The 72,089-nt window shown below is 42.7% G+C and overlaps 1 long non-coding RNA gene across 1 annotated transcript; it reads left to right on the forward strand.

The window, feature by feature from the left end:
* The first annotated feature begins 4,288 nt into the window (after positions 1 to 4,288).
* Positions 4,289 to 26,362, forward strand: LOC120743442. The gene is made up of 3 exons (XR_005698194.1): positions 4,289 to 5,305; positions 8,349 to 8,354; positions 26,352 to 26,362. It is a non-coding gene; the product is annotated as an uncharacterized LOC120743442 (long non-coding RNA).
* The last annotated feature ends 45,727 nt before the right edge of the window (positions 26,363 to 72,089 follow it).

A 72,089-nucleotide genomic window follows, 5' to 3' on the forward strand; every position in this document is an offset into this window, starting at 1 on the left:
TTATCTAGAGCTCCACCCTGTCTCTAAATTTTGGAGAAATTTTATGTTTGTTGTCAAATTTTAAGAATTTTACCATAAGTGAAATTTATGGTGTTATCACCCCCATCGGGGCTTACCTTTCCCACTTTTGGTGATATTCTTCCCTCGAATATTCGCAATTACCCTCCTTTAGGCGTGAAAACTGTTGGTGGGGTCAAGTGGGTGCTATAGGAAACAAAAAGCTCAGGACAGAACAGTTATCAGTCATGTGCTTCATACAAAATTTGCATATGTTTGATTTCATATTGATCCTCTGAGTGTAATGGTACATTTTAATTTGAATTTATCAAAACTAAACACAATAGCTTTTTCTTTCTTTACTTTGCTCTTGTTCTTTTGCAGTACCACATCCTATCACATGTCCCTGTCGGTTATATTCTACTTTTTTAAATTACTGACTATTTCAAGGGAGAACCTAAATCACGTGGACCAGTGTTTGTTATTACATATCTCTATTTTGAATGTGAAAGTGTTGTGAAGTCTACCATTCCCCTGTTATTCATAGATATTGTTAAAGTTTTGGCTATTTTCCTCTATAAAATTTAATTTACTTTTTACAGTGGCCTGCTATGGTTAATAGTAACATATTCCAGTCATGAGTGATATCAAAAGTTTTTCCACTGTAACATTTAACATTCCCAACAATATAATGTGATACCTTAATCAAAACACAGCTAATAAAACACAATTTTCTTAATGCAAACATCAGTAACTCAAGATTAGCAACCCAAGGGTTAAGTCTGCAGTTCCACACTCTCATGTGAAGCTACAGTCTCCCCCTCCGGTCTCTCTTATCCTCCTGCTCCTGCAAAAATAAAGCAAGACTGTCACGGTGAGTGAGGTGAGCCATGTGGAGGAAATGAAGGAGGATCCAAGTGCAGGCAGTCGTGAAGGTGTAAAGGTGGTTTATTGAACATGAAAGTAAATACAAACGGCAAATGGAGCTGGAACTAAACTATACTGGGATCAACTAAACTACAGAGCACAAACCTTAACGAGAACGACCAGAAGAGACTAACGGCGGACAGCAGGGAGAACACGCAGATGAGGCAGGGTGGAATACACAGACGGACCAGCAACTACAATGACGGAGGACACAACTTAAATACACACAGAGAAATACGGGAATTACACACAGGTGGTGGACACAGCTGGGAACAATCAGTAAGACGAGACAGAGGTAAAACTGAACACACTCACATGAGACGCAGACCTTCACAATAAAACATCACACGCAGGCTCGACATCGAGAGACAGACAGGAAATAACATATGAAACTAAACCCGCATCTTAAACCCAGATAAACAGAAACATGGAACTCTAATAATAAACATCATAATCATCATCATAAACATTACCATAACACGACAAGAGAACAAGAACACAATCCCTGATGCAAACTTAAATCAAAACACAAACTCAAAATACTGGGTCCAACGGACCAACAACAGAGACCAGACAAAAAACAAGGAGCACAAGAGACCAGAACAAACCAAAAACAGGCCAACACAAGACAAGACTATTCACGAGTCCACAGTAAAGTCCGGGGGTCGACAACACAAGAGCCGAAACAGTTCAGGGGGCCGACCATGCACACAGCAACGGCGGCGACGGGCAAACAGTTCCGGAGGCCGACCGTGCACACGGCAACGGCGGCGACGGGCAAACAGTTCCGGAGGCCGACCGTGCACACGGCAACGGCGGCGCGAATGCAGTTCTGGAGGCCGACCGTGCACACGGCAACGGCGGGCAAACAGTTCTGGAGGCCGACCACTTGGAAGGCAGTGGCAGCCACTGAGCAGGCCCGGAGGGCGGCCGCGATGCCAGCGGCGGCGACAAACCCTTTCCGGAGGCCGTCCCCGAAGGCCATGATGCCACCTAATAGGCCCGGAAAACGGCCAGCAGAGGCGAGGCGGAACGGGTCGAGCTGGCTCTGACGGCGGTGTGGCAACCGCAGGACCAGGCGAGGCAGGACCAGACAAAGCTGAAGCTGAAGCGGAGGCTGGACCGGGCGAAGCTGAAGCGGAGGTTGGACCAGACGAGGCTGAAGCTGAAGCGGAGGCTGGACCAGACGAGGCTGAAGCTGAAGCGGAGGCTGGACCAGACGAAGACGATGCTGGACCAGGCGGCGGCGTGGGCGGAGCCGAAGCTGAAGCGGAGGCCGGACCAGACGAGGCTGAAGACACGGAGGCCGGACCAGACGTGGATGAAGACACGGAGGCCAGAAATTCACAGGAAAGTTTTTGCTTCCTCCCGGGACAATATTGTGTGGGAATGAGAACCTCAGGTACTGTAGCACCTTTTGTTCCTCCTTCAATTAAGTCTCAATCACAGAAAATGGGGCGCACCGACATAAAACTTACACCATTAGTTCACCATTTTCACTCTGTACCACTGCTCCTCATCAGGGCTGTGTGAAGCACAGCAAACAATTCAGTCGAGGCCTTGAGCAGCTGACATCACACACAGACACAGACATCACACACAGACATTGTTTTCATAACCAGACAACTTTAGACCTTGTTCCCTAAATCTACATAAATACCCTGTGGGTGACATAAAACGTATTGAACCAATAAGTAATCAATGGCTTCTTGTAACAAATTCTGTATTTGGATGTTTGTGTGCAGCATTTTGCATATCAGCATAAGCATTTGTTAGCAAAGCATTCTTCATTGCATCAGCATGTGTGTGTGTGTGTGTGTGTCCATCACTCTTCATTGCACAAGCGTGTGCTTGTGTATTTGTGTGTGGGTCACTTCTCAGTGAATCAGCATTTCGATTTAGGTGTGTGTGTCATTTCTCACTCAGTCAACGAGTGGACATGTGTTCAGGTGTGTGTTTCTCTTCATTCTGAGTCAGTGTGTGTAGACGTGTGTGTGTTCATCACTTTCCTGTTCTGGTGTTTTGGGTAAACCACGGCCTCAAGCGTGCCCTGGGGTCCTGCCCTCCTCCTTTTCAGTCTGTTTGCGTCCATTGCTGCTGCTGCTCAAAGTTCTGTCTACCCTGGTTCTGACCCCAATTGAGGCAGTCCTTACTCCAGCGTCCATGCTCACCGCAGGTGAAACCTGCATCTTCTTCTGTGTTTTGTCCATTCTGAGGTGCCTTTTGACCTCAGTTGCTCCTCCTGTCTCTGTCACGCCCTTTTTTGCTGCCCGATCACCCGTGTTGGTCCATCACTGCCCTGCACAGTATTAATGCAGAGTTATCAAGGTCAGCATTATGTTGCTCAGCCTCACTTTTCATCCGGGCTTATTGGGCGTCTCATCACAGCTCTGTCAGCTGAAGCTGTCTGGGAATTTTCCCCCGTGTAGTGAAACGGGCTTTAGGTTTAGCGCTCTCCGTCTCCGCTGCATGAGATCCTTTTCCTGCAGCACTGTTGATATTTTCAGGTTGTTGTTGTGGGTCCAGCTGCTGGAGCGTTTGGTCAGGGTCACGTCAAAGATGGTAGAGGGGAGAGCAGGAGTCCAGGTCAGCCTCGGCTTCCAGGGCCGGCAAAGCAGCCTGTAAACAAGCATAAAGAGAAACAACAAAACAAAACAAAAACAGACAAACAGGAAAATGATGTTGTGTTGGCTGTGTTACAAAGAGAGGGGAGAAACACCGGGCCAGGCCTTGTGTCAGCCTTCTCTCCCCCTTTTGTCTTTTGTTTCTTTTTCTCATGATATAATCAACTCATAGCCCACCAAGTTGACAGGACAACACAGGTACATGTTTAAATTCTGAAGATCATGTTTAAACTCACAAAAGAGAATTTCCCTTCCTTCAGCAAGTCACTTGTGTCGTTCAATCAGCAGAAAGCATCTCACAATCTGACAAATCTTAACCACTAAATTTCTTGTTTCATCACTGGTTGGTGTGGGATTATAATATTATTTTATGCCATGTTAGACCCTTAATTAAAGATTGTGAATTATTATGTAGTTTTGGTTTGCATTATTCTCCTGAATTAGAAGAAGGTGATAACTCTTGCATTTGTTAAACTGATTTGCATTACATTAGACTGCTGATTTATTGTGAATGAATGATATTGTTTTATGATGCATTATACTGCTGACTTATAAGAAATACTGTTCGCAGAAAGTCATCGCCTTATTTGTCTGATTGGAAGAGAACAGAATATACTGGAGTTTTCTGCCCCATCTCAGCAGGAGCAGATAAACAGGGAGCCAAGGTCGTAGCTTAGGCGCCGTGTGAGAGAAAGAATGTGAATGTTTAGGCTTTTATGATTAGGTGGGGGCCACTAGAGGCTACAAGAGTTTGATCAATGCTCCACCATTTTGAGATCTGATGCTGTCTGTGTACGGTGTCCATCTCCCACGCGTGTGATCATTAAAATCATCGCTTGACTCAACTCGGCCGGACGAGTGTTGTTATTGTGGTTTTCCCTCTTGTATCCATCCCCAATATTTGAATCCGTAACAGTTTGGGGGCTCGTCCTGTGGTATTGGGGTGGAAGTTGGAGGTTTGGACGGTCCGAGGTTGTCGAACGGACAGGCACAAGCCAGTGGTCTGACGTGAGTGGGCATAAGCCGGCTTATACGAAGGTAAGGCACTACCTGTTGAATCTATTTCCAAAGTGTGCCAAATTGGTCATGATAAAATTAAAGTCTACTCACTGAAATTACTGGTAGATGTCTGTTTTGATTTTGATGAAACAAATCTCATGAGAACTGAAGCTGAAGTAATGATAATGAAACGTTAAAAGTGACAGTACTGTGTATTTAAAGCAGTTGGACTGCTGATTGAAGTTAAAGCAGTTGGACTGCTGAGTGAATTTAGTTTGATAGGGAATTGGTCATTTTGTGGGTTAGAGTCCCCATTGGTCAGACAGGTTGGACCTGGGTCAGTCATACTCTTGTTTTGGGGTGTTGACTGTTGTTTCAAAGTATTATAAATTTTTCAAGAACGGCAGTTGGACTGCTAAGAAGCGCATAGCCCGGAGGTTACGCTCCCTCCTGGCCGCGGACGCGCGCCCTTGACCTGTCGGCGAACAGGGTTAGTTCAGTTTGGCTTGACTGTGGGGTACAGGGCATCCTGGAATAAGCTAGGAGTTAGAGTCTCCTTACCGTTTGGAACGGTATCTGCGCTTTTTTTGGGCAGCAAAGGTTGGACCTTGGGTGTTGGACACTTTTAAATTGAGTTAGGCCAGAAACTGTTGGACAGATACTGGTTAATTGATCACAAAAAAGTTGGACTTTTTCGGTTGGACCGTTAACTTAAATTTGTCGAAATTGTGTAGGCGCTAAAGCTGTCAGGCCTGACAGTGATTGTAAATATAAGACGTCTGTGTAATATAAAACAATAGAGCTGTGTGTGAACATGCAAATGAGGTGGCCGCTGTGAAGCGCACAGAGGACTTTTGCTTCTTGTTTAGCGTGTTTTTGAGTTTTATAATTATGATTTGCAAACAATGATACATGCCTGTAATTAAAACGCTGATTTTGCTGATTATAATATTACAAATAAGGTTTTGAATGACTACGGTGAATGTTTATGCACCCAGAGAGAGAGAGAGAGTAAAATCTAGGCAGATGAAGCGAATGGATGTTCTCAGAAAAGAAATATTAAGTGAATGTTTTAGTGTGTTAATACAGGTGGATTTCTCTCAACCTGGAAACCTGAGTACAGCAGCAAAAGGATTAATTAACAGAATTGGGACGACAGACAGGCCAAGCTTTGGCTCAAAAGTTTACAGCTTGACCTCACTTTGTCCCCACCCGGAAAAGAAGCTTAAAGGACATCTTCTCCTCCAGTTATCGGTTACCATCACTGGAAATTTTCAGGCAAGTTTTTGGCTGAATTGTTATTGGCACCATGTGTCCCTGAAATCTCACAAGCAGGCTCTGACTCCTGGCTGAAGACATGGAATGCTGTTATTTAAGGTGGGAAATCAAAATTTGGGAAACAAAATAAAAACACACACACAACCAGAGAAATGTATGAGAAAGGCACGTGTTAGAGGAATGCCTCGTTTGAGAAAAAAGTTAAATTAACCCACCTACAAACGCACATACACGCAATGAAGAAACAGCTTACATTCATGAACACGTGAAGATTTTCCAGCAAGGTTAAAGCAGCGAAACTTAACATACACCTGTTGTTAAATGATAAAGTTTATCCACTACTAACAAATAAACTCTCTGGGTTGCAGGACAACAACTTAACTTCAAAAAAAGACACTGGTCTGACCAACCAGTGATGACACGACAAATTTAGTGGTTAAAAGATTCAAATTGTGACATGTTTTCTGCTGATGGATTAATACAAATGATTACTGAATGAAGGAAAATTCCTTTTTTGGGCTTTTAAACATGATCTTAAGAATTTTAACATGTACCTTTGTTGTCCTGTCAACTTGGTGGGTTATGAGTTGATTATATGGTGAGAAAAAACAAAAAAAGGAGGGGAGAGAAGGCTGACACAGGGCCTGGCCCCGTTGTTTCTCCCCTCTCTGAATAACACAGCCAACACAACATCATTTTCCTGTTCGTCTGTTTTTGTTTTGTTTTGTTTTTGTTTTGTTTTTGCAAGAACAGAAGGATGACAGAGACTAAAGGGGGAGGCTGTAGCTTCACATGAGTGTGAACTGCAGACTTAACCCTTTGGTTGCTAATTTTGAGTTACTGATGTTTGCATTGAGAAAATTGTGTTTTAGTAGCTGTGTTTCGACTAATGTATCACATTATATTGTTGGGAATGTTAAATGCTAAAGGGAAGAAAAGGTTTGATTTCACTCATGACTGAACATGTTATTATTAACCATAGCAGGCCACTGTAAAGAGTCAATTAACTTTTATAGAGGAAAAAAAAGCCAAAAAACTCTATTAATATCTATGAATAACAGGGAAATGGTAGACTTGTCACACTCAAAATGGAGATATGTAATAATAAACACTGGTCCCCGTCATTTAGGTCCTTTCATTGAAATAGTCAATTTAAAAGTAGGATAGAACCGACAGGGGCATGTTCTGAGAGGTGGTGCTGCACAAGAACAAGAGCAAAATAAAGAAAAATTATTGTGTTTAGCTTTGAGAAATTCAAATTAAAATGTACCATTACACTCAGAGGATCAATATGAAATTCAATATATGCTCATTTTGTATGTAAGTACATGACTGATGACTGTTCTGTCCTGAGCTTTTGTTTTTACAGCACCCACTTGACCACGCCAACAGTTCTCGCCACCAAAAGGGGGTACTTGCAAAGAATAGGGAGGAATATCATCAAGACTGGGAAAGGTAAGCCCCGAAGGGGGTGATAACACAATAAATTTCACGTATGGTCAAATTCTTAAAATTTGACCCCAAATATGAAAAATTCTTCAAACATTTAGAGACAGAGTGGATAAACATAATGTCGCAAACCACATAAGGATGGAGCATTTGAATCGATAAGATGGTGAAATAACACGCAGTAAAATGTTGATCATGTTGATTATGTTTATTCCAGTGTGCAGAACAAGGTTATTATTATTAAAGAAAACAAATAACGAAAATTAGAAGTGAAAAAACATTTTCGTTAACGGAAATAAAAATAAAAACAAAAAAAGGAAAACTAACTAAAACTGTAATGAGTGTTCACAAAACTAACTAAAATTAACTGAATTTATAGCAAAAATGTGTTTAGTTTTCATTGATGTGTGCGTGTCATACAATAGTCAAGGGTGAAAATGAAGTTTAGTTTCCAGATTTTTTCTTGCTGTGTCTCATTATGCCAGCAGGTAATAATAATAATAATAATGGATTGGATTTATATAGCGCTTTTCAAGGCACCCAAAGCACTTTACAATGCCACTATTCATTCACTCTCACATTCACACACTGGTGGAGGCAGCTACAGTTGTAGCTACAGCTGCCCTGGGGCAGACTGACAGAAGTGAGGCTGCCATATCGCGCCATCGGCCCCTCTGGCCTACACCAGTAGGCGGCAGGGTAAAGTGTCTTGCCCAAGGACACAATGACCAGGACAGAGAGCCCGGGGATCGAACCGGCGACCTTCCGGTTACAGATACACTTCCCAACCCCCTCAAGGTGGCAGTACGTTAGTCGAGTCGTCTGTGTTGCTGCTCCGTCCACGCGCAGAATCATGTCAGGAAAAGTCGGGAGAAAGCGCCAGAGTCCTCAGAGTCCATCATCAGCGAGAGACCGGTGACCAGCATCGCGGAGCATGACGTCCGAGCGGCACTGAGGAGAGTGAACACAAGGAAAGCGGCGGGGCCAGACGGCATCACCGGCCGTCTGCTGCGCTGCTGTGCTGACCAGCTAGCAGGTGTGTTCACTTACATCTTCAACGAGTCCCTGGCGAAGTCTGTGGTCCCCACATGCTTCAAAAGATCCACCATCATCCCTGTGCCCAAGAACAGCAAACCCTCATCCCTGAACGATTACCGGCCAGTTGCACTGACCTCGGTAGTAATGAAGGTGTTTGAGAGGCTGCTGAAGAACATCATCTCCTCCGCCATCCCAGACACCACAGATCCGCTGCAGTTCGCCTACAGATCCACAGAGGATGCCATCGCCCACGTCCTACACACCACTCTCAGCCACGTGGACAAGAAACAGGGTAACTATGTGCGTATGCTGTTTGTTGATTACAGTTCAGCGTTTAACACAATAGTGCCCTGCAGACTGTTCACAAAGCTGAGGGATCTGGGACTTAACAGCCGTCTGTGTGCATGGGTGTTGGACTTCCTCACTGGTAGAACTCAGGTGGTGAGGGTGGGCAGGTGCTTCTCCAACAGCATCACCATCAACACAGGAGCACCTCAGGGATGTGTCCTCTCGCCACTGCTCTACTCCCTCTACACTTCAGACTGTGTGGCCACCCATGGCTCCAACACCATTGTGAAGTTTGCTGACGACACAGTGGTGTTGGGTGCCATCTCCAACAACGATGAGGCGGCCTACATGGATGAAGTGAAGAATCTGGCATCGTGGTGCCAGGACAACCACCTCCAGCTGAACGTCAGCAAGACCAAGGAGCTGGTGGTGGACTTCAGAAGGGGTCAGCACAGAGACTACAAGCTCATTATCATCAATGGAGCTCCAGTGGAGAGGGTGCAGTCCTTCAAGTATCTTGGTGTCCACATCTCCTCAGACCTGACATGGGCTGCCCACATTCAGGTCCAGACCAAAAAGGCTAGGCAGCGCCTGTATCACCTACGACAACTGAGGAAGTTCAGGGTCTCTCCAAAGATCCTCAGGATTTTCTATACAGGCGCTGTGGAGAGCATCCTCACACAGAACATGACATCGTGGTTCGGGAACAGCTGTGTGAAGGACCAAAAAGCTCTCCAGAGAGTGATCCGTACAGCAGAACGCTGCTGCAGGATTGCTCTCCCCCCGCTTCAGGACACCTACACCAGGAGATGCCGGACTAGAGCAGCGCAGATACTGAAGGACCCGTCCCATCCTGGCAACAAACTGTTCCAACTTCTGCAATCTGGTAGAAGGTTCCGCATCTTCCGGGCAAGGACAGAGAGACTCAAGAGGAGCTTCTATCCCCAAGCCATCCGTGCCCTAAACACACACACCCGCCCTCTCACATCATCTATAATTGACTGAGACAGGACTCTTCCAGACACTAAACCAAGGCACAATGTACATTTCAATTCCTTTAATTTTAAATATGTTTATATTGTCTATCCTGTAAAATAGTCAGATATCTATTCATATTAATGTACAGAATTCACCTACTTGCTGCTACTACTGCACATTCACCCAGTGTATATACTATATGTGTATATATATATATATATATATATATATATAACATTGCAGACATAGAGGACAGTTACAAGTACCTGGGGATCCCGCAGGCAAATGGGAACCATGAAGAGGCCGCTAGAAAGGCTGCAACCACCAAGTACCTGCAGAGGGTCAGGCAAGTCCTGAGGAGTCAGCTGAATGGTAAGAACAAGATCCGGGCCATCAACACGTACGCCCTGCCCGTGATCAGGTACCCTGCTGGGGTAATAGGCTGGCCAAAGGAGGAGATAGAAGCCACTGACATAAAGACAAGAAAGCTCCTTACCATGCATGGAGGGTTTCACCCCAAGTCCAGCACCCTGAGGCTGTACGCTAAGCGGAAGGAAGGGGGCCGGGGACTGGTGAGTGTCAGCACCACAGTCCAGGATGAGACAACGAACATCCAAGAATACATTGGGAAGATGGCCCCAACTGACCAAGTGCTCAGTGAATACCTCAGGCAGCAGAAACCCAAGAAAGAGGAGGGAGACGAGGAACCATCATGGAAGGACAGGCCCCTGCACGGTATGTACCACCGGCAGATAGAGGAGGTGGCTGATATCCAGAAATCCTACCAGTGGCTGGACAAAGCTGGACTGAAAGACAGCACAGAGGCACTAATCATGGCAGCACAAGAACAAGCTCTGAGTACAAGATCCATAGAGGCTGGGGTCTATCACACCAGGCAAGACCCCAGGTGCAGGCTGTGTAAAGATGCCCCAGAGACAATCCAGCACATAACAGCAGGGTGCAAGATGCTAGCAGGCAAGGCATACATGGAACGCCATAACCAAGTGGCCGGCATAGTGTACAGGAACATCTGTGCCGAGTATAACCTGGAAGTCCCGAGGTCAAAATGGGAGATGCCAGAGGTGTGGACTCGAGTCACATGACTTGGACTCGAGTCAGACTCGAGTCATTAATTTTATGACTTTAGACTTGACTTGAAAAAATGTTCTAAGACTTGTGACTTGACTTGGACTTTTACACCAATGACTTGGGACTTGAATTGGACTTGAACCGGTTTACTTGAAAAGACTTGATATTTCACCCCAAATATAAAATTTAACATGCATATTATATAGAGATTGAAAATGTGACGTCATGCACGGGTAGAACTGCAAAGGATTCTGGGAACTCGTGGCAAGAGGTACTAGCGCACGCAGGCTTTCAATTAAAATCTGTTATACAGCGATAAAAAGAAACACAAAAATGTCAAGAAGCTGTTGTATTATTAACTGCAATAGCCGGTCGCATGACAGCCACGGGAAGCCGACGGGTAAAGAGATCGGTTGTTATCGGATTACGTCGTTGAAGAGAAATTGTTCGAGCCATGTTTCCGAAGTAACAAAGAGGCGACTGGATTGCAGCCATTCAAAGACCAAATATAACGTCTCAGAACACTCCAGCTCACAGGTTAGTCTGCTCCAAGCATTTCCACAAAGGTCAGTCTGCTGTTGTAGTTAATGCGTCATTTTCTTAACATAATTGGTGATATAGGTTACAAGTAAGTCTGGCGCTGAACAGAAATTGTCGCGCTATGCTCCTTTGTTTATTGTGCATAAATAGTGAATTGTCCTGACACAATATTGCGTTTCGCTTCTGTTATTACCATGGTACATTGACAAAAACATATACTTTTATTCACAGGGTAAAACAGTTGTTTTGTATCACTAATTGCCCAGTGCGATTACAGCATATTAATAATATATTGTATTATTAATACAATATATTATTATATATACAATACAATATATTAATAATATTATTAACATAATATTATTGTCACTGCTACATTTCTGTGATGCTACCAGAAATTATTTCCACTACTAATTAATTATGGTTGAGCTCAAAGGTCCTATTAATAAACGGTTAACGAATGTGTATTTATGAAGACGATTTGTGAGACTGGTAAACTTATGATATGTACGATGGTCTTTCGTTCTACACGGTGCATTTCAAGGTCCTGCACCCATCCGTCGGTAAACTGTACCTGGGCTTGTTGCAGTGACCTGAAGTTACTAAACTTCATGAGTGTATGCACTCACTCCAAGAACCGTATGATTATAAATATGCATATAAATATGCTACGATGAGATAGCTGACTTCATCTAACTAGCAAATGTTTTCCAGGCTACGTTGGTGATGCAGTTTTTTTTTAATGTGTATGATATTTTTGTCATGCGATTTTAAAGCTGGTCCTACAACCGCATCCAAGAATAACATGCAGCTTATCTCAGAAATGTTGGTGAAAATTATTCTTGGAGCTAGGTTTAATTGAGCTGCATTCTAAAGAGGTGCAATTTCACAATTTGTGTATATTTTCTAAGTTCACTATTTTGTCATGTGTTGAGAAAAACACAGATTTAAAAATTACATGGTCTAATATTTACATTTAGCATATAACTGCAACATGCTTTTTTTCGTTTTTTTTTAATGACTCGAAAGGACTTGAAATTCAAAATTTCAGACTTGTGACTTGACTCGGACTTTTACACCAGTGACTTGAGACTCGACTCTGACTTGCCTGACATTACTTGAGACTTGACTTGAGACTTGAGGATAAAGACTTGAGACTTACTTGAGACTTGCAAAACAATGACTTGGTCCCACCTCTGGGAGATGCCCCCAAGGGTGATGGAGAATGACTGAGCTAAGATCCTGTGGGACTTCCAGATACAGACGGACAAAATGGTGGTGGCTAACCAACCGGACATAGTGGTGGTAGACAAACAGAAGAAGACGGCCGTAGTGATCGATGTAGCGGTTCCGAATGACAGCAATATCAGGAAGAAGGAACACGAGAAGCTGGAGAAATACCAAGGGCTCAGAGAAGAGCTCGAGAGGATGTGGAGGGTGAAGGTAACGGTGGTCCCCGTGGTAATCGGAGCACTAGGTGCGGTGACTCCCAAGCTAGGCGAGTGGCTCCAGCAGATCCCGGGAACAACATCAGAGATCTCTGTCCAGAAGAGCGCAGTCCTGGGAATAGCTAAGATACTGCGCAGGACCCTCAAGCTCCCAGGCCTCTGGTAGAGGGCCCGAGCTTGAAGGATAAAAAACCGCCCGCAGGGGCGTGCTGGGTGTTAATGTTCTTCCTCTACACCCCCCCCCAATTTTTGCACATGTCGAGGAGCGTGTCAGGCTACATTTCACTGTGTGTTATACTTGTATAACTATGCATGTGACAAATAATAAAGAACCTTGACCTTGAACCTTGAACCAATTTGGGATTACTTTGAGTATGACTGTGCTTTGGTTAAAGCAAGTGTCTTGTAGTGGAAAGAGACAAATTGAGGGGCAAATGAGGGACATTTCTAAAGGGAAAAATCCCACAAACCTTAAAGTGCACTTGAAAAGCTCACACAAGAAGGCTAACCTAGCTTACCTTGAGAAGGGAGCACACTCAACTATTAAGACCCTGGTGCAGAGATTGGCTAATCTGACCAGGAAATGTTATAAAATGGATTGTCGGAACATTCAGCGTTAAAGTCACCTTTGACAGTCCAGACTAAGATGGCGTTGAACATCTTCAGGGCGGAAAAGGGTTGGTGTGACCAAGGTGTGGTTTGGCTTGTTGTATGTATAGTTCAAGATGATACAGCTCTGGATGAACCAGTTACCAGGGCATGGAAGGAGGACAGACTCAATAAATGAGGAGAAGGAAATTTCTGGGATTGGAGATCCTCTGGGTGAGTGGTTGACTAAAAGCATGCATAAAATAAAAGCTATTTTTCGTTATTGATTGGCAGTGTTGGGTAAGTTACTTTAAAATAGTAACTTAGTTACATTACTAGTTACTTCTCTCAAAAGTAACTCAGTTACTTCAAGTTACTCGTTACTTTCAAAGTAACTAGTTACTAGGGAAAGTAACTTTGGTTTTACTCAGAATTCTCTTGTTAATGTGTTTCTTCCATAACTTTGCCAGTCTTCTAGCTTGCTTACTTGCCACAAGTGCACTGTGCCACCTACCAATAGAAAGGAAAAGATAATGTGCATATTTCCACGAGAGAAATCCCACGCCTGGACCGTCATTGACTGCTGCCATGATTCTAGCCTACGTCACAGCGCCATGTGCGCCTTTTACATCCAACACAAAAACTGCAGTCGTGGTGCTTTTGATTGTACTCAGAACTCGGAAATTCTGCCTTCTGAATAGGAAGATGTAGGCAACAGCAGACTGCAGATGAGCTGCATACAGGGCTGGAATGGGACAGAAAATTGGCCCGGGCGTTTTGACTATAGACCGGCCCACCATTATAGGAAAAATCATAAAGCCTTTGAATGAAAATAAACACTGTTGTGACAGTGATGTACACTCTTTTGATGGTATATATGTATCAATCTATCAATCGTTTGTTGTAAGATTCAGATAATTATTTTTTAAAAGCGAGACATTTTAAATGAGAATAAGAAAGAAAAGTATTTCTTTGTGCCCCCCTCTCCCTGTTAATGCCCTACCTGGCCCCCCTGGCAAAACTTTGCTAGACCCGCCCCTGCACAGTTACCAACTGTCAGCTACTTAGAAAAGGATCCTGGTGTTATTTGTCTCTCAGAAACAGTTCATAACTTCCCTTCAACTCATTCATGTCACCTAAACAGTAAACCTGTTTCTCCATCACCTGTTCAGCTCTGATGATTCAGTAAGGACATCTCCTGGTTTCATCTTCATGTTTCCCTCTCACCAGATAACCAAACCATATCATGACCAGCAGGTTTACAGCTGTGGCTCCAGCAAACATCAGCTGATACTAGAAATGAATATAAAATAAATTCTAACAACAGCTGATCAAGCTTAAACATGCTGCTGTTGTTTACCGCGACATCCGCTGGTTTCCTCTTTCTGGCGCAAAGTGGGCGATAAATAAACAAGAGGGAAAAGCCGATCAGCTGATCATTGATCAGTTTCATGATTGAAGTAGAAACGGGAGAGGGAGGGGAGAGAATGAGAGAAGAAGAGGCATAAAGACACAGAATAACTCCAGCTTTGTGCCTTTTCCATTGTAGCTGAATTACGGGACAAACTGTTCCTTTTCACCTCAATAAGAAACGTGTAATATTTTCTCTGAATACCAGACGGGACGGTTGGCAACTCTAATAACTTATGAACAAAATAAAGTTCAACATCATTAACTTCATAGCACCCACCCAGCTGTATAGAAACTCCGTCATGCTAGCTAGCACGCAGTACGGAAAAAGTCAGAATAATGAAAATAAACTCCACCTAAACTTGGTTTATATCTGACCCAGAGAGACTGCAGGTCATAACTGCTTACCTGAAGTTCAGTTCACACTTGGACCGGCGGCCGCCTCGGGTCTCTTTTCCTTCTGCATCCCTTTTCCTTCATCCACCTGCTGGCCTCCACCACTTGCTAATGTTACTGAATCTGTGGAAGCTCCGCGATAGCCACCACACGAAGTAACGAGTAACGAGCCTATCTAAATCCCAGTAACAAGTAACGCGTTCCTGATTTTGGCATAATAACTAGTTACCGTGCTCGTTACCACAATAATAATGTAGTTACTGTAACGCGTTACTTAATAACGCGTTAGTCCCAACACTGTTGATTGGTAATACATTGATAATTGGCCACGTTTACAGCTGTATTGACTTGTTGTGGACGTAGTCTACTTCATGTTTAAGCACTCTAATTAACAGATTGAAAATAGTGACATTAAAGGAAGAGTATGCAGCGCCACCCTGTCAGACGCCAGTGACGGTGGGGCTCAGTGATGAATCAGGTGAGCTGCATTCATGGCTGAATCAAAACATAGATTCCCCTGCTGTGGTCAGTGAGGGGAAAACAGGGGGAAATAAAATTAAAAGAGGCATTTATAAACGTTTATGTGTCAAGTTTATAAACGGGATAAAAGGGGGTGTTTTACTGTTATTTTAGCATCAGCATTATTGTTACATCAGAATCATATAACAAGCATTGCATTGATCATTTATTGAAGCTTTTGACATTACATTAACATTTGTATTACAGTGATTGTTATAACCTCAGGTTAATCTTCTATTTACAGGTGTCAGGATAATCATATGATCTTTCATTGCAGGTGTAACCATGATCATTGTTATACATATTGCAGTTTGTTGCTCATTATAGAGTTGTGCTCAAGTTAATAAGGGTTAAAAGCTACAGTCAACGCGATGTTTGGCTGATCTATGGACTGGAGTGACTTTGGGCATGGAAGGCTGCACGCACTTACATAACACTGATATCATGCTTTTCTTTGTGATCTTTTATTCAGTTATGTCTTTTGCTAAGTTTTAAGTAGTGGCAGTTGATTAAACAACATTCATTTAATATTACATACCTGGTTCAGAGCATTACACAGATCAACTTAACAATCTGCAAAACCTTGTAGCTGCAATGTTGTGTCTCCATAAGGGACAGTTGGCTCCAGGAGATAAGTGGGAGTCAGTGCCTGTCCTCGAGAAGGAGAGCATGCTCCTTTGCTGTGTCAACAAGTTCATATTCAAGTGAAGTTCATATTAATACAGGTTTTGTTTCATGGCGATTCTGCGGACGCAGGCTCTGGGCGGAGCCAGGAGTTGAACAGATCTAACATGCCAATTAAATTGGTTTCATTCCCTAACACAGGATGACAGGACTGGAGCAACGACACTGGATAGGAGAAGGTCTCATACTTTCTAAGATATGAGGTCACTAACCTTTTCTTTTGATTTTCTAGCTCCGTTGATTTGACACATGGGAATGTGTCAAAAAAGGGGGGGAAGTTGAGTTTTAACATCAAACAAGGGTTAAATGAACATTTTTATGACTTCATTTGTGTTTTTAATAACTTAGGTGTGGTAAAACTTAAGATAATAGTGACCCAAGAGGTTTCCGGACTTTTTTAGAGAATCAGTGAGAAGCATAAATCATTATTTTCATGTTTAAGCATTAATTATTGAAATGAACTGAATAGCGTTTAGATGATAAAATGCCTGTGTTCATGAGAAGCTGAGTACCACACTGGAGAGGAAACCGTGGGACAGTAGGCGGAAGCAAACACATGATTTTTGTGTAAACGGGGGGCAAATGTTAGAGTTAAAAATGGCTAATTTGTTTTTGATGTCTTTTGTTAAAATGAGTGGTTTTAATAATTTTCGTACACACCTTGCAAATGTGCTTATAATGAGTTGGCACTCGGTCTTTTGAAGGTCATAAGCTTCGTTCGGCGTGATGGTCCGGACTGATAAAGTGCAGGAAATGCCTTGAGTGCAGAAGGCTAAATGCAAACACGCTTACACACACATGGGATATGATTAGAATAAGTCCCTGGGACATTCTGAATATTCTAAACCAATTCTGAATTACCAGAAGATCAGTAGATAACAACATTAGATTATTAGAGCTAGGAAGAGAGGTGTTTTGGTTTTCTGTCTCTTACAGAGAAAGGAACGGACACCAGACGAGGTCACAGATATACGAGGATCCTTCGCAGCAGAGACAGACACAGTGACTGCTGAGACACCAACTGGGTCCAAGTGTCATGGCGTTTGGGCTCCGATTAGTCACCTCAAAGGATGGATCCCATAAACACAGCAATAACCATGAAGGGGTTGGCGGAAATCCAGGAACACCAGACCAACGAGGTTCGAGAGGCTCTTGGGCAAAAGGGGGACACGTTCCTGTTCCTTTTTCTGGGGGATACACAGGACACACAGGACCCGAGGATACACAGATCGTTGTTTGAAATCGGGGCAGAATAATCCCCTGATCTGTGCCACGACTGAAGGGTTGTCTAACCCCTGAGGTTGAAGAAAGAAGAGCAGAGGATCATCCAACTGGAAGGCACTGGTGGCTGCAGCAATAAAATAAAGGCTAAAAGCTCCTTGGACAGAGGTTCTAGTCTGAGTACGTCTGAAGGGTATAAGGTAGCACCAAAATACAGCTGTGGAAGAACTGGGGAGTGATGGAGGTGTCATCTGTACCTGCTACTGTTGTAATAACAGTTTTTCTTGCATCTGAACTGCGGAAACACAGAGGTCATCTCACATATGGTTCGCCCAACAGGGGGACAAAGGGCCTCAGGAGTGAGAAGAAATGAACCCGGCCACACTGGATTATAGGGTGTTGGTGAGCTCTCTATTCTAAAGAGCTCATCAGGGGGAGTGTGGGATTATAATATTATTTTATGCCATGTTATACCCTTAATTAAAGATTGTGAATTATTATGTAGTTTTAGTTTGCATTATTCTCCTGAATTAGAAGAAGGTGATAACTATTGCATTAGTTAAACTGATTTGCATTACATTAGACTGCTGATTTATTGTGGATGAATGATATTGTTTTATGATGTTATAAGAAATACTGTTTGCAGAAAGTCATCGCCTTATTTGTCTGATTGGAAGAGAACAGAACATACTGGAGTTTTCTGCCCCATCTCAGCAGGAGCAGATAAACAGGGAGCCAATGTCGTAGCTTAGGCGCTGTGTGAGAGAAAGCATGTGAATGTTTAGGCTTTTATGATTAGGTGGGGGCCACTAGAGGCTACAAGAGTTTGATCAACGCTCCACCATTTTGAGATCTGATGCTGTCTGCGTACGGTGTCCATCTCCCACGCGTGTGATCATTAAAATCATTGTTTGACTCAACTCGGCCGGACCAGTGTTGTTATTGTGGTTTTTCCTCTTGTATCCATCCCCAATATTTGAATCCGTAACATTGGTCATACCAGTCTCTTTCTTTTCTTTTTCTTTGAAACTAAGTTGTTGTCCTGCAACCCAGAGAGTTTATTTGTTAGTAGTGGATAAACTTCACCATTTAACAACAGGTGTATGTTAAATTTCACTGCTTTAACCTTGCTGAAAAATCTTCACGTGTTCATGAGTGTAAGCTGCTTTTCATTGCGTGTGTGTGCGTTTGTAGGCTGGTTAATTTTATGTGTGTTCAGTGAAGCTGCAGATCCGGCAAAGTCTCTCTCTGCCTCCAAAGAAGGCGTTTCCTTCAAAGGTGCCTTTCTCTCACATTTCTCTGCTTGTGTGTGTTTTTGTTTCACCTTTTGTTGCGATGCTCCGGACGCCTTCCCAACCTCCACAAGTCCGTTGGCCCCAAATTTCAACCCAATTTTACGTGTTACAGCTTCTATTAATTTCTCCTCTACTTCTCTCCTCGCTGCTGTCTCGTCCACAGCTGCTGATTCTTGCTGGGTGTGGTTCCCATTACTATAATTTTGCTCTGGCCGCTGTGCTTGTGGTGGGCGGTTGGTCCAGGTCCATAGCCACCTGTATTAACACACTAACGGTGTGTTCACACCGAACACGATAGAGGCGGGCAGAGCGTCAGGCTTACATGTAAAGTCAATGGAAAGGCGCGATGACCCGCGATTGCGGCTCCCGCGAAAATTCGGAAGCAGATTTGCGTCGCGAAAACGCCAAAACGCCTGAAACGCGCGTGAGTGTAGCGCGTTTCAGGCGTTTGACTCGCGAAAAAAACCACGCGCGTGAGTTTATGTGTTGCATTTTGTGCATACACGCGTTTCGCGTCCCCCGCTCGAGTTGGAAAAATCTGAACTCCAGCGTCAAATCGCGCCGCGACAACCAATCAGGAGCTTGGTGACGTGGCTGTTACCTAGTTCAAAGGGGCAGATCCAGCCAAAGCCCTTTATTCTTCAATAGAAGGAAGACTAATCAATGCCGTAGCAAACAACCCGGAGCCGTGACACCAGCTGCTTTCTGGACCGAGACAGGAATATAAAGGACGAGCTTGGAGGAAGATATGTAAAGAGATCGGGCAACCTGGTAAGTTCATTCATTTTTCTTAAGTTTTCTCTAAAGTTTTCACTGACCCGGGGAAGCCGCACAAAAGCTAGCAAGCCACCGCTATTTTCCCACTGACGTACAAATACCGTTCTGCTTTTAGGCATGTTGTCATTTAGGAATATATTTTATTGTTTATTAATAAACAGCACACAGTGGTCCCGCTGTTCATCCGTCACTGCCTCTTTTTTTTTGATTTCCTTTTTCTTTTTTCTGCACCGTACAGCATTGCATTCTGCAGCCTGATTGACAAATCTCCTCCGTGTCGTGTCTCCTGCGCTTGCCAAATTTATCATGTTTGGTTTTGATAACCATCACGTCCAATAGAAAAAACAGCACAAAAACACCCATAACTATGAGCCTCATTCGGAAATAGAGACCTGCACCGCGAGGGGAAAAGGCGCACGAAAGTGGCAGGCAGATGAAGACAAACCGCGGCATAATAATACTTTTACGTTTTGCAATCTACAAAGGTTTGCACTTTGAGAATCAATTGTGAGAACTGTGACCAATGTTCATGTGTGTGTGTGTGGAAAAAAGTGTATAAAGTGCGTGGCCAGGGGCTAGTTATTCTGAGAACCCCTGATTATATCCTGTTTTTTTTTTTTTTTTTCAATGTTGAAATTAAAATCTAGTAGCAGCCTTCTCATTTCTTTGTGTTTTGTGCTGTTTTACAGGCCCACAGGGGAGGACGGCTCCGAGGCAGATGAGGGGCGGGTCCCAGGACGGTCCATCGGCGCTGGAGCTGGCCATCCTGGTGTCCCTGAAGAGTCCACACCAGTCTCCAATTGTGCATTTCCTCCTCAGCCTTGTTCCTGCTCTGGAGAGCAGCTGGTCCTTTTTATTCCTGTCTCTCTGTAAATACTTATATTTTATATATTTATGTTTAATGTTTTTCTGTTTGAGAATTCTAATATTATTTCAAATAAATTTTTATAATGACTAATGTCTCAGTTCTACTACACAGCAAAGAATTTATTTCATATTATACTAATGACAAAATATACTGATACAGTGGGATGCAAAAGTTTGGGCAACCTTGTTAATAGACATCATTTTCCTGTATAAATCGTTGGTTGTTACAATAAAAAATGTCAGTTAAATATATCATACAGGAGACACACACAGTGATATTTGAGAAGTGAAAAGAAGTTTACTGGATTTACAAAAAGTGTTCAATAATTGTTTAAACAAAATCAAGCAGGTGCATAAATTTGGACACCACAAAAAAGAAATGAAATAAATATTTAGTGTATATCAATGTGTGTGTCTCCTATATGATATATGTGCTGCACAGCACAGAGGGAAGTTCCAGCGCTCCTGGAATCCCTCTGTGATGGACCGCCAGTCTCCAGGTGAAGGCACAGCCATGAAGTTGTCCACTAGACAGTAGGGCTGCCACAAACGATTATTTTGATAGTCGACTAGTCACCGATTATTTTTGCGATTAGTCGACTAATCAGATCATCATCCATTGGACGTAAAACTACAGCTTATTGCACCAGCAGCATCTGCTCTTATATAACTATCATTAGCTTACAGCTTTAAGTGTTTCAGGTCTCTGCTAACTAAAAATAAAGACAAGATGATAGTTTATTAAATTTTAATGAAATTTGCAGATTGTTTGGGTGAAGTTTAATAAACTCCTTGCTATCTAAAATATAACAGGACACCGGAGTAAATTCTGGAGCATCTCACACTTCTCATAATCAGCTGTCTGCTTGACGTTTATTCAGCTGTGTAAAAACTATAACTTTAATCTCAGACAAACTGATTTACTCAGGAAATAAAATACTAAAAAAAAGCCAAACAATAACATTTTAAGTTATCTAAGTGACTCATATATATTTAACCTGAGTAGCGAAAGACGGCGGTGGGTTTGAAAACGATTTGCGGGGAGTCCAGTGTTCTCACTGCGCTAGTGACCTAGCCCCTAGCTAGCTATCGAGCTAGTGGGTAACAGACATCTCCGAAAACGTCGGAGCGCTTTTGAAAATATGTGGTGTCCTGATAAACTGAGCAGATATTTGAGGTTTACACAGCTACATTCTCGCCTGAAAATATGTTAAACGTTTATTTTGTGACCCAGAAAGAATAATAAGAGTAACATTAAACCTAACTAGCTGCCGCCATTGTTGGAAACTGCGCTGGGCCGCGCTATGAATTCTGGGACACAGCTGCTGCTTCTTTTTCTTCTTCTTCGGGGTTTAACGGCAGCTGACACATTTCCAGTTCACGCGCGTTAAAATATGATATTTGGGGGCGCGAGGGATTTTTCTTGGACACGCGTAGAGGTTGCGAATGTGCAGGCGTCAAGTTAGGGGCGTTTGGGGATTTTTTCACGCGCCCATCGCGTTCGGTGTGAACACACGGTAAGAGATTTATTTAATATCATTTTCATCACTGTTAAATAGACAAGCAGGCAACACGCCCAGCTTTACAGCGCAAACTGCATGCCAGTCTCACAACACATTCCTCTCTCTGCTTCTCCATAATTCTCCACTCTCCCTTTATTTCTCCTTTCTCTACATCAAATTTAAAACCCAACATATTTCACACCACTACTCACCTGTTACTGCTTTGACTCCTCTTTTTTCTTTACACCACAGAGAATGTCACCCAATTAAGCCTGTCTATCTCTATGTGGCTCCAAATTACCCTCTTTCTCTCTTTCTCATTTAATTTTACATACTCGTCAGGGGACAGGCACAAAGCAATCAACAACTTCTACCACTGAAGCGAGTAATTCAACCTTTTTAACTAATATAGAACTCAAAATATTATCTTGTTCTATTCCGGAATAAATGTAAACTCGTGATTACACAGCAGTTTCAGTGTTATTCTGTAGCTAATGCGGGGTCCTTAATTCCCAAGTCGCCACCTCAGTTAACCAGACACCGCTGGACCTGCCTGTGCGTCCACAGACGGGGGTTGCCACACCATGAACAAAATCAATTTCCACAGGTCCACTAGGCATCAACCTTAGGTCTTAAAATATCGTCTTCGCACTAGTGTCCTCCAATTCACACATTAACCGTCACTGTCACCGTGTTCATGTTTCACACGCAGAAACACACACAGAAACCTCTGAGCTCAACTTACAGTTTCTTGCCACAAAAGCCAGTCATAGACAAAGTTAAATGTGGAAGGTAACGTGGGCTGCAACTCTAGTCTCAACGTAGAATGTTTTTAGTTTCTTGCTAGAGCCAGTTCCTATGACACTGGAATTCAGCCTCAACTTATGATGTTAGTATCGCGTGCCGAAAACCAGACACCGACAATTTAATGTGAAAATACATGTAACTTAGCGAACAGATTAATTTAGAATTTCCAGTATGCACATTTGGTATTTATAATACAACAGGCTGTGCTTACCTTTCTATATGTGGACCGGTCCTCTGCTCGCCTTGCCTCACGATCTCACCACAGGCCAAATCTGCCTTCCTCAGCACACCAAAGATCCGGGTCACGCAGCACCAAATTGTTAAATCCTCCCAATTCTTTTGATCTTTGGGCTGAAGGAAGGACAATACTCGGTTTATAATTGCTCAATCAACAATCTTTTATTTCATACAATTCAACACTTTATGAGCATAAACCATCTGGAGGGGAGATGAGCGCGGGAGTGTCTGAGCGTTCCTCACATTCTTATAGCTTCAGCCGCCCTCCACCTAGTCATAAAAACCTAAACATCCACATTCTTTCTCTCTCTCAGTGAACCTGAGTTATGACCTTGGCTTCCTGTACAGTATGTTCTGTTCTTTTCTAATCAGACAAAAAAGGCGATGACTCTCTGAAAACAGTATTTCTTATACCTCAGCAGTATAATGCATCATAAAACAATATCATTCATTCACAATAAATCAGCAGTCTAATGTAATACAAATCAGTTTAATAAGTGTAATAGTTATCACCTTCTTCTAAGTCAGGAGAATAATGCAAACTAAAACTACATAATGATTTCACAATCTTTAATTAGGGGTATAACGTGGCATAAGATAATATAATAATCTCACATTAGACATTGGTGTATATTTAATTCAAGAAACATATTGTATTTCTGAGATTCACACCTTTACACACTCTTTGGACAGAGGTAGCACCGTTCCAGCCTGTCACACGGGCAGATGTCTGTACTTGTGCTAACACACAACTGGTATTGGTTGCGAGGGTCTTGGGATGCATTGCTGTTTCTGAAACAACGTGTTGTTGAGAGAAGGATGATGGTCGGTGAGCGTTAGATGTTTGCATTTTGACTTGGTTGAAATTGTGGACAATTGCAATTAAACCCTTTTATGAGATATTTATACCCGATTGAACAAGAAACAGTCTCTAACAGACAACCCAGTAGTCTGAGATGCATAAGTCAAAGGCATATCCAAAAAGCATATAGCACCACCTCCCCACACTGCATGGCCTTGCCCCACAACAGGTTTCATAGCCCATCTATTGTTTGTTAAGCAGAAAGAAAATCCCTAAGTGAGATATTTCACTCGGGATAAATAAAGTACTATCAATCAATCAATCAATCAATCATGCACGGTTACAAGGTGTGTAATATGTCAATTTATTATTATATGCCAGTTAGTAGAATTACCTTCTTTAATAATGCAGCTGCACATTTATCATATTTTTTCCTCAAGCATATGATGACATAAGATCAAATTTTATGTTACTAGTAATGAATGTTCATAAGATTTTCTTTTTATCTCATTGAAATTATAAATTGATCATCCTGGAATTGCAACTTGTATCTGTCTATAACCTTTAAACTGTTTGGTTTGGCTTTGATCGACTATATTTGTGAAATTATTATAGCATCAGTTCCATGTAATAGCATTAAATGTATCTTATACACAACAATGAATGATCAGAAGAGTTTTTATTTTTTTTTGTAAATAGGCGTTTTCAGTGTACGAGCTTCAGGTTTACCATAAAGGGCCAAATCATCTGTTTTTAGAAAATTATTTGACCCTCATAAAACCTTTTTTAAAGTTATAATGTTGCTTAATTCTGTTCACTAATGTTTCAAACATGATGTGATTTTTTTTTAAACGTACCTTGCAACTTTTTCCACCAGAGTTCACATTTGTAGCATCCCTTTGCCTTTGCTAACTGAAACAGTCTACCACTTTAAGACAGATTGACATTCATTTCATTTTTTTTTTTATTGTGAGTAACAGGTTAAGCTTATTTCAGTGCATATTTCACAAAGATATTGGGACTCAAACTATGCTGTGCATGTGCTGAGCAGAATATTATATACAGAAGGATCACAGGATGGCAGGAAAACTCATACACAGAGAATGAATATAATAATTATGGATTACAAAAGAAGACCTAACCATAAAGCAAAACCAGAGAATAGAATAATGAAAAATAAAACAAGGTATAAACTAGAACACAATAGAATGCATGCCTTAAAATATTTAAGCTGGGGTTAGTGTCTGTCCCTTTACATTTCCATGATGCTAATAGATGATTCCAATTAATTTCAATCAGGATTTAATGGAATTTATGATAAGAGAAGGTTTGATCCTGTGCAGAAATAATAGTCGCATATGTTTTAATCTTACACAGAGTTTTCTATCTACAAACAGCTAAGCTGTGCTTGTGGCTGTAGAGCCAAAACTCACAATGCCAGCAGCAGAAAGAGGGAATGATATTCCTGAAGACTTCGTCCGACTAACCTTGGTTGAGGTCTCCCCATATAGTGACACCTCGTCAAATAGAGGGGCTGAACCCAAAAATTCATAGCACAGACTACATAAGAAGTATGGATACAATACTTATTTACAACTTGTTTCAGAAATAGATAAATACATTGCTCCACAATGCAAACTACACTGGGTGATTGTTTAACAAAGTATTCTTTGCCATTGCTTTGTAGTAATGTAATCATTTTTATTTGATTTTGTTTATTTTATTTAATCAATAATTCTTACATATTCCTGTTATGCCACATTACTGCAACACTGTGAGACTTAGGGGGGCTTATTAGTGAACAGATGGGCTGGGTAATTTTTAACAAAGGATGGGGTGAATAAATGAAGTAATGGAATTGAGGTCATAGACATAGAGTATTTGTATTTTGGCTGCTTCCATGTTTTTTAGTGAGGACAAAAATGCTGATATTTAGATAACAAGGTGAAGTTATCAAAAAATGCCAGCAAGTTCGGTTACAAGCTACATTCATAAACAAAACAGACACAGATACTTGCTACATAACAGACTGCAAAATGCAACAATTTTACTCATTAAAAGCAGTCATTTCTTTGATGGACTGTAAGTGCTGAATGGTTCCTATATAGTGCCTAGGCGCTTCATTCACACCAGCACTGTCTTTCCCTTCCTATGTGCTTCTATCTAACATTCACACACATTCATACTTGGTGTCTCTATCTTAGTATCTTGCCCAATGATAGTTGGCATGCATGTCAGTTTTAAAGAAAATGTCAGACCACAAAATTGTTCATTCTGTTATATTTTATTTATATAGCTGCAAATCACAGCAGCATTCACAGAAAAACAAACATGCTGTTGGACATGGGAGTTTATGGGGAGTGACTTCTGTTTGGAGGGAGCAGGCTGCTGCTTACTTTAGGCCCCTCTCACACTGCCTAGAGTGCAGTTGGTGATTGTCTGAAATGACTCACCACAATGATATGACAACCATTTGTTTGACAGCTAATGAGAAGAAAAAAATAACACTGGTTACGTAATGCAGTCTTCATAATCTCATGTCATGAATTGTAATTGTACGCTGAACTAAAATTGTCCATACAGTAAAAAAGCAGCTGTAAATGAAACCTTACTGTAATTTTTAATTACAAATGAAGCCAAACTGATTTTCTGACTTAGTAACGTAAGTTTTTTTTTTGTTTGCTTGTTTTGGAGTGTCTATTCCTACTACAAGTATAACACAGATTTTCCACTAAAACTTTCTGTGCTGCCTCATTTTATTGACAATTCCACCTGCTCACCATTGAAACTGGGGCCGATAACCTTTAGTTTACTGGGAAACATCAAATCAGCAGGTACACGTTTGCCAGCTCATACTGGTCAACTAAAATGATTGCAGCGTCAACATTATCAAGAGCAGTTTTAACCTATTTGATGCACAAATCAAAACAAAGGCCTTAGTGATTAAAAAGAAAATAAAACTGAAATGAATTTTAAAAGGAATTCATCTTTAGCAGAATTTACTTTTTATTCTTCAAACAGCAGACACAGCTTGGGTGTCTGGCAGTGACTTCCAGATTTTATTTGAAAGTGTTTTCATTGCCACTTGAAAAATGAAATTAATTGCATGCTCACCGTGTGGTCTCTTGAAAGCAAGCTTTAAATATGATGAAAAGGAAAGCACAGCAAATGATTCAGCCAGTTTGAAGTCGCAGTTTTCCTTTTGTGATGTGGAAGAAAGAGTGTGTGGTTGAGGGAGGGTTTGCTTCCTAAATTCAATATAGCCCTTCTGGTGGGGTAATTATTTCAAAGACAGACTGCCATGTGCAAGATTCAGTCATTTGTTTTTCTGCACTCTCACACTATTTGTGATGTCACTCCCTGATACTTGAATATAGGAGCTTCAGTGATAAAAATGATGATGAGACAGCACATAAACAAACTCCAGCTGCCTTTCCTTTGATGCACACAATGAACGGATAGACTGTCTATACTGAGAACAATAGCGTAATCCACTCAAATAGAGATGTTGTTTACAATAACTATACAATAATACAATAACTGAGAGAACATGCTATTTTCTCTTCATCATATGCCTCTTATTCATTCTGTCCAATATTCTTTAAGTGTGATGAGAAGTACTGAAAACAAGCCAGTGTTTTTGACTTTAGGGACCCTTTGCAATCTGCAAAGTTTGATACACATCCAGCACATTGTACCTGCTCACTATACTGTTCAGTTGTTGGAGATTTCAGCGCTTAATAGCACCTGTTAGCTCAGTGCAACAATACTAATAGAAGACAGCTGCTTTTAAAGCTGCAGATTGAGATGCTAAAGCACAACAGGAACAATAGTGAACAGTGTGGACAAACCTTGGTAGAAGAAAGCAGTGTAACTGAACCAGGTGATACCCAGCCCCCTGTAATGATGGATGCATCTAGTGAGCTGTCAATGACAAGCTACCAACCCAACGGGGCATGCTTACAGATGTGATCACTGCTCTAGGCACCATCTCCACTGCCAGAATAACTTAAAGTAGTGAGTTCATATATACTGTCGTCACAGCAATCCTAGAAAGGATCAGCATAAAGGTGGCCTTTAACATCATCTAACCTCACCTCATATCTATCTATCGACATACATCTTTGTATATATATATATATATATATATATATATATATATATATATATATATATATATATATATACAAAGATGCCCCTGAGACAATCCAGCACATAACTGCATAACCAAGTGGCCATCATAGTATATATACAGAAACATCTGTGCCGAATACGGCCTGGAAGCCCCCGAGCCCTGCCAAAATGGGAGACGCCCCCGAGGATGGTGGGGAATGACCGAGCTAAGATCCTGTGGGGCTTCCAGATGCAGACCGACAAAATGGTGGTGAAGACGACCATAGTGATAGATGTAGTGATTCTGAATGACAGCAACATCAGGACGAAGGAACACGAGAAGCTCGAGAAATACCAAGGGCTCAGAGGAGAGCTCGAGAAGATGTGGTGCGTGAAGGTAACAGCGGTCCCAGTGGTAATTGGAGCACTAGGTGCAGTGACTCCCAAGTTAGGCGAGTGGCTCCAGAACATCCCAGGAACAACATCGTAGATCTCTGTCCGAGGGCAGTCCTAGGAACAGCTAAGATACTGCGCAGGACCCTTAAGCTCCCAGGCCTCTGTAGAGGACCCGAGCTTGAAGGACAGACCGCCCTAGGGGAATTATATAGATATTAGGGGTGGAGCCAAACCCGAATAATGTATTCGGAAAGGCATGGATATCATGTTTTTTACGAATACTTATTTCAAACAAATACTTTTAAAAATATTTGTATTCGGGAACAAGAAAAACTTTCTATGAAAAAGCTGAGTTTCCTTATGAGACCGCAGAGCATGAGCGGATGAGTGACGTGTGAAGAGGTGACTGACACGGGCTGCTGCACACAGCAACAGAGAGGCTTGGCTGAGCGAAAAAACTGCATCACTATTTTTGTTAAATAGATTTTTTTGTACCTTAACTGGGTTCCAGAGGCAGTTTATGACTTTTGCGAAGATCGGGAGATTATTCCATTGCACTGCATTATTAGTGTCGTCTGCGGTCGAGTGCTCTCATGTTCGCTCTGTTTACGTAGCTCTCTTAGCTCGGTAATTTAGACCAGCAGTCCCAACCCCCGGGCCATTGACTGGTACCGGTCCATGAGTCGTTTGGTATCGGGCCGCGAGTGATGAGGTTCGGGTGTGAAATTTATGGTTTTCAGGGTTTTTATTCATTTTTATCGTTAATATTTATTGCTTTTATCGTTACCTCAGTTTCCCTGTGTCTTTTCCCGTGTGTTATGAATATATATATATATATATATATATATATAGTTTTTTTGGTACCGGTACTGGTTTTATTTTGTTGTATTTATCCGTGACACCTTAAAGACCGATCCGCAAAAATATTGCCTGACATAAACCGGTCCGTGGCGCAAAAAAGGTTGGGGACCGCGGATTTAGACAATAGGCTGTTGACAGAGTAACGTTAAAGTTTGGTGTAAAGGATAAAACAATGCTTGCGTAGTTGTGTCGAATTAACTTAGACTCAGACTATGAATCATTAACTTAGTTGAAACTCCCCACATGGATTTGGGCAACCAAATGGAAAAAGAGTGTTGCTGCTGCTGAGCCATCTCTTGGTCCTCCACCAGCCGAAACAACTTGATCCAGTTCTGTGTGGAAGCATTTTACAGTCAGTGCAGATGAATCCAAAGTGATATGTAATATGTTCTGCCACTGCAAGTCAGTTTCGCTGTCTGTTCAGTGTCCTCCATTAAGGACAGGTGGTGGTGAGGTTCATAATGTTCACAATGGCATTTTATAAGTTGTTGGTTTAACCATGTATGAGTCAATGGCTGTTGTTATTTTCTTTTCTATTATGTTCCTTGTTGCATGTTCATTGCTGGATTTATGCAAAAACATCAACTAATATTGCATATCCATACTTACTATAATGGATATAATTAAATAATACTTACACTATAACGTTAATTAGGAGTGTAGCACAAAAAAATTTGATTTTTACACCTATTTTGAATTTTACTTGAATACAAATACAAATACTTTTCCCCCCTCAACAAATACAAATACAGATACAAATACCTGCTGCTTTGCACATCTCTTATTGATATACATATGTATATATATCAAGGGCGTAGATTTGGCATGGACGAAAGGCACGTGTCCCCACCAATATCCAGCGATTATTGAATTGTCCCAACCAATAATTTGATCTCTTCGAGTAAAGAAAAACAACCGATAGAAAGAAAAAAACGATCTGTCAACGTCTCATTCACCCAGCGGTGCAGAAAGAGTTAAATTACTTTTTCTACTGGAGTCCTCATGTGACAAATATGGCCAATGTGATTGGCTGTGCCTTTCAGGGAGCTCTGTTTAATTTTAGCAGCGGCGAGCCTGCGCTGCAAGGACCTGCAGGGAGGAGAGGAGGATGGCAGCAAAAAAGGAAGAACCTGGATATAAGAAAGTATTTTTCAAAGAAAGCTGTAAGTCACTTAAAGTCAAGTTCACTCATGAAATGTGGCCGTCATACATGGCCATACATGCCAACCCTCCCGATTTTTCCGGGAGAATCCCAAATTTCAGTGCCCCTCCCGAAAATCTCCCGGAGCCACCATTCTCCCCAATTTCTCCCGTTTTTCCACCCGGACAACAAAATTGAAAAACCATATCCCAGATTGGCCCAGCCAATTCCAGTTTCCAACAATGGCTACTACTAGTGCAGCTACTTAGTTTTAGTATTACTCTTATTACACTTTCTGGGTCGCAAAATAAACGTTTAACATATTTTCAGGCGAGAATGTAGCTGTGTAAACTTCCAATATCTGAGCCGACGAGAACAGCAAACACATCATTTTAGGCTTTGGCCCACATCAGTCTAAAATTGTATGTAACTATGAATAACGTGTTGCCATGTCCACCAGGACAGACTGGACAGTATAGATGTAAAACAAATATGTCAGCAGTTTATCTCAGTTAATGAGAGGAACAGGCATGTGTTTGGCTCCTTCATGGTTGTAGTGTGGGACACCAGTAGTCCATGTCTGTTGCTGTAACAGTAGTTCATGTTTAGAATAGTTAATACTTAGTGTTAATGTATCAGAGATGTTGGTGCAGTATAACTGAAGTAATGTTGTTAAGTCCTTAAAGATTCCATTGGTTTCGAGCCAAGTTTCCCCGATTAATCGGTTCTGGTCGCCTTGGCAGGGCGACCACCCTCCTCCTTTCACAGCCGGGCTTGGGACCTTCCAAGCGTCCATGGATGAAACAAATCCAGGATGATTTGAAGGCCCTTCGACTTGACCTCGAGCAGGCAAGAACCATCGCCTTAGATCGAAAAGCGTGGAAGATAATCGTTGGTCAAGCAAGAGAACCTGCGGCGCCTACAGCAGCGTACTGGTTGTGCGGCAGACCACCGCCGCTGGTCGCCCGCTAAGGACAAGAAGATGAAGAAGAAGTCCTTAAAGTCTTATTGTTTTATTGTCATGACTTATTTAAAGCTATTTTTATTTTTGTATGATACCTGATATATATGGAATATGGCTGAAGTAAACTAAAGTCTAAAATACTTAGTCATTTGTTTAATAGTAATATAACATTATATAATTCACATATAAAACTATGAATTGTAATTTTAAATGGTTTAAAAGCATGTAGAATAGCATATGTAAGCAAGTATGTTTCTCCTTTTTTTTTTTTTTTATCAAGATGCAAAGACAAAAAGAAAAAAAAAAAGAAACAGGGCAGGGTTCGGTGGCTGAATCATCCGTCCCCACCAATGCCAAAACCAAATCTACGCCCTTGATATATAAAGAGAGAGAAAGTTGATTTTAATTTTTAAGAAAGTAAGAAGGGAAGAGAGGCTTTTCTTCTTTGCTAGCTTGTTGTTGTTCTCCTGACATTCTACAGATTTAGTCATAAAAAAGAAGAAGGTCTCAGAGGAAATAAAGACAGGGGACCTGAACAAATTCAGTGCCACATTTAAAAAAAGCCTCTGTAAGGCCTCTAACCATATGCGCAGAGATCCCAGGTGGCCATGGCAGCCACACCACAGGGGAAGTGTCCTGTACTCGGCTCAGGTTATGAAGTGAAAAGGAATAAAAGCACTCAGCCCTGTGAAGGATGTTTTTTTCTGTTAGAGTATGTAGGTATTCCAAAAGCAACAAACACAAAATATCCTTCAGGCAGTAAAGACATGGTTGGCTAAAAGCTTCTGGAGCACTTTGCTGTTCATTTCCAGTTGTTCTGTTTGCTCCCATTTCTAATGTATTCATTGGATGGATATAGCCACAATGGCATTAACCATTTGTTAGTCCTGACGTGAAACCTCCAGCAAGAGTTTCCATTTTAGCTTTAAAAAAAAAAAAAAACATGATCTGAGTACCAACAGACTTTTTGACTAACAAATTTATATAGTGTACTTAAGTAACTTGAACTTGAAATTCAATTCAATTCTATTTTATTTAAATCACAGCAACAGTCACCTCAATATGCATAAAACTCATGAAAAAAGTGTTGTAAGGAATCGGAAAGGCTTCCAGTACCAAGAATGCTGCCCATTAGCTACAAATTCTGCAACAAGCAGAGGTGGAAAGTGAAAAAGTACAAATACTTTGTACTTAACTCATGTTTTCAGGTATCTTAACTTTTTTTGAGTATTTATGTTTCTGACAACTTTTTACTTTTAGTCTTAACATTTTTAAACTAATATTTGTACTTTCTACTTCTTACATTTTCAAAAGGGATTTTTTACTTTTGGTTCAAGGGTATCATTTTTAGCGTTTGTGTTGTTTGTGTAGGAGTGATGTTTTTTTTTTTAAGTGGCAGGTAATTTCAAATTCAACATTTCTATCAACTCAACAACATCAGCAAACACGCAAACTATTTGTGTGTACAATTTGTCGCACAGTGTGTTGCTAGCTAAATGTCCAGATGTTGTATTTCACAGAGAGAGAAAAGAGTGTGAGAAAGATGTAGGAAGACAGACAAGACAGGAGAGGAAGAAGAGACATTTAAAAGGAAGAACTGCTCAGAGGGGCTTGATAAACTGCAAATTTAAAGCTTACAGGCGATGTCATTTGTATATGATGTGTTTTGCTATTGTTCATTTTGTGAAGGGTCCTGCAAAATAAATCAAGTATATTAACTTTGTGTTATTCAAATGTTGTATGAAAATACTGGGTACGTATGTGCAGGATAAACAGGTTAGTTTGCATTAATGTGGTGAATTCACAGTAAAGCACTGTGTTGGACTGATGCACAGTGCTCATGGTCAGGTTTAGGTTACATCAAGTGTAGTAGAGTTGAACTGAAAACTGATGATGCTTAGCTAACTTCACTGAATTCCTGTCTAGTGTAAAGACAGTATAAACACTATAGTGTCAGTGTCGGGGAACGTAAGCCATGACAGCCGTGACGCTGCTGAGAACTTGTTGAACTCAGTTGTGTAATTCCACAACGAGCAGCAGGTCCACTGATCATGCAAAACTCATATTAGAAATGATTGTGAGTTGTGATTCTTTTTTCCTGCGCTGAGCCATTACACAGATCTTTGGTTTTCCCCGCCTGCTGAATCCCACTGTAACCCTTGACTTAACTTCTTTTAATGTTTAGGTGTGAAGATAAAGTCACCATCGACAATGTAGGCAAGAGAAAATAGTTATTTTCAATTATTTTTCACTGTGTCAAGTGTGAGTCAATCTATGGCTGCATTCACACAGCAGGTTTTGATGCTCAATTCCGATTTTTTGATCAAATCTGATTTTTTTTGTCTGCTTGTTCACACTACAAATAAAATGCGACAGCAAACGTGCTCTAGTGTGAACGCTCAAAGCGGCTTGCATGTGCAAAAGAAGCGTTCTGTTTAGACCCAGAGCAAAGAGTATTATTTGACTGATGGCCCTTAATATAAAGACTTTGGACTTTACGTTTCCCAATTTTTGCTTTAAGTTATTTTGTTATTTACATAATAATGTAAATAACAAAATAATGATCCTTATTGCTGTTTTAGAGGAGCGGTGCTTCAAAGGATAGTTGTAGATTTCTGTCAGAATCTGCAGATTATACAGAACAAATAAAATGTTCACGTTGTCTTCCCAACAGTTTCACTGACATCTACACTGGATGGCCAGGAAGCATTCGCGATGTCTTCTCGGGCGCTGATAATTGGCGTCTGTCTTGTGTCAGTGACGTAAAAGACAGATTTAATGCGACATGACCATCAAACAGCAGTCGCTTTCTAAAACATCGGATATGTATCGGATTCAGTACCACATACGAAAGTGACCCAGATCGGATTTGAAAATTTCGGATTTGTGCCGTTCACACTGTCATACCGAGATCGGATATGGGTTGCATAGGGTCAAAAAAATCGGATTTGATGCACTTTCACCTGCAGTGTGAACGTAGCCAAAGTCTTTTCATTAAAACTAGAATTTAGATTTGAATGACTTTTGTATTTTATGTACTGATATTATTTAGATGTTATATTAATGTAGCACAAGGTTCAGTTACCTTTGTGCAAAGTTTTTTAGTAGAATTGTCCTTCAAGGAGCTGTTTTTTACTTCTTACTTTAAGTACATTTCAGAGCCAGTACTTTTTCACTTTTACTAGAGTAAAAAAGTTCAAGTTCTAGTTCAAGTATTTTTTAACCCAGGTATCTGTACTTTTACTTACGTAAAGAGTCTGTACTTTTGCCACCTCTAGCAATAAGAAGTCACAATCAGCCATCATACAGCGGTTATGAAGAGACAAATCTGAATATTTTAACACTGCCCGAAGAGTTCACTCCAGGAGCTGCAATCTTTAACACAGCAAGGGGTTCCTTTTCCAATGTCACAGCCAACATATAAAACTGCCCCTGAAAAATAAAACTAATATAAACTAATAAAAGTGAACTTATATCTCTGCACACAATTGTGAAACATGCCCTTTAGAATCTATAATGCATCTGCTTGGACAATATTCTGTTTTTCTTTTATCTGTAATTGTTTTCTTTAGCAAATCCAGTACATCAGCCAGCTCAATCTATATTTACAGGAAGAGATTTAAACGGGGCCTGCCAGGCATTCAATTCATCCCTTCAATTCCCAGTCATCCTCACAGATTTGATAGGTGTCTCTGGCAGGCTCAGACTAGAATTTTGAACTTCTCCTGAGAGCCAGTCTCAAAATTGCTTTCTGTTTATGACATCCTTCATGAAGACCTGTGAAGATGAATCAAAGTATGAATGAGCTAAATGATATAGGCAGCTTTTTTTGATTGATACTGATCTTTAGTCCACAAGCTGTCACCAAGTGTTTAAAAAGATTAACTTACCATTTGGGTTTTTAACTGTTTTCATTGCGAGTGTACATTTCCTAATAACATAACATGTGTAAAATGACTTAACTCCTCAGCAGATATTTTATCATCATTCATGCTGTAGTGTGTTTACCACTGTTCCCTGAATAATGATATAATGAAATATGGCAAGACTCAGAAGAGCCAGAAACTCGGATGTTCTCATGAATAAAATGAGAAGAGATACACATCTGCAAGTAGTTGGAGGCAAAGCAAGACAAGCCCTTACTGCTACTGCTGTCAAAAACAACAAGGATAATTACTGTTGCAAAGAATAACTAATTATCTTCTATTCAGGACCCAACCTGTTTCCTCTCATTTTACCATTCCTTTGAAAATGAGGTCTCTTATGTCTTAAAATAACCTGAACCTGAGAACTAAGCTCTATCTCTCCTTCTAACTTGGACTCCAGCTGTGCTGCTGAAAGGATCAGCATAGTGTTTTAAAATAATGCTCAGTCACTGGCTGTGCGTGTGAGTACTCCACCTTCTCCTTTCACTTCATCTCAAACCAAACCTTTGCTGAACAGTTATGCAGAGGTGTTTTATGCATTTCTGTGCCACACTGAAACCAAGAATATCTGTCCGGTGGAAACAGCGTTATTGATCTGAAGGAGAGCTAAAATGAATGATATGAAGTGGGTTTGCTGCTTCAGACTATGAATCTTCATTAAAAGAATTGATTATATGTGTAAAAGCTGGAGGAAAAATGTCTTGTGTATAAGATGTTGGACTGCTGAAATTAACCTGAACTACTTAATCCTACCCATCCATTTGCTTGGGTTAAATGTTAATCTGTAGGTTATTTATTACAGGGTGGCTGGAGCCTATCCTATTGGAAGAGGTGGGTTGCTGCCTGGAAAGGTCATCACGTGGATAACAGAGAGACAAAGTTCCCAAACTTAAGTTGACAAATCTAAATTCAAATGAAGTAACGTGCAGTCATCATCGCTGATGATCCCAACCCTTACTCTAATCCCTGGCAATCAGAATATAAAAATGTTGTTTTGTTCTCCCATGTCTTGGCATTAAAATCATTCTGAAACACATCAAAAAGTATGTGCTTTAAAAAAAAAAGTCAATTATGCCTCTCACAACAAGAGAACGTTAGGATAAGATTTGTGTTGTACATGTGGTGACTTACACCTCACCACTGTTACTTTCCGACATCCGCTGAATATTTTAGGGAAACACTGGGCAATTTAAAAAAAGTTACTAATACGTTAAAGTATTTATTTATGGGAAAACAACATTTTCCCTGTCATGTGGAATTTTCAACTATTTCAATTCGATTCAGTTTTATTTATACAGCACCAAATCACAACAACTGTTGCCTCAAGGCGCTTTATATTATAAGGTAAGAACCCTAGAATAAAACAGAGAATACAGAAAAAAATCTCAGCACTTCAAGTTCAATTCAATTCAATTCAGTTTTATTTATACAGCGCCAAATCACAACAAAAGTCGCCTCAAGGCGCTTTATATTGTACAGCATACTCTATAATAACAGATACAGAGAAAAACCCAACAATCATATGAGCCTCTATGAGCAAGCACCTTGGCGACAGTAGGAAGGAAAAACTCCCTTTTTACAGGAAGAAACCTCCACCAGAACCAGGCTCAAGGAGGGGCGGGGCCATCTACTGCGACCGGTTGGGCATATCACTTATAAATGTTAAAGCAGAAAAACCCCATTCACCTGCAGGTTGTAAGTTTAGTTACTGATAGTAAAGTGAGTTATACAGAGGTGTATGGAAACATTGTATAGAACCGTTTATAGTACAATTGAGTACTGAGTTGTTGAAATTTAGCAGAAAATAAAAAAATAAAAATAGGTGGGGGCAGTTGCACTGGACATATTCAGACCAGAATCTAGATGGGCGTCTGGCCTGTGTTGGGTCACATTGGGGGCCGCAGGTATGTTGTGGGCAGAGATGGGCAGTAACGCGTTACAAGTAACGCGTTACTGTAATCCGTCTGTGAAGGTTCTCAGTCATCCAGGTCATCGTAGTCAAAGGAGCTTGCAAAGAAAAGCGTCTCGACTTCTTTAAATTACTTGAAGACGTTTCACCTCTCTTCCGAGAAGCTTCTTCAGTTCTAAGGTCAAATGGTGGAGAGTCCCAGATATAAACCTAGTGGGAGTATCCCCCCACAGAGGGACAAAAGACCTCCTGATGATCCTCTAATCGCCTGAGCCAAGATGTGAAACTGGGTGTGGGTCCCAATCAGCCAGTGTTTCGCGTGAGTTCATTGTGAAACCTGGCCCCACCTTATCATGCGAATTCCTGAGATCAGATGGCCCAGGATGTGAGTGGGCATTAAGGTGTCTGGGAAGGGAACTCAAAACTGGATTATAGATGGCAGAGAGTTGGTGTCGTAAACCACCGCCTCTGTTCAAAGATGGTCGCTCACAGTGGACATAGATGGCTTCCTTCACTCCTCTTTCAAACCATCTGTCCTCTCTGTCCAAAATGTGAACATTGGCATCCTCGAAAGAGTGTCCTTTATCCTTAAGATGCAGATGGACTGCTGAGTCTTGTCCTGTGGAGGTGGCTCTTCTGTGTTGTGCCATGCGCTTGTGAAGTGGCTGTTTGGTCTCTCCAATGTAGAGGTCTGGGCATTCCTCGCTGCACTGTACAGCATACACCAGATTGTTAAGTCTGTGTTTTGGAGTTTTGTCTTTCGGGTGAACCAGTTTTTGTCTGAGCGTGTTGCTGGGTCTGAAATGCTTGGAGAAAACTCTCCTGAGTTTCTCTGATACACCGGCTACATAGGGGATGACAATGTTGTTGCGTCTGTCTTTCTTATCCTCCCTCACTGGTGTCTGGTCTTCTTTTCTGTGCCTCTTTGCTGACTTTAAGAACGCCCATTTATGATAGCCGCACGTTTTGAGTGCTTCCTTTACATGTGTGTGTTCCTTCTGTTTTTCCTTCAGGCTTAGAGGGAACATGTTCTGCCCGGTGGTGTAGGGTCCTAATTACTCCAAGTTTGTGTTCCAGAGGGTGATGGGAGTCGAACAGGAGGTACTGGTCCGTGTGTGGGGGCTTCCGGTAAACTTCGATGTTGAGGTTGCCGTTCTCTTCAATGTGCACGGCGCAGTCCAGGAAAGGCAAACAGTCGTCCTTTGTGTCTTCCCTGGTGAACTTGATGTTTTTATCCACAGCGTTAATGTGTGCAGTGAAGGATTCCACTTCTTGTGTCTTGATTTTGACCCAGGTGTCGTCCACATATCTGTACCAGTGGCTGGGTACTCTTCCTTTGAAAGAGCCAAGAGCCTTCCTTTCCACTTCCTCCATGTAAAGGTTGGCTACAATAGGTGACACGGGGGAGCCCATGGCACAGCCGTGTTTTTGTCTATAAAAGCCTTCGTTGTATTTGAAATATGTAGTGGTGAGGCAGAGGTCTAACAGTGTGCAAATCTGATCGGGTGTGAAGTTGGTCCTGTCCTCCAAGGAGCTGTCTTCTTGTAGTCGTTTTCTGACAGTCTCCACGGCCTCCGTGGTGGGTATGCAAGTGAAGAGAGAGACTACATCAAAGGACACCATGGTTTCATCTGGATCCAGGGTAAGTTTCTGGACCTTGTCGGTGAAGTCGGTGGAGTTCTTGATGTGGTGTGGGGTGTTCCCCACGAGAGGAGCAAGGATGGTAGCAAGGTGTTTAGCAATGTTATAAGTGGCTGAGTTTATGCTACTGACTATGGGTCTAAGTGGGACAGCTTCCTTGTGGATTTTAGGAAGTCTGTAAATGCAGGGTATGGCATGCCCTGGGTAAAGGCGGTGATATGTAAGGCGGTCAATAATTTTGTCCTTTTCAAAGTCTTGAAGACAAGCTATAACTTTATTTTTGTAGCTGCTTGTGGGGTCTCGCTTTATGGCTTCGTAGGTATTGTTGTCACTGAGGAGAGTAGTGATGTTTGTATGGTAATCTGTAGTGTTTAGGACCACGGTGCATCTTCCCTTATCAGCTGGTAAAACAGTGATGTTGTGGTCTTTGCTCAGGGAAGCGATGGCCTTCTGAAGTTGGCAACACTGGTTGTTGTTTCTGTTTGTTTCTTTGTTGCCTTGTTCAGTTGCTGTCAATTTTCCATTTGGTTAAAGTTTGGTGTGCCATAATTTCCCATGTTGTCTGCAGTATGGGACATCACAACTTACTGGCAGCTGGAGTGTAAGTTACTATAAAAAAGTTTTTACAATAATTTCACTGTAAATGAAAATCAGAGAAATATTAGAGATATTAATAAAATTACAGTACTGTAAAAAGCATTTACAATATCTCAACTACAATGTCAGTATTTCTCTTATTCATTATTGTATACACACACACACCACTCATCTTTGATGTTCCTATTTATGCAGCTAGAGTTATGCATTATTTTCAACTTTAACTAATAAAAGACATCATTGTTTTAAATCGTAAGAAAATATTATAGAAAAAACAAACACTTTGGTGTGAGTGACATAATCCAAATCAGAATATAAGTCTACCCTCAAATAGGACAAGTGGCAGTTTCATGGTCCCTCAGTCTTCCTGATGCGACCTTTCATTTTGTGTTTGTCTCCCTGGTTTTGCTTCCCGCCTCTTTTCTCCCATATCCCAGTTTGAGTGCATGCATGTGTGTGTTTAGTGTGCTGGTTTTGATGCATTGGCAGGATGCAGCCCAAATTCCCAGCTTCTGGTTTTTGCATATGTGTCGGAAATCACACGACTGCCTCTGATGACCTTGTTACAGTGGGGCAAAAAAGTATTTAGTCAGCCACCGATTGTGCAAGTTCCCCCACTTAAAATGATGACAGAGGTCAGTAATTTGCACCAGAGGTACACTTCAACTGTGAGAGACAGAATGTGAAAAAAAAATCCATGAATTCACATGGTAGGATTTGTAAAGAATTTATTCGTAAATCAGGGTGGAAAATAAGTATTTGGTCACCTCAAACAAGGAAAATCTCTGGCTCTCACAGACCTGTAACGTCTTCTGTAAGAAGCTTTTCTGTCCCCCACTCGTTACCTGTATGAATGGCACCTGTTTGAACTCATCATCTGTATAAAAGACACCTGTCCACAGCCTCAAACAGTCAGACTCCAAACTCCGCCATGGCCAAGACCAAAGAGCTTTCGAAGGACACCAGGAAAAGTATTGTAGACCTGCACCAGACTGGGAAGAGTGAATCTACAATAGGCAAGCAGCTTGGTGTGAAAAAATCAACTGTGGGAGCAATCATCAGAAAATGGAAGACGTACAAGACCACTGATAATCTCCCTCGATCTGGGGCTCCACGCAAGATCTCATCCCGTGGGGTCAAAATGATCATGAGAACGGTGAGCAAAGATCCCAGAACCACACGGGGGGACCTGGTGAATGACCTGCAGAGAGCTGGGACCAAAGTAACAAAGGTCACCATCAGTAACACACTACAACGGCAGGGAATCAAATCCCGCAGTGCCAGACGTGTTCCGCTGCTGAGGCCAGTGCATGTCCAGGCCCGTCTGAAGTTTGCCAGAGAGCACATGGATGATACAGCAGAGGATTGGGAGAATGTCATGTGGTCAGATGAAACCAAAGTAGAACTTTTTGGTATAAACTCAACTCGTCGTGTTTGGAGGAAGAAGAATACTGAGTTGCATCCCAAGAACACCATACCTACTGTGAAACATGGGGGTGGAAACATCATGCTATGGGGCTGTTTTTCTGCCAAGGGGACAGGACGACTGATCCGTGTTAAGGACAGAATGAATGGGGCCATGTATCGCGAGATTTTGAGCCAAAACCTTCCATCAGTGAGAACTTTGAAGATGAAACGAGGCTGGGTCTTCCAACATGACAATGATCCAAAACACACCGCCCGGGCAACAAAGGAGTGGCTCCGTAAGAAGCATTTGAAAGTCCTGGAGTGGCCTAGCCAGTCTCCAGACCTCAACCCCATAGAAAATCTGTGGCGGGAGTTGAAAGTCCGTGTTGCTCGGCGACAGCCCCAAAACATCACTGCTCTCGAGAAGATCTGCATGGAGGAATGGGCCAAAATACCAGCTACTGTGTGTGCAAACCTGGTAAAGACCTATAGTAAACGTTTGACCTCTGTTATTGCCAACAAAGGTTATGTTACAAAGTATTGAGTTGTATTTTTGTTATTGACCAAATACTTATTTTCCACCCTAATTTACGAATAAATTCTTTACAAATCCTACCATGTGGATTCATGGATTTTTTTTTCACATTCTGTCTCTCACAGTTGAAGTGTACCTCTGGTGCAAATTACTGACCTCTGTCATCATTTTAGGTGGGGGAACTTGCACAATCGGTGGCTGACTAAATACTTTTTTGCCCCACTGTATAACGGCTTCTTGGCTGGATCATTACACTGCAGCAGTTAGTGTTTCCTAGTTCCTCACCATTGTGAATGTTTTCCCCTCACCTGAGAAACTGTTTCTTACTTGCTTTTCCTGTGCTCAGATTTACCAGAAAACACTGGGATTTTAAATTGTTTGGATTCTGTGAAGAGGCTGAAGGGAGACTGATGTTCATTTAGATATTAAAAGTTCACTGTGATTAAATGCACTGAACTCTGACCTCGATCCTGTAATTGAGTCCCGCTTGTTCATACAACCTTGACAGACAGGATACAACACAATGTGATATCGTGACTTGGCATATAAATTGCAAGCTACTATTAATTTTTTAAAGAACATTTTGCATTCATGACAACATATCCATTTTGTGTTTTTCATGTGGTTTAATGCCATTTGTCTCCATAGACTTTTCACTGTATAAACAACACAGTATATTGAAATAAGCCCTGAGAAGGAATGGGCAAAAATGAAATCCCTCCAAGCAGAAATGGAGAAAGATGAAAAAGCCAGAACAGCCACATCAGCGAGCAGGTACAGATGAATGAAAAGCCCTTCAGTCCCTGCAGCTTGCTGAAAAGAACAGCAAGGTAAGGAGTTTGCAGGACCTTAGCCGGCGCTATTATATGGAGAAACTCTAAATTGGCAATACTGAAAAGATTAATATTACATATTACTAGCCAAATGATTAGGCTGCATCCTTCATTTATTTGGTAAAGTGTACAGAGGTTTTCATCAAGGCACAGAAGTATATGGCTAACGAGAGGTAGAGTTAGCATGAAAAGAAAAACCAATAACTAAAATTCACTGACAAGGTCCAGAAACTTACCCTGGATCCAGATGAAACCATGGTGTCCTTTGATGTAGTCTCTCTCGTCACTTGCATACCCACCACGGAGGCAGTGGAAACTGTCAGAAAACAACTACAAGAAGACAGCTCCTTGGAAGACAGGACCAACTTCACACCCGATCAGATTTGCACACTGTTAGACCTCTGCCTCACCACTACATATTTCAAATACAATGAGGGTTTCTACAGACAAAAACACGGCTGTGCCATGGGCTCCCCCGTGTCACCTATTGTAGCCAACCTTTACATGGAGGAAGTGGAAAGGAAGGCTCTTGGCTCTTTCAAAGGAAGAGTACCCAGCCACTGGTACAGATATGTAGACGACACCTGGGTCAAAATCAAGACACAAGAAGTGGAATCCTTCACTGCACACATTAACGCTGTGGATAAAAACATCAAGTTCACCAGGGAAGACACAAAGGACGACTGTTTGCCTTTCCTGGACTGCGCTGTGCACATTGAAGAGAACGGCAACCTCAACATCGAAGTTTACCGGAAGCCCCCACACACGGACCAGTACCTCCTGTTCGACTCCCATCACCCTCTGGAACACAAACTTGGAGTAATTAGGACCCTACACCACCGGGCAGAACATGTTCCCTCTAAGCCTGAAGGAAAAACAGAAGGAACACACACATGTAAAGGAAGCACTCAAAACGTGCGGCTATCCTAAATGGGCATTCTTAAAGTCAGCAAAGAGGCACAGAAAAGAAGACCAGACACCAGCGAGGGAGGATAAGAAAGACAGACGCAACAACATTGTCATCCCCTATGTAGCCGGTGTATCAGAGAAACTCAGGAGAGTTTTCTCCAAGCATGACATCCCGGTGCATTTCAGACCCAGCAACACGCTCAGACAAAAACTGGTTCACCCGAAAGACAAAACTCCAAAACACAGACTTAACAATGTGGTGTATGCTGTACAGCGAGGAATGCCCTGATCTCTACATTGGAGAGACCAAACAGCCACTTCACAAGCGCATGGCACAACACAGAAGAGCCACCTCCACAGGACAAGACTCAGCTGTCCATCTGCATCTTTAGGATAAAGGACACTCTTTCGAGGATGCCAATGTTCACATTTTGGACAGAGAGGACAGATGGTTTGAAAGAGGAGTGAAAGAAGCCATCTATGTCCACTGTGAGCGACCATCTTTGAACAGAGGCGGGGTTTTACGACACCAACTCTCTGCCATCTATAATCCAGTTTTGAGTTCCCTCCCCAGACGCCTTAACGCCCACTCACACCCTGGACCATCTGATCTCAGGAATTCGCATGATAAGGTGGGGCCAGGTTTCACAATGAACTCACCCAAAACCCTGGCTGATTGTGACCTACACCCATTTTCACACCTTGGCTCAGGTGATTAGAGGATCATCAGGGGGTCTTTTGTCCCTCTGTGGGGGGATACTCCCACTAGGTTTATATCTGGGACTCTCCACCATTTGACCTTAGAACTGAAGAAGCTTATTGGATGAGAGGTGAAACGTCTTCAAGTAACTTAAAGAAGTCGAGACGCTTTTCTTTGCAAGCTCCTTTGACTATGATGACCTGGATGACTGAGAACCTTCACAGACAAATAACTAAAATTACAAATTTCAGTTTTTAGTAGCCAGTTTCCTGAATTTAAAGTATATTTACTAATATAATTTGCATCTGTTTATATAAACCCAATGTTATTTGACATTATAACCAGGTTTCAAACTTTCAGTTTCAACCTTATTAGTTAATTCTGCTAGCAGGTACCCTTTCCTCTAAGCCCTTTTTTGACCCAAGATATCTTTTTTAACTCACTCCAAAACATGCATTATGTAATTCTGTTAACCCTTGTGTGGTGTTCATACTTTTGTTACTCAGCCAGTGTTCATGGGTCTGGTGGACCCGCTAGAGTTTTGGCTTTCCAAATTAACACTATCAAACAATTTTATGTTAAATTACTCAACAGATGTTTACTTCATCCCAATTACAAGTCATATGAACAGCAAACATGGTTAATTTTTTCCCTTTACCTTTGTTAGATCACATTTATGAATCAATGTGCTTCTCGTTTTTTGTTTTTTTTTATAAAATGTTATAAAAAAATAAATCAGTTATAATCAAGTGGAGTGAGTGGAAAGACACAACACATTTACACGTGAAGCAATATGTTTCACAACTAAATGGGATCAGCTGCTCATCAATGGTGACATTAGGCCCAGGTTTGTAAAACAGGGGGAGGTGGTGCACACACTTATCCCACACTGTCCTGATGGCAGCTAGCTTGTCTCTCTGCCGTCGAGCTTGTCTGTCGTCTCGGTTATCAAAACGGATAATCCTGGAAATTTTGTGGAAGTTTTCCAGAGACACTGATGCATGGAAAGGTTTGTGCCGGTTTCTGCATCCCACAGGGATTCTGTGGATTCCCCTTTGGACCTGAAAACTCCTGCAAGGATAAGAACCCCAAAGTAGGCCTTTGGGGTTCTTAGATAAATTTGGTCCATCTCCTTCCACCTCTCTCCAAAAACACACCTTCCTTCTAGATTACTGCAATCCAGAATAATTTTCTGGATGGAATCTGGGATGAAAAACTCAAATGAAGACTTGATGTCCTGCACATGAGTAACTGTCAGCCGTGTTGGCCCTGGCTTATCACAGTAACAGCTCTGCAGGGTGGCTGATTTCTTGGGCAAGAAGACCATTCAATTTCACAAGTTATTGACATCCATATTTCTTCACTTGCTGTCTGGTGGGCTTGTTCTGGTCCTGGAGCTGGCTGCAGATGGGGTACTCATCTTCGTTTTGTTACTAAATGGTGCTCAACCTCATCCTCTTCTTCAAAGTCACTGTCAGACTCTGAATTTTCAGAAATGTGAAATATTCTGAAACCTCTTTGTCAACATCGTCATCCGAAGCTCCTCTCTCTTCCAAAATCAATTGGATGGCCCTCGCAGCAGATAATCTTTTGCCATCTTGATCAGTTGTGATAAAGAACCACACTGACAAAGTCTTATTTATAGTATTATGCCCCTAATTTGCAGGTGGGACAGGGTATGAGAAAATAAAATTTGGATCCCTCAAGAAAGAGGGTAAAATGTGTGAGATGTAAGAGCAGACGGTGTCGATAGTTGAATTTTCAACAATGTTGCAACTTTGTGCGGGAGCAGGAGGGGAAGAAAACACTGTCAGCAGCACCAGAAAGGAGGAAGACAGAGTGTGGGAACACAGGACCTGCACTTTCAACACTTTTATTAGGCCTGGGTCCAGTGGACCCGAACACCTTGCATGTAATGTAAATGCGTGGGGGGAGGTACAGTATGAGGTCATTGAAAATTAGTTCGGATTTATGTTCTTCACAGAAAATAAGCCAAAGCCAATGAATTTCAGGTTGAAAAAATAATTAATTGTTTAATTTTTCTTTTGAGAAAAACTGAAAACGGGTCTCACAGACCCGAACACCATACAAGGGTTAAACAACTTATTATTGCTGTCTGTGTTGAATTACAGGACCACATTTAAATATGTCATTCAAAATTTAGGTGGATCGCAATTTATTTTTTGCATTAAAATTGAAACTTTTTTTGTGTGTGTTCTTAGGGTTAATTAATTGCAATCCAATGTCTTAAAGTCAAAAGACCTTGCCCTGTACTTTCGAACCCACTGAAAAAGTTAGTTCCACAAATATAACCATATAGACATATTGTCAAGATTTGCAGCATAAAGCAGGATTTGGAAGCAAGATGAAGTAACAAAAACTAGCACTATATTGAGGTCCAATTCAGAAAGTTTCAAAATCCAAAACGACTTGCAGCCAAGAAGTAAGAACACACAAGATAGGGGTAAACAGACAATCTGAGACTGGAATGACATATACAAAGGAGGGTAATTAGGGCAGAGTGGAAAAACATTGGAAACTGCACAGCTGAGCTATGATTTGCTTAATTCTGTGGGAATTAAACAAATCATTGGATTCTAGAGGTGCCGCAGATGCTGTACGTGTTACGGAATGTAAACAGTGTGACAAGCACTACCAGAGCAGTACCAGAACTGGTGCAGTCAGTGCTTTCTCCTTCCATTTTGTCTCTGTGGACTAACTCAAAACTTAAATTCTGCCATGGACTTTTTCCCCTAGCACAGCTGATGGGCTGTCTTGGTGGAGCACAGAGGATGATGGAGCACAGTTTTGAAATCACTAGTAAACTTGGAAAAAGACAGAATGGATGCAGGATGCAATCTCTTAATAAGCAAACAATATGAGAAACTTTTGAGTAATCGTTGGGAAATGCCTGAGGCACCTGTTTAAACAAAAGCAACCAAGCAAGCAATGTATATAGAACTTTTAGAAACTATAGCTGAAAACAAAGTGCTGTACACTTGACATGATAAAAAACAAAACATTAATTTAAATCTGAGTGTCAAATAAAACCCAAGTAACCAGGCAGATAAATCTGGCAGTCGTTGGCATAACAGTGGAACGTTATTCCATGCCTTCTAATGATGGTTCTCAAGGGCTGTAAATATAATGAAAAAAGCAGAGGTCCTAGTGTTGAGCCCTGTGGGACCCCAAACTTAAGAGCAGGTCTCATACCCTAAAAAGTTAACACTAAAAGTTCTGTCAGAAAGATAAGACCTAAACCAATTCAAAGCAGTACCACAAATGGTGCAAGGTGGTGTACAGTGTCAAAAGCAGTTGTTAGGTCAAGGAGGACAAGGACAACATGATTACCAGAGTCACAGTTAATAAAGATATCATTAAAAACTTTTAAGAGTGCTGATTCAGGGCTATGAAGGTTTTTAAAACCTGATTGGAAGACTTCCAGGATACCATTCTCATTTAAAAAATCAATCAATTGGGAAAATACAATTTTCTCCAGGATTTTAGACAGAAAGGCAGCTTGGAGATAGGCCTGTAGTTATCCAATACAGTGTGGTCCATGGTGGGTTTCTTAAGCTCGGGTTGTACTACTGCATGCATAGAATTAACAGGGACTACACAAGATATTATGCTGGTGTTTATAATAGTAAGAAAAATCCTTCAATATTGGTTTGTCAAGACATCTCTCAGGTCCAGAACATGCTTAACCTAATTTTTCGCCAGGTTTGGAACCTTCCTCCCAGTTTTCTTTAATTAGGTCCAACGCCCCCCTCGGCCTCCTGCCGAACTCAAAGGGAAAATATCCCGTGGCGACCTGGGGTACCTCCTGCACTGCAAACAGCAGAGGGTCCATCCAGCGATCTCAATTGCGTTCATCCTCGTGAATGAACTTACGAATCATGCACTTTAAAGTCTTATTCAGCTGCTCCGCCAACCCGTCACACTGAGGGTGGTAGACGTTGGTTTGAACAGATTTAATGCCCAATAATTCATACAGCTCTTTTAAACTGTGGCACAATAGGGTATTTGCGAATATCTCCGTGAACACACTTAACCTCCTCACACTCTGCCTCCAACAATGCCCCAGGGCAAACCAGGGTTTAGTGAATGAGGGTTTGCGTGCAGCCCGTGTCCACCAAAACCGGACTCATACCCCCTTGAGACCATACCTATCGTAGGTGTCCCAGCTGCCCGCACTTCCAGCACTCCTGTGCCACCCCCCATGGCTCAGGTGCAGTGGCTGTTTTCACTGGGGCCTGGGGGGGCAGGTCAGTGACAAATGGGTTTGTTAAACACAGCTGTGGTGACCGTTCTGCTGAGGCAAGGCCGGGGAGCTCCCTCCTCGGTGCAGGTATCGGCTGAGGCCTGCAGAGTCTGTCCCTGTGGCCCTCTCTACTTTGCTCGCCAGCCGCTGGCAGCAGACCCAACGTGCTTGTCTCTCCATCATGATCAGTGTCAGCATCCACGCCTCCCCATCCCATGGCCCTGGCTGCAGCCATCTTACCGTATCGTTGTGCAGCCTCAAGGCCCATGTGAATGGCCAATCAACCGCTGCCATCTGCCTGCTGCAAAAGTGCAGGCTGCTGCAGACAATCCAACACAGCCTGGCACCCGTTGCCAAAGCTCCTTCAGGACACCGGTGGCAGGCTCTGGGCCTCCCCTGACACCAGTGGCAGCAGCGACAGTGCCCAGTCAGCTGTGGGACACCTCTGCTGTAGCCTGGAAAGCCTCCAGGAAAACTTGGGGTTCAACTTTCTCCTCTATCCAGTGATAGCCACCACAAGCAGAGGGGAAGGGCAGTAGGGCAGCAGCCTTGATCAGCTTCTCCAGCATACAAGTTTGTCACTCAGCCTGGGCCTGGAGCCCGTCCAGCTGTGCTTTGTGCATCGCTGTTCCCTGGCAATGCACTGCTGCCACTGCTGCTAGCATTCGTGCCAGCAGGCAAGGCTGGGCGGGTTGTGGGTCTAACATGACAATCAGGATTTTGGCACCACTGTGGACAGACCCACACAGTGTTCCGTTTGTCTTTTTTATTTATGTTTCTGGGTTGGCACAAAAGCAACAAAGTAGTGTTCTCTACTTTGTTGCTTTTTCAGTTGACTCCACCACAATTTTCTCCCATCCTGGCTTCACTAAAGAGGATCACCTTGAATTTAAAAGGTGATCAGGCACATTTAGGGGTTAAGCATCGACCCAATGTCCTTTCACAAGTGTAAAAATGTTGGGGCATCTAGTAAAGGTTATGGTTCAATCAAGTTATTGCTCAAAACATGATTGAACCATAATCTTTTAACATCCACCATGTTACCAGCAACTTGCTTTTAATGAAGGGCAGGGTTGGGTTTTATATAAGATAAGAAGATGTTAAATAGAAGCAACTAGAAGATATCATCCCTCAAAATGATGTCTCCCTTATTGATGTTGACATTTTTTTTTCTTTTAGAAGCACTTCCATTAAAACCTATAACATTTAATTAATAACTATCACAACATCACTCTTGAGCCTTTAGGTAAACAGGATGAGGCATGAGTGAGAGCAAAAAGTAGTGTAATTGCACCTTAACACAGAATGAACCCATTTACTCTGAAAGCCACATACACGTGGTCTGAATATCAGGCCATGTGTCTCATTTTTATCTCCTTTCAAAGATGTGAAGAAGGAAAGAGAAATATGCGTGGAAGAAATTGGTGTGTACAACCATGACCTTGTTGACAGTGTGAGCTCTGTTGTATAACTGCCACTTAATCACAAAAGTGGATAGTTGCAAATGATGACTTTATGAAAACAGTTACAGTAAATGAATAGGAATTGATAAATCTGGGTATATAAGACCAAGATAGTGAGGCATACACACCCCCTGACTCACATTTACAAAATACCCACATTGTATTTACAGGGGGGCTGTAATAGGCGGGGCCTGTCAAGCCTGGGGAATGTGGCATATCCATCGTGTGCTTTGTTTGGGTGAGATCTGTCTGAGGTAATAGTCGTGTGTGTTCCGTCTTTTCCTCTGCACACATCTGTCTGAGGAGGGGCGCCAGTATGATGTATGAAGCTGTTTGCTGAGTGTGAGCTAAGAAGAATGAAGCCCTGCATCACTTAGCATCCCATTGCCAGACGCAGCTCCGCCATTACACCTCCCAGAAGTACCAGGCACACCCTTGCTTGAGTAATTTTGCCATCTGTTGACAATGTTTACACGGTGGGTGATTTGTCATCACAAACAGCAGGGCAAAAATTAACAAGTTTATTTATGATCTGAGCTGCATTTGCACAATGAAAATGCCATTGGTCACGTAAAACAGTCAAATTATCATCACAGTTTTTGGGTGAGATGGCAGCAGAGATTAATCATTTAAGGTCCAGCGTTGGGTAGGTGAGTGTCCAGTACCTGTAATTAATAGCTATGTTCATTCAGAAAATATGACATTGTTGATAGGGTATTCGCTTAAAGAATTGAGATCGTCTTTTGTGTGTGTGTGTGTGTGTGTGTGTGTGTGTGTGTGTGTGTGTGTGTGTGTTTGTGTGTGTCAGAAGTGCAGCATACCCAGAATTAAACTCCTGGAAGCACATTGCTATTTGCACTTTCCTTGAGAATGTAGCTGAGAAAAGGTCAGACAAAAAATTGAAATCTTGGCCTAACATTAGATGTAGCATGAGAGCTGAAGTGTAGAATGATTATAGAAAAACAGTGAAGCTGAAGAGCAGTGAGAAGGAAAAATAGGAAAGAAATTACACACAGTACATCTCAATGGGCATTTGAAAATCTTTAAAGCACTGGAAAGTGTCTTCTAAGTCATGGGATTGCTCTCAAATGGTACATTCCTGAAGGGAAAGAATTTCATTTTGTATGTATAACTTTGAAAAGGTCACAAGAAGAACAGACAGGCATGAGAGAACTTGTGAACCATCAAGAGACATGAGGTCTGAAACGAAGATCAGAAAAAGAAGAAGCCAAGCATGCTGTTTCAAAGCTTTGATATTCACTTTAACACCTAAAGTGCCCAGAGACATTGTTATATGTTATATTCAGTATTATATACTGTGCTTCAGTCTTGGCTTGTGTACTTGTAGGCAGTATTTGCCATACGGATAAACATACGGAGAACAAAAAAGGCACAATACCAAGCCTACATGGCTGTCCCTAGATGTATTAGTTACAGTTTAGGTGTCATCTGGTCTGATTGGCAAAATAAACCATATTCTTGTCTCGAAGAGAAAGAATCCGCTAGAAAGCTTGACAGGTCAGCTATTTGGTGACAGCATGGTTTCCAAATTCCTTCTGCTTTCTGTAACTGAAGGAGGGTGTTTGTTTTCAGTTTATGAGAAAGTGGAGCTCAGTGTTATCTGACCCTGACTAATATGCAAGTTTGCAGTCTGCACACCATCTACAAAGGATTGCTGACTGTTACTCTGTCGCAGGATTTAGCCTGCTTGTCATTACAGTTGTAAAATGTATTTCTGTCACATCGTGAATATCTGCTGGCAGATAAACCCAAGCAAATAGAAGTCAGTTTGATAAAAGGAAAGCACATCTGCCAGTGAGGTTCTGCCTTTCATAAATTGGAATCTTACTAAAAAAGATAAGTCTTCTTTTTTTTGTAGCTGGGATAAGCTGTGAAGTGGGCTTTTCATCATTCTTCTTTTTTAAAAAAAATCCCTGTCCCTCAAAAAAGAGGGGAACAAGGCTTTGGCATTCCTAAAGCTAAAGTTTGCTTTGAGGACTGCAAGAAGTATTAAAATTGTGCTCTACTACTGCCAAATGAAAATTTCTTCTTCTAACAGGTCTAATAATCATAAAGACCATGAGTGTTTTTAATTATATGCAAATCTTCCATAGTTGGAAATTTCTAAATTAAAAGATTTCTTTTTGTTAAATACAGAAGTGGGAAGTGTCCATTCATCCATCCATCCATCCATCAATCCATCAATCCATCAATCCATCAATCCATCTTCTTCTGCTTATGTGGGACTGGGTCGCAACCTAAGCAGCCCAGGCCTCCCTCTTCCCAACCACATCCTTCCGCTTGTCTGGGGGAACACTAATGCATTCCCAGGCCCGCCGGAAGATAAAATCTGTTCAACATGTCCTGGGTCTGCCCCAGGGCTTCTTCCCAGTGGGACATGCTCTGAACACCTCACCCAGGAGGCGCACAGATGGCATCCTTGTCAGATGCCTGAATCACCTCAACTGGCTCCTTTCGATGTGGAGGAGCAGCGGCTCTACTCTCAGGCTGTCCCAGATGGCCGAACTTTTGAGGGTAGGGATGTTGATTGACTGATAAATTGAGAGCTTCACTTTTACACTCAGCTCTCTCTTCACCACAATGGACCGGTACAGTGTCCATATCACTGCAGCCGCAGCATCAGTCTGTCTGTTGATCTCCCGCTCTCTTCTCCTGCCACTCATGAACAAGACCCCAAGTGCCCATGTATCCTCAAGTATCCTCAACAAAGGTAGTCCAGTGTTCCACGACCAGGACGAGAACCCCTGATCTCCACGCAACATTGTAGAGGTGTGTCAAATCAAGACAGCCCTAAAACATCCAGAGCCTTCAGGAACTCAGGGCAAAACTTTTCCGCCTCAGGGGCCATGCCTCCAAGGAGTTGTTTAAATGCCTCCGTGACCTCCCCCTGGAGATAAACGAGTCTTCCCCCTCGTCACCAGACTCTGCTTCCTCCACGAAAGACATTGAGGTCCTCGAAGTATTCCTTCCACCACCCGACAATGTTCTCAGTCGAAGTCAGCAGCATTCCACCTGAGCTATAAACAGTGCAGGTATGCACAGAGCAACGCTTTCCCCTCCTGAGTCGCCAGAATGTCTTTGAGACAGTCCGAAAGTCTTTTTCCATGGCCTCTCCAAACTCCTCCCACACCTGAGTTTTTGCTTCAGTCAATGTCCAAGCCCTGTTCTGCTTGGCCTGCCGGTACTTATTAGCTGTCTCTGAAGTCCCACAGGCTAACCAAGCCCGATAGGACTCATTTTCAGCCTGGTGGCTCCCTGCACCCCTGGTGTCCACCACTTGGTTCGAGGGTTACCACCACAACAGGCACTGACCATCTTCTGGCTGCAGCTCAGTGCAGCGGCTTCGGCAGTGGAGGTGCTGAACATGGTTCATTCAGACTCAATGTCCTCAGTCTCCTTCAGAATGCTGTTGAAGCTCTGCCAGAGGCGTGCATTGAAGATCTCGCAGGTCTCTGCCAGGCATTCCCAGTTTCCTGCCACCTATGGCCTCATGTCTGGTGATACAATTATAAAATCGATCATCAACCTGTGGCCTAGGGTGTCCCAGTGCCACATGCACTTATGAGCACCCTTATGTTCAAACACGGTGTTCGTTATGGACAAACTATGGTTTGCACAGAAGTTCAGCACCAAGAAAACACCACTCCAGTTCAGATCCCAATCCCGCCCCTACAGGTCTCACTGTTGTTGCCCACATGAGCGTTGAAGTCTCCCAGCAGGAAAACACATTCCCAGTCGGAGTAACGTCAAGCACCCCGCCCAGGGACAAGAAGGCTGGGTACCCAACCATCATTTGGCACATAAGCAAAGACAACAGTCAGGACCCAAAGACGCAGGGAGCAAAACCCTCTCTTCCACCTAGAGTGGGAAGTAAAAAGGTACATATACTTACTGTACTTGAGTACAATTTTCAGGTGTCCGTCCTTTACTTGAGTAGATTTTGAAACAAATATCTGTACTTTCTTCTCCTTACATTTTTAAAACAGGCTTGTTAGTTTTGGTTTGAAGTTTTGAGGAGAGGTATTATTTCACATCACTTCAAACATCAAACTGATTTGAGTGGCAGTCCTTTTCATTTATTAATCACCAGGGGATGTCGCATAAAAAGGAGATGACATGTTCCAAAGCCAGAGTTAAAGTTGCCTGTTTGGAGTTTTTTTTGGTTTGTTAGTTTTGCCACAACACTGGAAAGACTACATGTGTCCATAAGTTGCAGTTGTTGTACTTCGGCATCTAGCTACCAATACAGAAGAGGAGCGAGCATAAAGGGAATAATGGTTTTTAACTGGCAGGTAATTTCAAATGCAGCATTTCTATCAGCTCAACAAACATCAGCGAACACACAAACTGTTTGTGTGCCAGGCAGTGTGTTTCTAGCTAAAGGTGCAGCTGCTGTATTTCAGAGAAGAGGGGGAGAAAAGAAAGAGCTAACTTCACTCAGAGATGGAGAAATATAATAAAGACAGGACAGGAGAGGAAGAAGAGAGGTTGGATTTAAAGGTAAGGACTGCTCAGTAGGATCTGATAAGCTGTAAATGTAAAGTTTAAATGCAAGTCATTGTTTTTAAATCAGATATTGGGTCTGTACATGTGATATTATGTTTATTTATATTGTGAAACATGCAAAACAATCTGAGGTAGACTAACTTTGTTCTTTGCTTTAAATCCATCACAGTACGGCAAACTAACCTGTGTATCCTGCACTAACTTCCAGAGGTTTTTCATGCAACCTTAAATAACAGTGTATGACTGGTGCACAATGACTGTGGTTTAAAGGTCAGAGTTAGGTTACATCAAGTGTAGCTGAGTGTAGCTGGTGATGCTTAGAGTCATTGACTGAATTCCACCTTTATACCAACTTTATACCATCTAGCAGATGTTCTATGAGTAGTCCTGGCTGATTTCCATCCTCTGACAGTAAACTGATTTTGCTGACATGTACATCCACAAAGAGGTAAACCTCTTTTTGAGCAGCAGTAACCCAGGTCAGTTGATCACAACCTGTACACTAAGAAAATCTACTGGAGAATTTATACATATTTACATATTGCATTTATATTTCACATATTTATATGTATGCGATAGAAATATTTGTGAGTTGTGATTATTTTCCCACACTGGGAGGGGAAAGAGACCTAAGCTACCCCCTTAGAAAAAGATAAATAGTATGAGAAAAATAACAATTATTTAAACATCAAATATCAAAAATATAAATACTGAGCTGGAAGTGAGCCAAATAGGCCCACTTTGAAATAGTAAAATAGGGCATTGGGATAGTCTGAGGGCCATTCTGGCTGATTTAGCAGCTCGTTTTATGTTTACATGAAAGAAGCAAAACTGCGAGTGCTCAGAAATCACATATGTTTAGTGAATAGAAACAGCTTGAATAAATAATAACATACATGATGCATGTGACTGAAACTCCACTCAGGCTTCCACTGAAGAGATGAGAACATCAGATCTGTGTGGAGTGCTGAGGCAAGCATCAAATTTTCATCATGTTTGTCCATTGTTTGAGTTTTCACAGCTACCTTGTTAATGATCTGTTCCTCTAAATACTAAATATGCATAGAAACAAGCTTACTGTCACTCTTCTTGCCCCATTACCCTTACTCTTTGGCCATTAAAGGATGATGGGGTATTTTCATCATCCATACCTGCAGGCAGTGGGCAGCATGAACATCCAAGTTTGTGAATTTGATAATTTGAGAACAAGAGGATTTTGAAAGTGATACCATAGCTGCAGCTATTAAATATCTCAGATGAGTTTGAAACCTGGGTCAAGGTCAGACGTCGTTTTCTGAAAATCTTTTAAATTAGATAACTCAAGAAGGAAGTCGCCCAGGTCTTTCATGTTAATACCAACGGTGCATTTACTAAGAATTTCAAACAAATGTGAATCCCAGTGACCTTGACCTTAAGGTCAGAGTTCAAGTTTTCTGAAAATCTTGTGAATGCAATAACTCCAGAACAAGGCAACGTTGGATTTTGAAATTGATACCATATATGTATACTTTGAGGCTGAGGGGTAGTACTGGCAGGTGCCAGTATTTTTAATTCAGTTGTGAGTTGAATTAATTACTTAGGGAGCACAGAAAATGCACACTGTAAGGTCACCCTATGAAAATAAGAATCATGTTTAAATGGCAACAATTAATGAGAGGCAGCAAAAGGAAAAAACTGCACACATTCTGGAGGTCCTAGTTCATGAATGCAACATGTTTGATTCGGTGCTCCAATATTGGAATGGTCAGTAAGATCATGTGATAACTGTTTGAGAATCTGTTTTGAAAAGGTGAATGCAGTGGATGGGCAAGAGCTCTGCACTGAAGTTTAAAAAGGTGGCATGTTCTAGTCCAGTGTTTCTCAACCAATGTGCCGCAGCACATAGGCGTGCCGTGAGCAATGATCAGGTGTGCCGTGGAAGATTACTGGTTCCACCTGATTCGTACTCCAAACGTGAGTAACGGGCAGAGTAATCACATTCTCTTCCACTAGAGGGCAGTACAACTAACTGCTCTAATTAAATGGTTTGCCAACTCCTGGTAAAACAAAAGAAGACGAAGAAGAAATTACATAATAGTCATGCTGTGAGACCACCCAGCGTGTAATAGCAATAGATAAATATTTAAAGAGAAAGTAGTCAATCTGACCTGGGTCCTGGAGAAAATTCCGACCCAGGTGAAGGCCCTGGCATGAGTATTGGTCAGAAGAAATCAAAAAAGGTATACTGGGGACAAACTGAGCCAGTTCTGCTATACTTTTTATACTTTTTTTTTTTTGGTGGTGTGCTGTGTGATTTTTCTAATGTGAAATATGTGCCATGGCTCCAAAAGGTTGGGAAACACTGTTCTAGATAACACACAAAATCAGGTAAGGAAACTTGTGGAGGTCTTGTGGATGAAATACCCTTGACTACTTTGGAAGAAAATGTTACTACTACTACTGTTACTATTTTGGAAGGAAACACTTCATTCTGGAACAAATAAAACGACTTGAGAGTACTGAATTCCTGGATGTGGTTGGTTAAAAGTACACAAGATAAATAATGTACTTAAATATATTCTCCATGCATATTCCAAGATCACATTATGGTCTTTTGAACCTATGTTTTAAACTTGAATAAGGGAAACTTCAACTGCTTTGAACATTCCAGCTGAGCTGATTCTTATGCTGGAGCCAACGGAGGCCCACAGCTCCAGAATGAATTTTACAAATCAAAAAACCCACCCGCTCCCACTGATATTGACATGGAATTACTTAAAGCCAACAAATGCAAACATCAGCATTACAAGAGAGCCTGCCAAACTTGGTGAGTCAACTCCCACTTGTATCAGCATGTGTATGGGATGTTAGGAAGCTGTAAAAGCAAATGTGACCTAGACATAAAAGCTGACAGCAGCAGTAGCTGCTTTGGTAAAATTGGAGGCTAGTTTACTACAGGATGACACATGAAATGCAACTGAGCATCCTTGGAAATATAACCAGAACTAAGAGTTTCAGCTCCATTCACCCTGGATGACAAGAATTGCAGGGCACAAAAAGAAAGTCTGCTGGAAGCCAAACAGAAGCCAGAAAGTATCAAAAATAATAATAATGGATTGGATTTATATAGCGCTTTTCAAGGCACCCAAAGCGCTTTACAATGCCACTATTCATTCACACACTGGTGGAGGCAAGCTACAGTTGTAGCCACAGCTGCCCTGGAGCAGACTGACAGAAGCGAGGCTGCCATATCGCGCCATCGGCCCCTCTGGCCAACACCAGTAGGAAAGTAGGGTAAAGTGTCTTGCCCAAGGACACAACGACCAGGACAGAGAGCCCAGGGATCGAACCGACAACCTTCCGGTTACAGATGCGATTCCCAACCCCCTGAGCCACGGTCGCCCGGTAATGGCGGGCTGTAAAAATAGATAATGTTTACCGTACAATATACATGATGTGCTGTGTGCATGTTATCCCCACACTTGTTTAAATTCATAAAATTTCTGGTAATTATGTTAACAAAAATTGAGTTTGTCAAGATGTTGTTTTGACTGTTATTTTGAAACATGGTTTATTTTAATGGAGTTACTGCAAACACTGATTTCAGTACCAAAGGGTAAAACAGCCAGCGCAGCGACCCTGAGACAACTGCTATGTGTAAATTGGCAATCTAGCAGAGAGCTGTTATAGTGGTAAATGGACTGGTTCTTATATAGCGCTTTTCTACTCTTTCTGAGCACTCAGAGCGCTTTATACAACTAATTCATTCACCCAATCACACCCATTCACACAAGCACTTTTTTCTGAGGTCTTTAGCGCTAAGTATCTACCATTCGTACACATTCACACTCCAATGAAAGCATCGGAGAGCAACATAGGGTTAGTATCTTGCCCAAGGATATTTGGCATGCAGACTAGAGCAGCCTGGGATCAAACCACCAACCTTCTGGTTAGTGGCTGATCTGCTCTGTCACCTGAGCTACACCCCACTACATTACTAATAAGTAATGTAGTCTGTAAATACAATATTTTTACATTGTGTTCTGTTGTATTCTTGTATTAAAATATAGATACTTTAAAACTTAACTAAAGTCTAAAATACTCTCCGGAATAGTTTTCTATTCTAAAAAACCAAGACATCATTATCAGACTGATAAAATTTGGTGCAATGTTAGTCATGTCTGTGGGTCTGAAGACTTAATTAGTTTCATTAATTAATTTAGTGTGTTTACTTTTTATCACGGAACACGTGCTTAATTTTGGATGAATGGATTTACAATATATGTTTTCCGTCAGTTGCTATCAGGATATTTGGGAATCGTGTAATGAGTTGAAACTCCTGCTTTACTTGATAAAGGGCATTCGTGCCGCTGGCGACGGAGATGTACTTCTGCACCCTTCTCATCAGTGACATCAGGACCTGGGACAAGGCTGAAAATGCAGGCTGTGAAATCTTTGTCAAAAAGAACCTGATACCAAAAATAGCAGAGTTGCCAGAAGTTTTGTTGCCACTCTTATTGCATGACTCTTTTTTGGTGCAGGTTCCAGGTCATCTCTGAGGTCACTGAGCAAATTTAATATTGATTAGCTTGGTAATTTATGTGTTTTAATCACACCTTAATCTGACATTCCAAATAAAATGACATAAGTAAAGAGATTTCTCACTTTTCCAGCATGCATTTAGTAAAGTGTTATTTTTAATGGAATATCTGCAGAGAATAGATATTAAAAAATGAATGAATTAATAGCAAATAATTAACTGATAAAAAATGGTAACTGGCACAGAAGATGAAAAGAAAGATGAGAACACAAATGGGATGCAGCTGATAGTCAGTTTATCATTCTGAGAAGCTCACATCTTCTATCTGAAAGCTATTTTGTGGACAGCTTACATAACGTGTAGTTATGGTATAAAATTTGTCACTGATGTCAGCTTACGCATTTATCTCTGCTGAGAATAACAGCAGAACATATGCAGACTTTTGCTGGGTAAAATGTGTTAGTTGTGAGAGTTCAGCTGATGGATTTAGGGTCTTGGAGGGTTATCTTTCCTCTGCATATCAGTGGCTTATTTCCCCTTTCCCCTTCAGTTCAACAGGAGGTAAACATGGAAATATATATGCATAAACACACGCACATGGCTGGGATGCCTTTCTAGTGTTGTTGAAGTGAAATAGAAAAGTAGTTCCAGTTCCAGTTCCTCTAACAGATGGCAGCACTGATGTTATTTCTAGTTAGGATAGCTCTGTGCTAAGTGCTGTGCATTGCTGAGTGGATAGCGCAGTATGTGCAGTTGCACACTTGGTCAAGCTTTTGATCTTGGTCTCCCATAATGGAAGACTGCAACGAAATATCTTTGTTAGTTTCAACTGCACACCTGTAAAGATTTATGATTGCATCATGCACTGTTGTGAAACTGAAAAAGTACCCAAAGAAGTTATTTGTCCACGGTATCACAAAAGACTTGCCAGACATAGAAGTCTTGCTAAGGGAAAACAAAACCAGCTAATATATTGCAGGTGGTACACTTTATGTCATATGTAATTTCACTCATTCGAGGTACTTAAAGTTCAAATGAAAGTTCATCTAGCTGAGCAAGAGGCCTTTTTACTGAAGTCTAGTAGTCTAGTAGTAGTCTCCCCTGTATGGGCCCAGGCTCAGTCCCAGACCATTTTCTGTGTATCATTCACCCTGACTCTCTCCATATTTCCCTGTCATTATCTGTGCTGTCCTATCTAATAAAGGTAAAATTTGAAAAATAAACATTAGAAAAATGAAAGTAGTTTTAAACCTGGAGAAAAAACAAGGTCAAAAGTGGCATCAAAAGGTTAATTATTCATCAAAGACTGGAGGACGAACTGGTTTGATAATGCAGATACTACTGAAGTGCAAGCAGTATCTGAAACCACTGATCATATGTGGTATCAGTTTGACGTGATTGACATTTCTCTGTCACGTGGATCTTCTTCTTCATGAAGATTTCACCGACAGAGTAGAAAGTGAATCAGAGTAGAGCTCATTCCTTCACTGATTTTGTCGGATGTGTCTGTATGCAAATGACTCTGTCAGATAATCTCCAAAGTCAACTGCTGATATTTAAGGCCCCTGACAAGTGACAACATGTCAGCTTTTATCTCTGACATTTTTAATGTCCCTTGTTTTACTATGTACATAATGCTACACTGAACAACAGAGAAAAAGAATTGAGTAACTTTGCACCTTTTTTCCCTACTAAAGTATTTTATTCTGGAGAGAACGTGGATTGGGAGTTTATGTATGTGGCGGAGGTGTGGTCCCGGGCGCGGCTGCAGGGGAGGAGTGGTGCAGTGGGCTCAACGGGGCGGTGCTGGAGATGCCGGTGAGAACAGCTGATGGCGATTTGGACTGATAATGGTTTCCTTCCCTTTTTATAGTGAGACGGAGAGGAGCGGAGACAGAGGGAAATCAGCTGGAACCGACAGCTGTCAGACTGTGTTCATGTCATAACCTGGGAAAACTATAAATAAATGTGGAAGCTGGTGATAAAGACCTGTGTGTGGGTGTACTTGTGTATAGTGCATTTCACAAGTGGTGCCAAAACCCAGTGTCCGGCCGGCGTGGGAATGTCCGACCCACAGGCTGCGCCGCCCGCCCAGCCTTTGCAGTTTCTGGCGCAGATGCTGGCGGAGATGGCGAAGATGGGCCAAGACCAAGCGGTGGCCCAGCGGGCTCACCTGGCTGCGCTGCAGGAGCAGGCGGACCGGCAGACTCTGGTTCTGGAGCGGCTGGTTGGAGCCGCTGCCCCGCCGAAGACTCCGCCGCTGTCGGTGGCGATGCCCCGGATGGGGGACGGGGACGACCCCCAGGTTTTCCTGGAGACTTTTCGTGCCACGGTGGAGGCCTGCCAGTGGCCGCAGGGGGAGTGGGCTCCGCGTTTGCTTCCTCTGCTGTCGGGGGAGGCTCAGACGGCGGCCCTGAGTCTGCCGCCGACCTCGAGGAGCAGCTTCCAGGACGTGAGCCGGGCGGTGGTGGACAGGTTGGGGCTCACCGCTGAGGATCATCGCCGGCGGTTCTGGGCCTGTCGGCTAGCCGCGTCGGATCGGCCGTTTGCTTGGGCCCGGCAGCTGCACGACGCGGCGGTGCGCTGGCTGCAGCCGGGATCGTCAGAGGGCGAGACGCTGCTGGTGGACAAGGTGGTGCTGGAGCAGTTCGTGGAGGGGCTGTCTGCCCCACAGGTGATTTCCCACTGGAGCAGTCTCGTGATGACACCCTACGCTCAGCCTTTGACCAGGTGATTGAGATTGATGGTCACGTGGTGCGCCCTGAAGCCGTGCGGACCTACCCGTGCTTCATTTTATCAAAAGATAGGCTATATCGAGTGAGTCGTGACACTCGCACGGAGGAGACTCACACCCAGTTGTTGGTGCCGCAGGGCCACCGGGAAACGATTTTCCAGGCGGCTCATTATAAGCCCATGGCAGGGCATATGGGATACGAAAAAACTCTGGAGCGAATAACGGCCCGATTTTAGTTCATTAACGAGGATGAACGCAATTGGGATCGCTGGCTAGACCCTCTGTTATTTGCAGTGCGGGAGGTGCCCCAGGCCTCCACGGGATTTTCTCCCTTTGACTTGCTGTTCGGCAGGAAGCCACGTGGGGTGCTCGACCTGATTAAAGAAAGCTGGGAGGACGGTCCGAGCCCCGCTAAGAATGAGATTCAGTACGTATTGGACCTGAGAGCGAAACTCCACACTTTGGGGAGGTTGTCACGAGAGAATTTGCTCCAGGCTCAACAGCGTCAGCAACGCCTGTACGACAGAGGGGCTAGACTCAGGCAATTTTCACCGGGAGACAAAGCGCTTGTATTACTCCCTTCTTCCAGCTCGAAGTTGCTCGCCAAGTGGCAAAGACCCTTTGTGGTCACACGGCGAGTCGGGGACGTTGACTATGAGGTCGCTCGGTCGGACAGGGGAGGGGCCACGCAGATTTATCACCTCAATCTACTTAAAGAGTGGAGAGAGGTCGAAACCGCTTCTCTGGTAAGCCTGGTTAAGGAGAGAGATGAGTTGGGGCCGGAGGTGCCAAATTCCATCATCCCCTGCCTCCCTCCCTTGTGATGACCATCTTACACAGGCCCAGAGAGCGGACGTTGTCACGTTACAACAGCGGTTTGCAGATGTGTTCTCCCCCCTGCCCGGCCGAACGTCTCTCATTGAGCATCATTTTGTAATGCAGCCTGGCGTTACGGTGCGTTCACGGCCCTACAGGCTTCCTGAGCATAAACGGCAAATCGTTCAGAGGGAATTGGCTGAAATGCTGAAAATGGGAGTGATAGAAGAGTCGCACAGCGCCTGGTGTAGCCCCATCGTTCTTGTGGTAAAGAAGGATGGGTCTATACGGTTCTGTGTCGACTATCGCAAGGTGAATGAAGTGTCACGTTTTGATGCTTATCCCATGCCCCGGGTCGACGAGCTCCTGGATTGGCTGGGCACGGCCCGTTTTTTCACGACACTGGATTTAACCAAGGGCTACCGGCAGATTCCCTTGTCTGCCGAGTCCAGGGAGAAAACGGCCTTCTCCACTCCGTACGGGTTGTACCAATTCGTTACGCTTCCGTTTGGCTTGTTCGGAGCCCCTGCCACCTTTCAGCGCCTCATGGACCGGGTGCTGCGTCTGCACGCTGCATATGCTGCTGCCTACCTGGATGACGTGATCATCCACAGCGACACCTGGGCGGAGCATGTGCAGCGGGTGGCCGCGGTCCTGGAGTCCCTGAGGAGGGCGGGGCTCACAGCCAAACCGAAGAAGTGTGCGGTTGGACGGAGGGAGGTACAGTATCTGGGGTACCACTTGGGGGGCGGTCAGGTGCGTCCACAGGTGGAGAAGACGGCGGCTATCGCATCCTGCCCGCGCCCCAAGACTAAAAAGGAGGTGAGACGGTTTCTGGGACTGGCAGGTTACTATCGCCGTTTTGTGCCAGGGTTTGCGCAGCTGACCAGCCCCTTGACCGATCTCACCCGAAAGGGTGCTCCGGATCTGGTTCAGTGGACGGGGCCGTGCCAGGCGGCGTTTGTGCAGGTGAAAAAGTCTCTCTGTGGGGAGCCGCTGCTTCACACTCCTAACTTTTCCCTCCCTTTTGTTCTGCAGACTGACGCCTCGAACAGAGGGCTGGGGGCCGTTTTGTCCCAGCAGGTAAGGGGGGCCGACCGTCCCGTTCTTTACATCAGCCAGAAGCTGGCAGAGCGTGAAAGACCAGCACTGTGGAGAAGGAGTGCTTGGCTATCCGGTGGGCGGTCGACTCCCTTCGCTATTACCTCCTGGGGCGCTCATTCACCCTCTGCTCAGACCACGCCCCGCTGCAGTGGCTCCACCGCATGAAGGATGCCAACGCCCGGATCACCCGGTGGTATCTGGCTTTACAGCCCTTTAAGTTCAAGGCGGTCCATTGGCCGGGGGCGCAGATGACGGTGGCCGATTTCCTCTCTCGCTCGCGGGGGGAGTAGGTTCGGCCAGACGGCTCCTCAGCCTCAGTCGGGCGGTGGGGGTGTGTGGCGGAGGTGTGGTCCCGGGCGCGGCTGCAGGGTAGGAGTGGTGCAGTGGGCTCAACGGGGCGGTGCTGGAGATGCCGGTGAGAACAGCTGATGGCGATTTGAACTGATAATGGTTTCCTTCCCTTTTTATAGTGAGACGGAGAGGAGCGGAGACAGAGGGAAATCAGCTGGAACCGACAGCTGTCAGACTGTGTTCATGTCATAACCTGGGAAAACTATAAATAAATGTGGAAGCTGGTGATAAAGACCTGTGTGTGTGTGTACCTGTGTATAGTGCATTTCACAATGTAAAAAGAAATTAGCTAAAGTTTAGAGCAAGCTTGATAGATGTGGCTGTCTATAGACAGACAGGTGAACACAAAGCTGACTGAATAACAAACATCTTGAGCTATACTACCATGACTATGGGATAGCATCCTTGCAAGGAGTGGTGCTGGAAGCTGGGCTTAGAGATCAACAGGAGAGAGGAGGGAGAAGGTTATGAGGATCTTGACATTCTGCATAGCACCAGAACAGCTTACATGCCATTTGTTATTGATTCTCTAAAGAGATCGTCCATTACTGAGCTTACGTGGTGCATCTACATGTTGTAGCTGTGCACTGTCACCACGGACAACATGAAACAATCGGTCTCTGTGTTTGTACTCTCATTGCTCCTTTAGTTAAGCTAAGCCACTTCTTTGTAGTTCAGTAAAGCCTTTGAGAGTGTTAAAAGCAACAAAAATTGTCATGTGAAGCCAATGCTTCTCATGTTGCTTTAGTTATTGTTTCATGTTACTCAACCCTGTTTTGTTTTGTTTTTAATTTAAGTAGTCAGCATTCTAAGTAGCAGAAAATGTAGAAAAAAATACCAGGTGGCATGAAGGACAGTGGTGGTGTAAATCAGAGGACTTACACTAAATTCCACTGACTATATTAATTCAGTGCCTCTTGTATGTGTGTTTCGATTAACTCTGCTTACCTCATCCTAGAAGTAGGTGTGGCTACCAAGGCTGCTGTTGGCGCACCTATTCATTGGTTGAAATTGTCGTGTTCTTGGCGTTGCTCTTCACCAGACTGTCATTTGGTTGTGTGATTTCTTACTTTGATAACACTACCTGTTATACTAACCCTGGTTATCCTCCTCCACTGCAGATCCCTTCCCGGTGCATCAATCTGCCTGCCCCACTCTTGTTCAGTCAGTGACATTAACCTGTGCATGTGGGAGAAAGGAGAAAGTGGGACAAAGTGTTGTTATTGTGGAGAAAGCTCATCTGTGGTTGAATCTATGAAGGAAGCATTAGCCACCAGTGTCATATCTGCATAAATCAGACTCCAAATTTAGAATAGAGAAAAACCGCTGAGTAGTGGAGCAGTTTGGAGAATGTCAAAAGGAGTTGCGCTCTGTCTTTGTGGATCTAGATTCTAGACAAAGCACGACAGGGCCGAGAGAGGAACTTCATTACTATCCACTCATTTGTATAACCTGGCCCGCCCACGGTGGGAAGCTGTGGATGGATGGATGGCCCTATGATGCCCCCTTGACCCATTGCAGGTGGTAGGAGAGAAGAACTCTGGCAAAAATGGCATCACTCTTGGACAATGTCTCCCACCTCATGCATAAAGCTGAACTAGAGAGCTCCCTCAGTGACAGACTACTGCATCTTAGGTGCACAAAGGAGTGTTATTGCAGGTCCTTCCTCTCAGCAGCTGTTAGACTTTATAACCATTGCTGCTCCCAACAAATACAATAACCTGTTTATATTATAATTATTTTATAACCGTTTATATGTCCCTGCTGCTATTTGTTCAGTTTTTCCATTTTCTGTTTTATTTTAATTTTTAAACATTTTTAATAACTTATTAACGTTACAGTCTTTTTTTTCATTATGTTGTAAATTGTTGTTTTTTTAATCTGCATGGTCGATCTGCCTGTCACTTTGCTGCTGGAACACCTGAATTTACCCATGAGGGACAATAAAAGATATTTCTATTCTCATCTATTCTATGAAAAATATAACTTAGACTCCTTAGCAGCAGAGATCATTCAACTTTCATCCTCCCCACTGTGTCCTGGTTTCTTCTTTGTAGAAAAAAAGGATAAAACTCACCTTTATAGATTACTGTGAGTTAAACAACATCACCATCAAAAATAAATTCCTGCTGTCTTTCAAATTCTGCTTTTGAACTCCTGCAGGAGGTGATCATTTTCTCTAACATTAGTGGGCATCAAGTGGAAGACTGCATTTAATACACCATTGGGTCATTCTGAATATCCAGTAATGGCATTTGGATTCTCCTTATTAGCCCTTCCATTCACCTCCAGTTACTCAATCAACCCCCCTCCTGTTCCATCACATCCTTGTTTTCATTTGGAGTTGGTAACTGGCCTGCCTCCCTCCAAAGGAATCTCTGGGACACTAAATGCCATAGATTGCTTTTCCAAGGCAGCCCCTTTAGTGTTTCTGCTCAACAAACTGCAGACACCTTTATTCACTCCATGTTATCCCTTTCTCAAATCATAAATCTCAGTTTAGCTCTCTTGTAGGTAAAGACTTTTATTCAGGTTTGGGGGTACAAATGGGTTTGTCCTCTGTTTTCCATCCACAAACTAATCGGCAAACTCGACCAGTTGGAAGTTGGAAGTTGCCCCCTGCTGTGCCCTGACCAACCCATACACCTGGACCATCAATTTCCCTTAACCTGAGTAAAGATGCAATACTATGACCTCATCTGCCACTGGGTTTCTCCCCTTTTCTCCTTTTTAAGCCTATTTATGTTACTAGCCACTTCTGTTTCCAGTGTTAGGGTCAAGTCAAAATAAAATTCATTTCCATCCATAAAACATTACACCATATGGTGTGGAAAGATTTGGTGATTTGGCAGTAGTATAGAACTAGTATAGAACTAGTTAGAGGTTCTAACTAGTATTGGAACATATTGTAGATGACAAACCTGCACGTCATCTACAATCACGCCTGTGCATATTTTCGTATCGATCCGATACCAAGTAAATACGGGCCAGTATCCCCGATACTGATACTGATACTTTTCAATAAATAAGGTGGATGCATCATTGAATTGCTAAATCTCAATTAATTTTCATGACCTCAAGTGTTTTTTGAGGTTTCTTTTTTATTATTAAATAGTTAAAACCCAGGATATAATTAGGACAAAGTTTATAATGAAATAGAAAATGCTTTATTATGCATGGTCTGCGATGCCACTGCAGGTGAGTCCATCTACAATCACGCCTCGCCAGCTTAAAACCTGTGCTCTGCTTGTGTTGTTGTTGCTTTTGGTGGTTATGTCCCGCTGGTAGCGGGAGAGCTGCGACCGTTGTACTGTTACAGCAGCCTTTTGATTATAAGGGTGGACAGCGCACCAGAATGACCGGGGTGAGGCGGAGGCTGGCGCGCCAGCGGGACCTGCCAAGCTGGAGACAGAGGTCGGTGTGTGCGGGGTCCTGCCATGCCCAAGGGCGGCGTGCTGTCCGGTCCGGCCTCTCTTCCAACATAGGCCGGTACGCTGCGTGTGTGGTCCTGCATGCCGGCCGCCTGCCCAGCTTCCTTTAAGACCCGGCTCACTTCCACGCCTGCTGCGCCCGCTGGAGGCTCGGGCGACCACCAGAGTGGACACTTCCCCGTCGCTGGGCCTGGAGCGCCGATGCTCCAGGCACTTGAAAGTCCTGCCAGTTAATGTTGATACCTTTAGTTCTCTAGAGGTCCTTGCATGTGAGCTGACTGGACCCATTCCCACTATCATAGCTACTGTATACCGCCCCCCCAAACCTAACCCTGTCTTCCTCAGTGACTTTGCTAATCTACTAACCCATCTTTCATCTCTCTCCCCAAATGTGATCTTGGTGGGAGATTTCAACATTCACATGGACAATAATGACCTTCTGCTCACCAGAGACTTTTCCTCCTGTCTCGAAGGCTCTGAATTTAAACAATTTATCGACTTTCCCACTCACTCTAAAGGACACACCCTGGACCCTGGTCTGCTGTTCTGGTCTTACTCCCTCGAATCTTTCTGCTACTGAAATCCCCATAACTGACCACTTCCTCCTTTCATTTAACCTCACTCTCTGCTGCTCTTCTACCAAGCCAACTCGTCTCATCTCGTTCCGCAACATCAAGAACATTGATATGGACATTCTCACTACCAGTTTGGACAATGTTCAGATTCCGGACTTCTATTCTACTCCTGATGATTTGTTGTTATATTATAATAATTGTCTACGCACTGTCCTTGATTCTCTGGCTCCTGTAAAAACCCACTCTGTTTCCTTCGCTCGCTCTGCTCCCTGGTTTACCTCTGACCTCCGAGCTCTGAAGGCCAAAGCTCGGCAGCTAGAGCGTAAATATAAGAAATCTGGTTTAACTGTTGATTCAGAAATCTATAAATACCACGTACTTCAGTATAAAGACTCCATTAACAAGGCCAAACAAAGCTTCTACTCTGGTATTATCAGTTCTTATGAGGGTAATGCAAGGACTCTGTTTTCAGTTTTCAACAAACTAATTCAACCCCCCAACGCTTTACCACCGCACTTCTATTCCCCTGAAACATGCAACTCCTTGATGCTGTTCTGGACTACGAAAATCAATAACATCCACCAGCAACTCAGATCAAATGTTGTGTCTACGCCCTCTCCAGAACCTTTTCTCCTTTTTGAGCCGTTTTCCATTTTTCATCTTCCTGATTTATCTGATATTTCCGAGTTAATATGTAAATCAAAGCCTGCCACATGTCATCTTGACCCCATGCCCACGGGGCTTGTGAAATCCTGCCTCTCTTTTTTACTCCCACTCATTTCTGCTATCATTCACTCTTCTCTCACCACTGGTATCGTTTCCTCCTTATTGAAGACTGCTCTAGTCACTCCTATACTGAAAAAACCTTCTTTAGATCCTAACAACTTTAACAACCTCCGTCCGATTTCCAATCTACCCTTCATTTCTAAGATACTCGAAAAAGTGGTTGCAGCTCAACTTCATTTACACCTGGTTAATAATAACATCTACGAGAGATTTCAATCTGGTTTTCGCTCATGTCACAGTACCGAAACTGCTCTACTTAAAGTCACTAACGATCTTCTAATCGGAGCTGACTCTGCTCTTCTCACCATTCTCGTCCTTTTAGATCTGAGCTCAGCCTTTGACACCATTTCTCACTCTGTCCTTCTAAGCAGACTTTCCTCTCTCGGCATCTCTGACACACCCCTTGTCTGGTTTCAATCATATCTCCTCGACCGCTCCCAGTTTATTCAACTAAGATCAGTCCGCTCTCGTCTATTCCCCGTCACCTCTGGTGTACCCCAAGGCTCAGTTTTAGGCCCTCTTCTCTTTATAATATACATCCTCCCTCTAGGTACCATCTTCCGCAAATTTGATCTTCAGTTTCACTGTTTTGCTGATGACACCCAGTTATATCTCTCTTGCAAACCTGATTCCTCCCTCCCACCTCCTTCCCTTACAGAATGTCTATCCGAGTTAAAATCCTGGTTTACCTCTAATTTTCTAAAGCTCAATGAGGATAAAACTGAGATCCTCCTTATTGGCACCAAATCCAACCTTTTGAAGGCAAACCATTTCTCACTCACCATCGATAACTCCACAGTTTTCCCTTCTCCTCAGGTTAAGAGCCTTGGTGTCATCCAAGACAGTTCACTTTCCTATAAATCTCACATCAATAATCTCACCCGTTCTGCCTACTTCCATCTTAACATTAACAGATTGCTTCCTTCTCTTTCCACCCAGTCTACGTCCATTCTTGTACATAGTCTTGTTACCTCCCGTATTGACTACTGCAATTCTCTTCTGCATGGTCTCCCCCAAAAATCCCTCCATAAGCTTCAACTGGTTCAGAACTCTGCTGCTCGCATTATCACCAGAACCCCCTCCTACCAGCACATCACCCCTGTTCTTCAGGAACTTCACTGGCTCCCTGTGAAATTCCGGATAATTTTCAAACTTCTTCTGCTCACCTTCAAGGCCATTCATAACCTCGCTCCTTCTTACCTTTCTGACCTGTTAACCACCACTTGTTCTGCCCGTTCACTTCGTTCTTCTTCTTCTATCCAGCTTACTGTACCTTCCTTCCGCCTCACCATCATGGGAAGCAGAGCTTTCAGCTGCTCTCCTCCCAGGCTGTGGAACTCTCTGCCCCCTAAATAAGAAATATTGGTTCTCTCCCCCAGTTTAAATCTCAACTCAAAACTCATCTGTTCAAATCTGCATATTCACTGTGAATCCACTGTTTGTTCATTTTATCTTGTGCTTTTATTTTATTGTTCTTATTTTGCCATTGTTTTACTAAGTTTTTTATCCTATTGTAAAGTGTCCTTGGGTGACTTGAAAGGCGCTCATAAATAAAATGTATTATTATTATTATTATAATTGTGCTAGTCGTTTACTGTTATCTTGTCACTTTAATATTAATATTTTCTTTAGTGATTTTTTTTTTTGGTGTGGGGGTGGTTGCCATATTTTCCATTTCCGTTGTGCTTTATTCATTTATGTGCTTTTAGAGCGTTTTTTATTTATTTTTATTTTTTTCAGTTTGCTGGTATTTTCTTAAGTTGCCATTTACGTCGCAGGGTCATAGGCTACTTATTGCTAATTCAGTTCTTCAGCCTTCACTAGTTAATACAGTCAGGAACAAAAACCAAGCCCAAAGTAATAAAAGAGAATATATACCTCAGCCGAGTATTAAAGAAAAAATATATATATTTTAAAGAAATATACACAGAAGATTCTAGCTGTCTTCCTAACCATAAATCATTGCAACAATCAATAATTTTAAAAAAAGTAAAAAAAAAAACATAGAAAGACTTGCCGAATTGAATAGTGCATTGGGAGAGATAAGCAGAGTTTAACATCATCTCACAACTTGAACAATCTTTGTAGAAGCTGTAAACAGACCCATAAGCCAAACTTAAAGCTGGATCTTGGGTGGCTGTAGCTCAGGAGGTAGAACAGGTCACCTACTGATCGGAAGGTCGGTGGTTTGATCCCTGGCTCCTCCAGTCTGCATGTCAAGTATCCTTGGGAAAGATACTAACCCCAACTTGCTCTCCGATGCATCCATCGGAGTATGAATGTGTATGAATGTGTATGAATGTCGTTAGAAAGCACTAAGTGTAGATAAAGTGCTTGTGAGAATGGGTGTGATTGGGTGAATGAGGCATGTTGTATACAGCACTTTGAGTACGCCGTAAGAGTAGAAAAGCGCTATATAAGAATCAGTCCATTTACCATTTACCAATCTCAGCCACCTGTCAGTGACGAAAAGCATCAGCATTTGGCTGGACAACAGGTTTTAGGGTCAAACGTTTGGGGCTCTGTTGGCTAAGACATGGCAAGACTCTTTAGCAAGAGCTGAAGAGCTCTTCAGCTCTTGCTAAAGAGCTCAGAAACTAGCTGGAAACTGGGAGATTAAAAAGAAAGCATGGTACTGATAAAGCAATACTGTTAAAGGTGACATCACTTTTACTAAGGTGTTATTAACATGAAATTCTCACCAGATGTTGGTTACAACCCATCCAGTCCACACATGAAAAGAGATCAAACCATATGTCTGTGAGGGTTCTCAGTCATCCAGGTCATCGTAGTCTAAGGAGCTTGGAAAGAAAAGCATCTCGACTTCTTTAAGTTGCTTGAAGATGTTTCACCACTCATCCAAGAAGCTTCTTGAGTTCTAAGGTCAAATGGTGGAGAGTCCCAGATTTAAACCCAGTGGGAGTATCCCCCCAAAGAGGGACAAAGGACCCCCTGATGATCCTTTAATCACCTGAGCCAAGGTGTGAAACTGGGTGTGGGTTCCAATCAGCCAGGGTTTCGGGTGAGCTCATTGTGAAACCTGGCCCCACCTTATCATGTGATTTCCTGAGGTCAGATGGCCCAGGATGTGAGTGGATGTTAAGGCGTCTGGGAAGGATCTCAAAACTGGATTATAGATGGCAGAGAGTTGGTGTCGTAAACCACCGCCTCTGTTCAAAGATGGTCGCTCACAGTGGACATAGATGGCTTCTTTCACTCCTCTTTCAAACCATCTGTCCTCTCTGTCCAAAATGTGAACATTGGCATCCTCAAAAGAGTGTCCTTTATCCTTAAGATGCAGATGGATGCTGAGTCTTGTCCCGTGGAGGTGGCTCTTCTATGTTGTGCCATGTGCTTGTGAAACGGCTGTTTGGTTTCTCCAATGTAGAGGTCTGGGCATTCCTTGCTGCACTGTACAGCATACACCACATTGTTAAGTTTGTGTTTTTGGAGTTTTGTCTTTCAGGTGAACCAGTTTTTGTCTGAGTGTGTTGCTGGGTCTGAAATACACCGGGATGTCTTGCTTGGAGAAAACTCTCCTGAGTTTCTCTGATACACCACTACATAGGGGATGACAATGTTTGACAACATTTGTCTTTCTTATCCTCCCTCGCTGGTTTCTGCTCTTCTTTTCTGTGCCTCTTTGCTGACTTTATGAACGCCTAATTGGGATAACCGCATGTTTTGAGTGCTTCCTTTACATGTGTGTGTTCCTTCTTTTTTCCTTCAGGCTTAGAGGGAACATGTTCTGCCCGGTGGTGTAGGGTCCTAATTACTCCAAGTTTGTGTTCCAGAGGGTGATGGGAGTCGAACAGGAGGTACTGGTC

This window comes from Simochromis diagramma, unplaced genomic scaffold (genome assembly GCF_900408965.1).
Source record: "Simochromis diagramma unplaced genomic scaffold, fSimDia1.1 OVJJ01000715.1, whole genome shotgun sequence".
Lineage (NCBI taxonomy): Eukaryota > Metazoa > Chordata > Actinopteri > Cichliformes > Cichlidae > Simochromis > Simochromis diagramma.